Source organism: Procambarus clarkii, chromosome 57, assembly GCF_040958095.1.
Source record: "Procambarus clarkii isolate CNS0578487 chromosome 57, FALCON_Pclarkii_2.0, whole genome shotgun sequence".
NCBI classification, from domain to species: Eukaryota; Metazoa; Arthropoda; class Malacostraca; order Decapoda; family Cambaridae; genus Procambarus; species Procambarus clarkii.
Genome location: NC_091206.1, coordinates 14016870 through 14087797, shown reverse-complemented (window position 1 = coordinate 14087797; position 70928 = coordinate 14016870). Strand labels below are relative to the sequence as shown.

Here is a 70928-nt window from a genome sequence, read left to right as displayed (position 1 = left end):
CAGGAAAGACACAGTTGGGTTGAGTGTATTTATCTGGACCTAAAAAAATAAAAAAAACTTTTGACATAGTCCCACATAAGAGATTGTTCAAGAAGCTGGCACACACAGGAGAGGTGACAGGTAAACTGTTGACATGGATGAAAATTTTTCTAACTGTAAGAAAGATGAGGGTGATATTCAGAGACAATGTGTCAGACTGGAGAAATGTTACAAGTGGTGTACCACAGAGGTTCAGTTCTTGCACCAGTAATTTTCATTGTATGAATGATCAACCAGAAGATATAGAAAATTATATGAACATGTTTGCTGATGATGCTAAGCTACTAGGTAAGATAAGAAGCTTAGACGATTGTTATGCCCTTCAAGAAGGCCTGAACAAAATACAGTAAGTGCATGGAGCAACACTTGGTTGATGGAATTTAATGAGTAAATGCCAGATTATGGAATTTGAAATAAGAGAAAGTAGGCCACTCACAATCTACAAACTATGTGAAAAGGCTTTAAAGAATGCTGAGAGAGAGATCTAGAAGTCCTCTTGGATAGAAACCTGAGGACCACATAAAAAGCATTGTGAAAGGAGCAAATGCTTTAAAATTGCTTTTAAATTCAATCGATGGGAAAATATTAAGAAATTGTTCATGACCTCTGAGAGACCAAAATTGGAATATGAAGCAGTTGTATGGAGTCTATATTTCAAGAAGCACATCAATAAACTGATAAAGGTAGAACAACTAGATGACTTCCAGAACTGACAAACCAGAGGTTTGAAGAGATTTTAAGGTGTTAAATAAATATACCAAAACTAGAAGATAGAAGAATATGAGGCGATATGATCACTACATACAAAATAGTATCAGGAAGCGACAAAATTGATGAATTTTTTAAACCTGCCTCTACAAGAACATGAGGCCATAGACTCTAGCTAAACCATCAAATATGCCAATAAGACACTAGAAAGTTCTCTTGTGGAAGCAAAGTGGTAGACAATTGGAACAAGTGAGGTGGTGGTGGTGGATGCCAAAACCATCGGTAGTTTTAAAGCATCGCATGACAGAGTATTGGTCAAGATGGGATGCCACAAGCATAGCTCTCATCCTGTAACTACACTAGGTCATTACATAATGCTAGTTACCCCCTTCAAATGTGTAAATAAATAGAGCTATAGTATTCCCTACATGTTTAACTAAAATGAAAACAACTCTTTTTTTTTTTTAAACAATTATCACAGCTCTGGCTTTGATTTGGCAAGTTGTTATGATGCCACAAGCCATGGATCAAATGACCCCAACTCTGCAATTTCTAGGTGTGCACAAAACTCCCAATAAACTGATATTTTTCAATTTTCCTTTCTTTTTTTTTACTTGCAAATACATCATTTTATATGAAAATATTTTTTATTTTTTTATATATTTTTTTTTGTGCATAGGCAAAGTGGTGCCTTTCACCATAGCTATGCACTTTGGAGGTTAACATCCACAAATAGCTAAAAATGATAACTTATCTGGTTCTTTATATAAAAAAAACACAATTAAGTGTTGATTTGTTTTTTTGAGACCATACACTGTTCATTGTATTAATCAGTAAACATTTTGGACTAGAAAGGATAGTCTCATGTAGTTGGTTTGTACATTTTTGTCCATACAGTATCCACTTTACTTGTCATGGTATAGTAATCATTGGTGAGCAAATGGAAACTAATCAAGCTTATACACAGGGTTTTCATGTAAGATCATCAAAGCCTTTTAGCCCTGAACATATTCTGTCCATGAATATGGCTCATCTTCCTTCAACTACTGTATTGTATTATTAAAATGCTACATTTTCTTCTTTTAAAATAACCAAGCTTTATTCCTTCTGTTTATGACTGTCTTTGTCAAGATATCCAAGAAATTTAGTTTGAAGCCTTAATTTAGACTTTCAAATACTGTACAAAATATCTAATATATATCAGGTGCTCATCCTGGAAGTCTTATCCTGACTATGATTATCTCCTCAATTTCATCAACCAAATATGAAGCCTACTGCATAAGACTTTCAATTGAGCAAACCACTTTAAGTACACTGTGTGTTTGTACTTCTCAGATCAATTTATATTTCTAATAACATATATTTATTTTATTTGAACCTCAGATGACCCCACAATACATAATAAAGAATACATCAACCCATGTCACAAGGCACTAGAAGAGTGGAATAACCAGGACACAAATGATACTATTGTTGTAAGAGGTAATGTTGCAATCATTATGCTGTATAATGCTTTATTTTCTTGAGGGGGCATCCTTAGGTGGCTTCTTGGTGCTTGCTGCCTGGCAAGCTCCGCTTTAATCTGCACCAAGTCCTATTGAGTCATACGTAAGCGTGCCAGGGACTGGAAGCCAAAACCTGGCTCCCACTATAGAGGTCCATGTACAAAGAGCTGGGGATTGTAAATCACCCTAACCAAACAGTCACCAGAAAGGGAAAACGAGTCAAAACAAGCTAGGTAAACAAACCATAGCAAACAGTAGAGCAAAGCCCTGAGATTCATGAACCCCTTTGTGAGGAAATTTTAATGTAATTCAACTTGCATGCCATCAGGGAATATACTCACCTAAATGTTCTTGCGGGGGTTGAGCTTTGGCGCTCTGGTCCCGCCTCTCAACTGTCAATCAACTTTGTACTTTCAATGTGTACTTTCCTCCTTGAATCACCAACCATATCCTTCCCCCCCCCCCCCCCTTCCAATCATGTGCCAGATGCACGTTTGTTGATGTTTGCCATCACACTCTTCCCACCCCAGTATACTACAGGTCCCAGTTTTCAAGCAAATGCTGGCCATCCTGGCCTGTGTCTTGCAGGAGCCATTTGCTTGTGTATTTGTTTAAAGTTTCAGTATTTGCTTCATGATGCATGTGTATACCTCACCAATTAACTTTTCATCTGGAATGGCATGTGTCCAGAGCTCACAGCTCTAGGGATTTGTTGATGTTGCCCTTGCCTGGTCAGTCACAATTTCATTCTCCGTGAGGTTTGGGGGGATGGTGACAAACCGGCTTTGTTTTAGGAGGGTGCTTTGCCCTTGACTGTACAATCATTTTTTTTACTCCCCTGAGAAGAGGTTGGTGGTGGTGGTGGTGGTGGTGGTGGTGGTGGTGGGGGGGGGGGAGGTTAGTTTTGATTATCTTTCAGGGTAACATGGGTTCCAGTGCTCATTACATGGCATGCCGCTCTCGCCTTTAACATCAGTCTCCCCCCCCCCCAAGCTGTTTTTGGCATTTGTTAAGCGAGTGGCTCCTGTGCCCAGTGTTCCTGCTTGATCTACCCTTCGAGACCTGGAATACCTTTGCAGTGTTCAGTGTTTATTGGACAGACAGTCTCCAACTCTGCTCTCACAGGGTGAGAATTTGAAGGATGTTCCTCTGTTTCGATGTACTCTTATGGCCATTCCTACTGCCTTCATCATGTCTGTGGTTTGTTGGATCTATTTGAGCCATGCCTTCCTCTAGGTACTCAGCATATTAGGTGGCTACCGATGCACAAGCCAAGTTGTCTGTATTTGTATGTTTGCTCTCCTATCTCCATTCTGGGATTCAGCTGTTGCCATTTAGCAGGCCCAAGGGCAGCAGCCCATTGCTTCCAGGTCTGAAATGTCTGAGGGTTTCTGCAGCTATGTTTGGGTCCTCTCTTGGGACTGCCCCTTACCATTTTAATGGCAGATGTAGGTGAGCTGCTCATTCCCACCGAGGATCCACTTCCTTCAGTTTCTCAGGAGGGTTTTGCTGTCATGGATTCTTCCCTGTGGGAAGACTTTTCGTGTCTACATTTGAAGTGGATCATGGCTCTGCTTCTGTGCCCCTTCTCCCCATTCCTTGGGTGTCCAGGGCTGGGGAACATCTTGAGGTTATCTTGAGATAACCTCAAGATGTTCCCCAGTTAACCTCAATTTGTTTAATTGCCTCTTAAAAACATCCACTTTCATTCTAACAATATATGTTGTACTTTCTGGAGAGGCAAGAGTGGTACATTTCAAATGGTATGAGATGGTGCAAAGTAATTTGAGAGCTCTACTGTCTCTGCATGCTGTATATATTTTCTATATTCTGTGATTATTTTGGAGTATTTAAGGTGGGAACGCATTAGTGACTTCAAAATATGAGTATTCTGCCGATATCCTTAGATCTGAAGACTCATAATCCACAAAATTTTCTTGACAGATGCTAATCTTTACTCACTGATACTCGCTAAACATTAGGTTGTCTAACATTATTCTTGGACCCTTTACATGTTGTTTGCATTCTGCGAAATTTGATGACGTCTAGCTTGACTTCTTAATTTTTCCCATATTGAAATAAATCTTATTTATCACCGTTAAATATCATGTTTTCCGTTGCCAAGTGGAAAATTTTACATCTATAGTTTTTTAATGTTTTACATTGGAGCAACATTCATGCTGATTTTGGTATCATCTGCTCATGTTGCAGATTGCATATTTATTTTTATTGGCAGTATTGAACACAGTAATATCAGACTCCATAGTACCAAGGAAAAATGCACTATATAAAAAAATGTCACAATCTTGTATAGTACATAATGCACACAAAATAAAAGTTATGAGATTTACAAAATTCTAATGGCTATTTAGTTATAGTTGTCTTCTTTGTATCACAGAGCATTAAATCCATTTCACACTTGTCCACTGATATGTAATATTATTTCAGAAACATTGCAACCAATTTGCACTCCTGATGGTTATTATGCAGCAGTACAGTATGGCGGTAAAGATGCATACTGTGCAGACTTACATGGAAACCAAATTGAAAACTTTAGGCAGCCCATCACCACAGCACAGAATATGAACTGTCGTAAGTATTAACTATTGTGTAAAATACCGACTCAATGCATCAAGGAGGATTGTGCTGATATTGGTATTTAATAAAGTGAGACCCACACTGAGGCCTCACCAAAGTGAGTTAGGAAAGCTAGGCGAGTGGCTACTTCCTTACAGTAGACCTCGATGACTCAGGTGCCAGTCTAGGTGAGAGTAAATTGAACATGAGAATTTATAGTCTGAAAGGTCGGTCGATATCTCGGTCTCGGTCTCTCTCTCTTCCCTATCAATTTTATCAATTCCTGTTACTATCTTGTACGCAGTGATCATATCACCTTTTATTCTTCTATCTTCTAGTTTTGGCATATTTAATGCCTCTAACCTCTCCTCGTAGCTCTTGCCCTTCAGTTCTGGGAGTCACTTAGTAGCATGTCTTTGCACCTTTTCCAGTTTGTTGATGTGCTTCTTGAGATATGGGCACCACACAACCGCTGCATATTCTAGCTTTGGCTTAACAAAAGTCGTGAACAATTTCTTTAGTATTTTGCCATTCATGTATTAAAAAGCAATTCTGAAGTTAGAAAGCATGACAACGTTCTTTATGTGGTCCTCAGGTGATAGCTTTCTATCTAGAACCACCCCTAGATCTCTTTCTTTATCAGAATTCTTTAAAGATTTCTCACATAATTTATCAGTTGTATGGGGTCTATGTTCTCCTATTCCACATTCCATAACATGGCATTTATTCACATTAAATTCCATTTGCCAAGTGGTGCTCCATATACTTATTTTGTCCTAATCTTCTTGAAGGGCATGACAATCATCTAAGTTTCTTATCCTTCCTATTATCTTAGCATCATCAACAAACATGCTCATATAATTCTGTATTACATCTGGCAGATCATTTATGTAGACAATAAACATCACTGGTGCAAGAACGGAACCCTGTGGTACTCCACTTGTGACAATTCTCCAGTTCGATACATTACCTCTGATTAATGCCCTCCTTTTTCTACCAGTTAGAAAATTTTTCATCCATATTAGAAGCTTACCTGTTACCCCTCCAATATGTTCCAGTTTCCAGAACAACCTCTTATGTGGAACTCTGTCAAAAGCCTTTTTAGGTCCTGATAGATGCAGTCAACCCAACCATCTCTTTCTTGTAAAATCTCTGTGGCTCGGTCATAGAAACTGAGTAAATTCGATACACAGGATCTTTCAGACTGAAAACCATACTGTCTGTTTGATATTATATCATTTCTCTCCAGCTGTTCTACCCAATTAGTTTATTATTTTTTCCAATATTTTGACTATTACACTTGTCAATGATACAGATCTATATTTGAGGGGGGTCTTCTCTGCTGCCACTTTTGTAGATTGGAACTATGTTAGCCTTTTTCCACACATCTCCTACGACTCCTGTACACAGGGATGTCTCAAAAATCAGCTGAAGTGGAATGCAGAGCTCAGGTGCACATTCTCTCAGAACCCATGGTGAAACTCCATCTGGGCCAACTGCTTTGTTCTTACTTAGCTCCAAGAGCATTTGTTTCACTTCATCTCTAGACACCTCAATGTGCTCTATTTTGTTCTCTGGCATTCTTAGTGTCTGGTTCTCTGAAGATCTCATTTTGTACAAACACACTTTTGGAACAGTCCTGGATCTGATTTACATTTGTCTGCTATACCGTTCTCAAAGTTCCTCTCTGCCCTCTCTTTACTGACATGTAGTTGTTTTTCGCATCTTTGTATTCCTGGTATGTTTGGGGGTTTGGCCTCTTCCTATAATGATTCCATGCTTGTGTCATTTGATCTCTGGCCCTCTTGCAATTTCTGTTGAACCCTATTTCCTAGGTCTAGGTCACATGTACATCTAGGTCACACGTGTGTGTATTTTTTTGTGTATGTGAGTGTGTGTGTGTGTGTGGTGTGTGTGTATGTATTTGTGTGTGAGTGTGTCTGTGTTTTTGGCTGGAATTTGATAAAGTAGTTCCATGAACATCCTTCTTTCTAAAGTGCTTGGGACCGAACTTTGCCCAAAAACACAATTTGTCTAGGTAACCAGATGTATTCTCTCACCCATAAAATTGTTTTTAATTTTATAAATAGATCACAATACAGTATAGGTTAAAAAATACTGCAATGACATAATAACATACAAGATGTATAAATAATAAGTACACATTAAAGGTGTTCACTAAGGGGTTCAGGTGTTCCTCCACACAAGATCTTGGTATAATCTCTACACAAGTACAGTTGTTTGAATTAACTGAAGGAGGTGGAAATTGAGACAAAGATGTATTCAGAGTTAAGGGCTACATTAAGGAGGAACACTTGAGTGAACAAGTCTTTAATTACAGTACATCAGAATGCCATTAATTTCAGACTGTGCACGCAGACGGCTCATCATGGAGGAGAATGATATGGGATCCAGTAAACCTAAGTGCTGCCCAAATGGAGACTTTTATCCATGGCAGACACGTGGACTATTTGCATACTGTGTTGATGGCAATGGAAACCAAATTGGAGTTGAAACTGCATTCACTGATATTCAAGGACTGTCCTGTTACAGTGATCAACCTTGTGATACAAGTGTTATGTACAGTTCTTAAAACAAAAACAAAAATTAGGTTATAATTCTAATTAATACATTAATTTACATAATTAGGGATAGGAAAGTTTCTTACAAGTCTTATATAGCCCAAGATTATATGTTAACAACACTTCTTTTCAAAGCTTTAAGATATTATATTAAAACTATGCACTGTACTCAATTTCCTAGCAACACAATAATAAATCTCAATAGTGTTTGTTTACTGGACACCCATTCACAATGCAGGAATCTGAAGTGTTCTACAAATCAATCTGTTCACAGGTCTGGATTCACTAACGCAGGCCGAGAGAGAGATTGTGCAGTATACTGTATACTGAATCTTTGTAACCAGGCTTGAGCAATGTGCAATTTGTTGTTTTAGAATTTACTATTCCCATACTCTCATTTTCTTGATCACATGTATATATGGTCATAATATCTAAGATTTACTAGTATTCATATCGATTAGCCCAGTAGTAGACATTTTGAGTCTTAGACATGGGCCCATTACCCATCTATTTATATAAGTAGGTCAGTGCTAAGGAAAAATTGCCCACTTATAGAGCACAGCCTTGTAAAAAGGAAAAAGTAACAATAATGCTCGACAGATGGCTCTTTAAAGATTAGAGTTCAAAGGCTTCGTGGAGAGCATATAATGGTAGCATCATATGATGATTGAGCATATTCCATTTCTACAAGGAAAAAGACAGCAAAACATTTCATTCCTGAACTGGTAAAGGACACAATAACTATAATAAGCTGCAGTGGGAGCAATGCACCATATAAATGGCAATAAAGCCAAATGATAGCAAAGACTTTATCCAATTCTTCAATAACTAAGCTTGTAAATCGGGATCTTGGATACTACAGTACTGTACTCCGAGTCTAGCTTCATTTTCACAAACAATCAAGCCAGTTAAATCTAAATAGTTGAGACTTTTTAAATAGTTTATGAATATCCTTGTGGTTCTCAGCTAATTAATCAAGTTCTCACAAACATTTTCTTTACTATGTCAGCATTTTTTCTTGGTCATGCAGAGTTCTTATTTTAATTCTACATTCGCTTAACTAGAAGCAGCTTCAGAATATCATGTCATATCTGAGAATGCTTTCGAGGAAAAATCTTCTGTGCAAGTAACGATATGGTATAATCTCTCTAAACATTACATAAACTTGAAAATCCTACGATCTGTTTCACACTCGCTGACTCGCAAAAACTTCGACCTCCATATCCAGACTTGCATTCAATCACAAAACCCACCTTTCCCATATTGGACGCACGCACACACACACACACACACACACACACACACACACACACACACACACACACACACACACATTTAATTCCCCCCTTTCAGTAATGACTTCCTTCCATAGTTTGATGAATCGCCAAATTTTTTTTTGCTTATGTAGACAGTGATAAACTCCAGTCATGACATTTAATAATAAAAAATGTGCATATGAAAAAGATTAGGAATGTTAAAAAAATTTCTTGTTCTTTAAGACAAATTTATCTTATACATATTCAACATACATTATGATAATTTAATAAAACAAAATGCATGATATGAAGCTCCAACATTTCTTTATCTATCAACTTATTTCATTTGAGTGTATTAGTGCAATGTTACAGTAAAAATCGAGAGGGAATGAGAATTGCAACAAAAAATGGGAATTTTGTATGAAAGTCATGACATTTAGCAACCATGCATTAAAGACCCCCTATTGCTGCCAGTGGATCAGCAACATCAAAGACACTTTAAAATAATCATCACAGCAGAATAATATCGTTCATACGTGACTATTAGAACTAAGCATTTAGCAGCCTTACTTGGATACCATTATAACTGCTGATGGAACCAGACCTGAAAATATTTAGTCAGGTTTTAAATATTTATACTAGCTGCTACTTTAGAGCTGATAATTTACTGATAAGGGCTGGAATGGAATGATATGGATGGTTGGTTGGAATGATATGGATGGTTGAATGATATGAATGGTTGGGCTGGAATGTCTTATGATATTCTGTATATTTCCTAAAATAGCAAAAAATGCTAATTACTTTCAATACATATGAAGACATATTCCTTCTTTATCTTAATGCTAAAATTGTAATTTGATCATCAAAACACTGAAAAATTAATTAAAACAAAATGGGTAGGACACCTAGAGAGAAAGATGTAACGGACAAGACAATATGGCTTTCAAACGAGAAGACCCTATGTAACAAATTGACTGTTTCTATGATAGAGCCATAGAAATTTTAGAGGAAAGAGACTCGTTACCCCACACTTTGGTAATGCGTGGAAGGATTGAAGATTGCAAAAATCTCAAGTGAGAGGCTTGTGGTTTTTATAACTGGCTGAAATTAATATATAACATTGGTTTAGTCAATTAAATGAATGTACAATGTAAATATAAGAGGAAGAGAGAGTTTAAATTGATTATGAGCAGCAGGTGCGGGGCAAAATTAGGATAATCAAATACTGTACATTGAAGATGGTTCATACCTTAGGCAAGCTCTGACTTATTTTCCCATAACATAGCCAAGAACTGGGTAGCGGCACGAGACTATTTCAGTGTTGTGTCAAGAATTTAGACTACTAATTTAGTGTTTGGAGTTTGTTTATTTAGTTGATTTAAATACTTTGTGACCTGCAAAAGAAGGGTTCTGTGATGATAATGTAATATATATTGAATTGAGGGTATAACAATATATAATAAAATCACAAATGTATCTTTCCATATCCTATGCATATATTGACTAGCCTGAGAATCACAGAACTACATGTTGGTCAGGAGTGTCAGTGTGTAATAAGGAAAGAAATTGCAAAGCTATGAAATAATGAATATAAGAGTTGAATGCCAAATTTGCGACATCATCATCTAAGAGAGAGAAAGAGAAGCACAGCACGCACACTGAATGCAGTATAAATTTTTACATTTACATGGGCATGCTAAGTAAAACTGCCTGTGTCTTCAACAAGCTATAATAACCACCAATACAATAACACTGTCCATTTAAAATAAGTAAACTAATGGACATTGGAAAAGTGAAAGGTGACAAAGATCAAGGGAAATGAGTGCTAAGAGGTAAATGAATGAAATGAAAGATTAATGAAATTAAATTAAAGAAATAATGAGAGAGAAAGGTTAGCAAAGGAGTTAAGGACTGTGAGATAGTATACTACTCCCAGCTCTGACATATGGAATTAAACACAACATCCTCCAAGAAGTTCCTTGGAGGAACTCCAAGGAACTTGTTCCTCCAAGGAGTGCCGGACCAACCGGGCTGTGGTGGGTATGTGGGCCTGCGGGCCGCTCCAAGCAACAGCCTAGTGGACCAAACTCTCAAGTCAAGCCTGGCCTCGGGCCGGGCTTGGGGAGTAGAAGAACTCCCAGAACCCCATCAACCAGGTATCAACCAGGTATCCCTTTCTATCCCTAATTTTCAAGAGTACAAGCAGTGGAAATGAGTTTTATGAGGAAAACAGCTGGTGTAAGCATGTGGGAATGAAATGGGAGTTGTGAATTGGGTTAAGTGCAAAACACAGATGGTGTGGACATGTCAGTAAAATTCCTGAGAGTTGTTTAGTGAAAAGGGTGAACATGGGTGAAATATACTTATATAGGAGATTATATATAGGAGAAATAAACTCATATAGGAGATACTGGCAGACAACCAGTATCTCGGAAGGGAAGAGTGGAACAATATATTGTATGTGAAGTCTTTGAATAAATTTTCCTTTCTCTACCACCTAATAAGAACATTGGGAGAGAGTACGGGCATTAAGGTTAGAGGGAGTTAAATCATCCAAAGTGAAAATAAATAAAATTCAAATATCTAGCCAATGTTAACACTTAGGCAGGCCTTGTGCACAGGCCAGAGAAGTAAGGAATTCTGGAGTGTGGGCATGCTAGCTGTGCCCAAAAAGTACTAGCACTGTACTGTTGACCAGACCACACACTAGAAGGTGAAGGGACGACGACGTTTTGGTCCGTCCTGGACCATTCTCAAGTCAATTGTGAGAATGACTTGAGAATCACAATCGACTTGAGAATGGTCCAGGACGGACCGAAACGTCGTCGTCCCTTCACCTTCTAGTGTGTGGTCTGGTCAACATACTTTAGCCACGTTATTGTGACTCATCGCCTGCACAGTACTGTACTGTTTGTACAATTAGTCTGCCAAAGGTTACTTAACTAATTATTACTTAACACACTACTGATGCTGAATGGAGTCAATATTACACAGAAGAGTGGTCCCTGAATGAACAGGTTTCAATGTTTGATATTTATTACGGTCTTGGGTGACCCATGATGTTGCAATGACCAACCTGTAAGTGGTTCAAATGCCTTCACTCATGTGGCACTGTTTAAGCATGCAAAAAGTAAATACAATGGGGTAACTTACCTAAAACATCTAATGGCTTGTCCATATCTTCATCAGAAAACACCTTACGTGGAAATGATGTGGACAGTTTAAATGGGGCATCTGCAGGAAGGCCATCCTGGCGATTGAGGCCAATCCAGAGACGAACTGCTGATAAAGCTTCTTTGGCCTTGAACTCCTGCACAAGTGGTGTTCCACTTGGAAGGCGAATCTAAAAAAAATAAAAGGAACAGAGAGAATGTGATAACCGTTTTACTTGTTTGTCACAGTTCAACAATGTTCAACATATATACTTTTGCCTAAATTACTAAAGTAACAAAATTAATAAACACTAGCTAAAACACTTTCATTTATATTTTATGAACCTTGAATGTCAACTGAATTTATGCTGCAGTTTTTCTTAATATAGTACACAATGTGACCCTGAAATGCACGGGTGATTGTGGTAACATGGCACGCATTTTAACGTGTTAATGTGCATATTATAAAGCACAATTAATAGCTATTAATTATTATTTTGTATTACAATTATAATTATTAATAGCTATTTAATTTTTTAATATATATATCCTTCTTGCACTGTATTGTTCCCCTTATTTTTGCCAGGCTGAAGAAGACCCACATCCAATGAAAGTGAGAGAACAGTGTAATAATAATATATTGATATATGTATAAGTGAATTTGTGCAAGCAGATTTTTTATTTTGTTTACCTGAAGTCTTGCTGTAGTGTATTCCTTCTTCTGGGTCAGCTGTGGAACAGGTGTTGGCTGAGGCTTGGGAGGTGCAACAGTAGCTTGTGATCCTCCTTCACCTTTGTTGGCAAACATTTCTTTCCTGGCCAGCCTGTCGCGCTCAATCTGGTCTTTTACTTTTTGCCTTGCAATCTTGTCTTCCAGTTTCTCCCTCCTGCGATCCTCAGCAATGCGTTTCATCTCCTGCTCCTGCATGCTAGGGACATTTTGTTGTAAATATATGAGAAAGAAACTGTATGATAGAAAAGATATCACTACAACAAAAGGTCTGATATGCGAGCATGTTTCTCATTACAACTTAACATCCACAGTATTATTTGATTTTTACATTTTCTTTAAAGCTAGAAATATGCTAAAACTTAATTCTAATGCATTTTATTTTGCAATGAAGCTGCAATGAAGAGAACTATGGCAAAATTGTATGCAATAAGCATTAGAGATGAGAAAGAAAATACACCAGAGCCCAACAGAAGATGGGACTAAGCAGCAAGAGTGACCAAAAATAGAGTTCAACTACATCAAAGCATAATAAGGAAAGCTGTGCACAGCAATGCCAGGCACAAAGGTGGGAACAGCCTGTGCATACATGTATTCCTGACAAAAAAACTTTTTCCAGGGGATGAGGGAGAACTAGCTGTCTCAACTATCTGCAGACAGATGGGCGAGACAATGGGTAAAGTAACTCGATTGATCATACGCCATCCCCCAACCTAAAACACTTGGCAGGGAAAGGCATATGTAGCCACAGACAAGCACAATGTAATGTACTCCAAATGTACTCACTAGAAAGAAGATGAGAGAGATATCAAATAATATACACCTGGAAGATACTGAAGGGCCAAGTACCAAATCTACACAGTAAAATAACAATGTACTGGAGTGAACGATATGGAAGAAAATGCAGAATAGAACCAGTGAAGAGCAGGGGTGCCATAGGCACAATCAGAGAACACTGTATAAACATCAGAGGTCCACGGTTGTTCAACACCCTCCCAGCGAGCATAAGAAATATTGCCGGAACAACCGTGGACATCTTCAAGAGGAAACTAGATTTATTCCTGCAAGGAGTGCTGGACCAACCGGGCTGTGGTGGGTATGTGGGCCGCTCCAAGCAACAGCCTGGTGGACCAAATTCTCACAAGTCAAGTCTGGCCTTGGGCCGGGCTTGGGGAGTAGAAGAACTCCCAGAACCCCATCAACCAGGTATCAACCAGGTATTTAGCCCAACTGTAGAACCCAACCACAACACGGGCAGATTCAGACAACAACCACCACACAAGCATATAGTTAAATACAATCACTCTCCTTAACAAATATATACAGTATATCCTTATACATATTATAAATCCTTACCAAATATATATATGGCTTAAATTTGCTTGAGGTGATGCGTAATATAAACTTACATTAAACTGAGAGTCTACGTAATATAAACTTGCGTTAAACTGGGATTCCAGTGTACAGCATTATCTACCCACAAATAGCAAAAATTAAAATCGGTACACTAGAAAACTTTGTCCAACAAATGGGGTAACTCACAACTGAAGCATTGGAGGGAGACAACTTAACTATTATAAAAACTACTGCATATAGAGAATGCTAAAACTCCTATACGGTGTCACACACTTACATGCGCTTTCTCTCTGTAATTTCTTGACCCATCTGAATACGTTTTCTTTCACGGTCCCTTGCTTCCTTTTCCTCCTCTTGCTCTCTTTCCTTCCTTCGTTGCTTAATTTTTTCTTCTAATAACCTTTTCTGTAATTGAGAAATAATGTACTGTACTTATGTCTTTTTAAAAAAAAAAAAAAAATTCCCCAGTTCTAACAATAGCCATCACAATTATTCAATCTAAACATTACAATGTACTGTAGTTCTACAATTCAATAACTAATTATTTTATAGAGGTCCATAGTAATAACCAGGTTTTCTTCAAATGCTAGAAATAAGGATACAGCAAAAATATTAGTAACAAGTATAAAAAAAAAAGAGGCAGGTGAGGGGATGTGAGGATCTTATCACATTGCCAATAATACATTTCACTATTCCCTAACTAGATATACGTTGAATTCAGTCAGCTGAAAGAGGAATCCACAGGTTATATTCCAGATCTCTCACAATACAAATACCAGTACTATTTAAGTACAGTGCTTAGCCCTCAATGGCTTCCCATAGCCAAGTGCAATGATTCTGGAAAGCCGTCCATAACAACACCACCACCACTGACAAATTTCACGGGTCTACCAGAGGCACAGGACCCGAACTGACTCCTTCAGAGAGACGAGGGGAAGCACAGAGCTCAGACTCTAATCTACAGTCGAAGAGAAATAACAACACACTTCAAGATGAAACCATGGACACGATAGTTGGCATCAAGTAAATGACCTTTACTCCAATTCGCCCCTCCCCCCCCCCCTGCTGTCACCAGGTGAGAAATTGCTTCGAAGCTGGGTCAATTTTTGGTCTTCCTTAGCAAAGACTGATATGAAACGGTCATTTAGTCATGGTAACATAACTAGGTAACAAATATCTGAAAGTTGAAAGTACACGATTGACTAGGTAAAAAAAATACAATATCTGGAAAGTACAAGATAGCTCATTTCCTCCTTCCCATCTATTATGTGACCAGAGATAGTTTTCTCAAGTCTTTTTACTTTCCACTACCTTCATTTTGTGAAGTTTGGAAAAACTTTTAGGATTCAACTTGATATCTCAGCTTTGTAAACTCCTTTGGTTTATCTTACTTCTTGCCAAACCTGTATTTTTAAATGTACAGTATCATATTGATCTATTAGGAGGGACTTCCCCTTTCTCTGTTTTTTAGAGTATTTTTTTGTATCCAATTTGTCTGTTGCTCTTTTTACAATATTTGTAAATTCTATATATGCTTCATTTACTAAAGAACTGGCCATCAATATCTGGGTTCCCCTCTCAGCTAGGATTCATGTTAACTTCCATGTCCAAAAATGTTTGAGCTGCTCCTGTCTTAACAGCTAGTAATCCCCCTTTTAAAAAATCTGGGACTCTGAAATTGGTTTTAAGTTTCTTGGGCACAGCACTTTCAGTTAAAAACAAATCCACTTTTTCTACAATTTCTATTGCCAAGTTTGTTGCCTATTTTTATGTTGTCAATCATTGTCTCTTTATTTACCAGGACCAAATCCAAATTGCCTTTACCTGGCTTAATGGTTTCTCAACATTTGCTGTCTAACTGCATTAGTTTCGGCCAAATAATACAGAGGTTATATTTATCTTTTTATGTACTGTGCTAAAACTACAGCAACGTACATTTATGTGTAAAATGATTGAATGTGAATTTTCACAAACAGTATTATATAATATTACATACAAAATGTAAATTTGTAATACACTGTAAAATATACATAAATATTTGTAAGGCTTATATCTTTGACACAAATCCACACAAGGGAGAATAACCATTTACACAAACACTTTTTTTTTTTTTTTTTTTTTTTTTTTTTTGAGATATATACAAGAGTTGTTACATTCTTGTACAGCCACTAGTACGCGTAGCGTTTCGGGCAAGTCCTTAATCCTACGGTCCCTGGAATACGATCCCCTGCCGCGAAGAATCGTTTTTTCATCCAAGTACACATTTTACTGTTGCGTTAAACAGAGGCTACAGTTAAGGAATTGCGCCCATTAAATCCTCCCCGGCCAGGATACGAACCCATGACATAGCGCTCGCGGAACGCCAGGCGAGTGTCTTACCACTACACCACGGAGACTGCATGTTTTCAATCACTTAACAGTGATTGTCTGATCATGAGCAACCACAATCAGATTGTGTATCTTTCAGTGCAGCTAAAATTTCACTGACCAGAACTCTGAGACATTACCGTTTCCTAATCTAATTATAATGGTTGGTGGGCACTGATCCAACTTACTAAGAAAATATCTTGATTGCAATTTTTCTACAAGTAAAAAAAAAAGTTTGAAAAACACCTACTTGGATGTTTATATTTAATACTGCCTCAATTTTGTGTCCATAAATACAGTACACTGCAGAGGTGAAAGGTTGTAAGAACATAATCCCAAACATTTCTAAACAAAAAATGAAGCATTTACAGAAGCCTGACTCACTGCAAATTATACATCACACCAATGGATCTCCTGATTATCAGTATTCAACCAGTATCTCTGAACATGGTATAAAAAGTGAATAAGCACATTATCCATGCAACATGATGATTACCCATAAAATTATATAATTCCACTATTGTCATAAAAATAAATTATCATCATATGGCACAAAATAAATACTGTATTGTGCTTAACTAACCTTTTCCTGTTTCTCTTCTGCTGTCAATGGTTTTTTTTCCTCGGTGGATTCTGAGAAATTGGAATGGCCAGACTTGATTGCATGGAACTCTACTTCTTCAGATGATTTGAAGAGCTTCCCACAACTGAAAATTTGGGAATTGTGCCTTAATACCAGACAGTATCTAGCAAGAGTCTACTTAATAAGGAAGCTAATACTTTTGATTTGGCCAAGAACCATTACAGTTTATGAAACACACACACACTACTAGGCGACAAATAAATACCTGGAAACCTTCATGACGGGCTAGGTAACAAATATCTGAAAGTACACGATTGACTAGGTAAAAAAAAATACAATATCTGGAAAGTACAAGATGGAACTAGGTAACAAATTAGCTGTGCATAATATATCTCAACAACATACACTAGTGCTAAACGTTACTCACCTAGCTCTACGTATTATAAAGACCACCCAAAATTTTTACTTAAAAATTTCTAAGTACAGTATGGTACAGTTTATATCTAATGTTAAAAAACTTTCACTCTTAATTTAAGCTTCTGTTTGCAATAATTTTCCATATTTGTTCATTACTATTCGGAGTAATCATCGATTAACTTTACAGTATACTTTCTCCAAATCCATAAAGGATAAGAGCAACTTACAATCATTCTCACATGTCTTCTCAACAAACACCTAAATTACACACACAACCCATTCTACCACAAAATTTTCCTTGTTCATTAATAACCAATTTCTCAGTTATTTCTTAAACTCTTTCAATTACAATTCTGCCATACACCTTGCCCACAACACACAGGAGATTAATGTTGCTTATCTTGAGGTTACCTTGAAGTTATCTTGAGACGATAACAATGTTATGTTATGATAACATGCTCAATACCTACAATCATAACATTCCTTTATATTCAAGTATCGGATATCACATCCCTTCTGGAATCATCTGGCCCAGTACCCCTATCATACATCATATGAATTATAATGAATTATTACATGAATAATTCATAACAAACATTATGAATTATACATCTGGCAAATTCTCCACACCCACTCCATTCATTTGACTCAACTGTTTTAAATAACTTCAGCATAAAAATCATCAACACTCACAGCTTCCCTACATTTTAGCTTCTTCACTTAAGTACTCATCTCTTTCAGAGACAATATCTGTTGATATTATGATTTGCATGCTTCTTACATTGATAAAAGCAGTATCATGTATAACTGCATTCATTTCATCATTTCTATCCATCTTTTGATTGTCCAGTGCTCCTATGAGTAGAAAAACACCATGTTACAAGTTTACTTAATTTAAGACGACATCTGGCATACAATGGCTTTTATTAATAGCCCTTAGAAGCAAAAATGTCATCTTCAATCAAGTTGACTCCAAACTCTGCATTTTCTACCCGTGTTAGAACTTCGTATTCTGTCAAACTGCTCCTACGATAACTGCAGACAACGTACCTCTAGGAGCAATAGCGAGTATATTATTGGGATAATCTACTCGCTACAAGCTAAAATGCATGCTTAAAAAAAAAAACTTACTCATCACATTTGATGGATTTTGCACCTTCATTTGTTTCATCTTCACCTTCCCCCGACTTTCCTTCACCCGACTCCTGCTGTACACCCGTCTCTTTCCCTTCACCTGATCCCTTCTCTTCAACCGACTCCTGCCCTTCTGGTACATCAGTTTCCATCTTCTCATCTGGTTTAGAACCTAAGAATTATAAACAGCATATAACAAAAACAGGTACAAGTGGGAGGCACAGCCCTGAAGACAAGGACAAAATGTTAGAAAAATAAACATTTTAGCATTATATAATCTACACAATATTATGATTAAATTATCAAAATATTGCTAGTTTATAAAAAGCCCTGAATATCAAGGGTGAGAAAAATATAGAAACTTCATGAATAGTACTTTATTACTAATAAACCTTTAAAACTAAGAATACAGTACAGTGCATGAAACATGTTGGTGTTTTAAGATATAAAATACCAATATACAAAATAATAAAAAACAATTTTCTTAAGATGCAATATTTTAAGAAATATATATTTTAAGTTGTTAAAATGGGATAAATATAGGGAGGGAGGGAGGGTATTATCAGGGGAAAGTGCCAAGCCATTACGACTATATTGCACTTGGAAGGGTTCAGGATAAGGATTTGGGATGGGACGAGGAAAAGGAATGGTGCCGAACGGTTGGGGATTGTACGCAGACCTGCATGAAGTGAGACCGGCGCTCTACTGTCCAGTCCAAGTGGTTGGAAGCGTATGGTGAAGGAAATGCATAGTGTCTGGGATGACATTTAGGCTGGAGGAATAACCCACATTAGAAATAGTTAATTGTTGTAGATGACTTGATAGAAGAAAGGAATACCATAGGGAAGTGACTGAGGAATAACTATTGTAAACACTTAGTGAGAATATAGCCATGGAGCTGGTAGGCATCACTAGATGAAAGAGTTCCATGTGCATGTTATCTTGAGGTTATCTTGAGATGATTTTGGGGCTTTAGTGTCCCCGCGGTCCAGTCCTCGACCAGGCCTCCACCTCCAGGAAGCAGCCCGTGACAGCTGACTAACACCCAGGTACCTATTTTACTGCTAGGTAACAGGGGCATAGGGTGAAAGAAACTCTGTCCACTGTTTCTCGCCGGCGCCTGGGATCGAACCCAGGACTACAGGATCACAAGTCCTGCATGCTGTCCGCTCGGCTGACCGGCTCCCACGACCGACCGTAGAATGATTAAACATCTTAAGTGCAAAAGAATCTACTTTTGCTCTAACAAACTGAGAATACCTATGAAGCAAGCAAGACTGTGTGTGGATAAAACACTGTACTCCTCTACTAAATATCATTCCCCTGATATAGTTCAGTCATTCCTCACCTACTGAATGACCAGCTTCTGCTTCAGCAGGTGGATCATTAATCCCAGGATCATCAGCATGCGCTAAAAGCCACTCCATTGCTTGTTCTATACCTCCTCCTCCAGTCACTGCTAACGCCTTCTTTCTGAAATAATAACAATAATACAGTAATAAATATTAATAATAATAATGTCAATTATAAGAAATATTAGTTACAAAAATTACAGTAGTTTTCTTATTTTTTATAAGGCCACAAATCACATATAATATACACTTTGTGTATAATATACACTGTGTATATTATACAGTATCAAATTAAGCAGCCAAACCTAAGCTAACCTTACCTAGCCAAACCTAACCTAACCTTACCTAGCCAAACCTAACCTAACCTTACCTAGCCAAACCTAACCTAACCTTACCTAGCCAAACCTAACCTAACCTTACCTAACCTAACCTTACCTAGCCAAACCTTACCTAGCCAAACCTAACCTAACCTTACCTAGCCAAACCTAACCTAGCCAAACTAACCTAACCTTACCTAGCTAAACCTAACCTAACCTTACCTAGCCAAACTAACCTAACCTTACCTAGCCAAACTAACCCAACCTTACCTAGCCAAACTAACCCAACCTTACCTAGCCAAACTAACCTAACCTTACCTAGCCAAACTAACTTAACCTTACCTAGCCAAACTAACTTAACCTTACCTAGCCAAACTAACTTAACCTTACCTAGCCGAACTAACCTAACCTTACCTAGCCAAACTAACCTAACCTTACCTAGCCAAATTAACCTAACCTTACCTAGCCAAACTAACCTAATCTTACCTAGCCAAACTAACCTAATCTTACCTAGCCAAACTAACCTAACCTTACCTAGCCAAACTAACCTAACCTTACCTAGCCAAACCTAACCTAACCTTACCTAGCCAAACTAACCTAACCTTACCTAGCCAAACTAACCTAACCTTACCTAGCCAAACTAACCTAACCTTACCTAGCCAAACTAACCTAACCTTACCTAGCCAAACTAACCTAACCTTACCTAGCCAAACTAACCTAACCTTACCTAGCCAAACTAACCTAACCTTACCTAGCCAAACTAACCTAACCTTACCTAGCCAAACTAACCTAACCTTACCTAGCCAAACTAACCTAACCTTACCTAGCCAAACTAACCTAACCTTACCTAGCCAAACTAACCTAACCTTACCTAGCCAAACTAACCTAACCTTACCTAGCCAAACTAACCCAACCTTACCTAGCCAAACTAACCTAATCTTACCTAGCCAAACTAACCTAACCTTACCTAGCCAAACCTAACCTAACCTTACCTAGCCAAACTAACCTAACCTTACCTAGCCAAACTAACCTAACCTTACCTAGCCAAACTAACCTAACCTTACCTAGCCAAACTAACCTAACCTTACCTAGCCAAACTAACCTAACCTTACCTAGCCAAACTAACCTAACCTTACCTAGCCAAACTAACCTAACCTTACCTAGCCAAACTAACCTAACCTTACCTAGCCAAACTAACCCAACCTTACCTAGCCAAACTAACCTAACCTTACCTAGCCAAACTAACCTAACCTTACCTAGCCAAACTAACCTAACCTTACCTAGCCAAACTAACCTAACCTTACCTAGCCAAACTAACCCAACCTTACCTAGCCAAACTAACCTAATCTTACCTAGCCAAACTAACCTAACCTTACCTAGCCAAACCTAACCTAACCTTACCTAGCCAAACTAACCAAACCTTACCTAGCCAAACTAACCTAACCTTACCTAGCCAAACTAACCTAACCTTACCTAGTCAATTAGCCTCAACCTTAACTAACCTTGACTAGTTAATATAGACAAACTAAAAGGTGGCATTAAAAAAGGTCTGGCAATCAATTCCTTATTTTTTATTTTATTTATTTATTTATATATATACAAGAGTTTTTACATTCTCGTACAGCCACCGCTTAGCGTTTCGGGCAAGTCCTTAATCCTAATATCCCCCGGAATACGACCCGCCAAATCGTTCAACAACCATATACCCATTTTACCGATGGGTTAAACAGAGGATACAATTAAGGATTGGCGCCCCAGTCAATCCTCCCCCGGCCAGGAGACGAACCCAGGACAAAGCGCTCGCGAAACGCCAGACGAGTGTCTTACCACTGCACCACGAAGACTGCTAGTATAGTTAAAGATGTGTTGATGATCTATGATGAAATGCTGTATAATAATGTATTAAGCTTTACAGGAGTCAGTAAGACAAGTGACAACTTGTAACAAAACAATCCTATACTCTCGGTAGATTTAATACAGGTAGGTTAGGTTAGTTTACAGGTAAACTTTAATACAAGTTATAGGTTTGCCTTAAAGAGCTATTCTCCGTGGAACGTTTTCAAAGAGGACAGAACTATACTGTACTCACGCACTGTTCTCGGAGAAACCCATCTCCATCAGTGTCTGCAGGGCTGTCATGGCTGTGGTGGCGTGGTTGACGGTGGTAGAGAGAGAGATAGAGTATAGGAGGCTACTAGTAGTGTAAGAAAGCGGCGTGACTGTCTTACTCTTAGTCAAGGGGAGCCTGTTTGTGTCCACCGTGTCGTGACGTCATAGTTACTCGTGACATCATCAATCCGCCTTCACATTTCAAGTTATTTTTTGTAATAATAAATAAATAAATAATTTTTTATTCAGGTAAGGTACATACATACAAGGTAAGATACAAAGTTGATGGATTTATAGATAGAGCTAGTACATACAATTGCCTAAAGTCACTATTACGCAAAGCGTTTCGGGCAGTGTTAATTATTATTTTAATTTCCATGTCAAGGCTTCTGTTGAGGCATTGGAATTTAAAGAGCTAGGATAATTGATGAAAAACATACATGATTTATTGGTCATAATGCGATGGGAAATCATTTTTTGTTGGTATTTTAATTTGTCAATGCAGTTGTTCCACAAACCGTATTGGAGGCTAACTATAGCAGAAAGTTGAGGCATTGTATGTTTAACGGATGTTTCATGTTCTCCGTACATATTCTTGTCAGTTCTAAACACTTGCCCGAAACGCTATGATTGATTGATGATTGATGAAGATTAAGCCACCCAAAAGGTGGCACGGGCATGAATAACCCGTAAGTGGTGGCCCTTTTAAGCCATTACCAGTATCAATAGATGATACTGGAGATCTGTGGAGGTGCGACTGCACCCTGCGTGACGGGAGATGTCTCCCGTGAAAAAAAACGCCATGCGTACTAGTGGCTTTAGATATTCTATGTACTATCTCTATCTTTAAATCCATCATTATGTATGTAACTCAATGGATGTACCTTTACCTGAATAAAGAATCTGAATTTGATATAATTCTTTTTACTAGTGCTTCCTATGCTGCGAGTGTCAGTGATTGCTCTATGCTGCCATTCCTACATAGTTTCTCGAAATACTGTACTGTAGTGGGGTGTTTCGACAACAGAGACTGGATTAGCCAGGTCTAGTTCAATTTCAGGTTTATAATTATTACATGCATCTTTGGCTACCTTGTCCTGTTGAAGTGGCCTGTGTCATCATGTCGGACAACACCTAGGTGAGATGGAATTCATACAAAGGTGATTCTGCAATTCTTGCTCTATGGTTCAGTTATGTTGTTTATATTTGATGCTACAGAATTCTTAGTGTCTGTTTTATATCTTGAGGTTTCCAAGTATTTGAAGAGCTAACTTAATTTGAATGACAAAAAATTAGTAATTTTTAAAATCTGTAATTTTCCAGTGTCTTATAGTGGATAGTTATCAATAGTAGCTAACTCTGAAGTATGTGTGAAACTAAGCTATTGCATGACAGAACAAAATTGTTATTACAATTGACATTGTATGTAATACAATGTCACACTATCCAGTGGATGTTAATTAAAAAAACATCTACTAGACAGTGTGACATTGTAATTGCCAGAATTAGGCTGGGATTTTGGAATCCTCATCACGGCCCTTGTGGATTTGTTCATTAGGCTGGGATATCGATATCTATGGCAGGTGGCTGCAGGTAATGAATCCCTCAATAGTGAACATTTTGATTGTAAACTATGTGAACAAGAGCTGGGACATACTCTCCAACACTATGTCCGTGATGACTCTGTTATCAGTGATTTCAGACCAAATGGAATAAGGTACTTTGAGCTCTATAGCTACTTCATACAATCACGAATACTGGAAGATATTCTTGTGCTCTGCCCAGATTTTGCTAGTGGAGGCAAATAGATCAGTCTTACGTTTAATATTCTCTCCTGATTCCATATATGACTAACCATCCTGTGAGATGGGGATATAAGATGAACTTATAGCTAGTTTTTGATCTACACTATGTAATCTTTCATATAGAATAGGGTAGCAGTACATTACTGTGTATAGCTAAGCTTGTTAATGTCAATACTATGCAATGAGCAGCAAGCAAAACGTTTATTAAAGTTTATCCCAAAATTATATTTAGATCACTTTTGCATTTATGTAAGAGAAAACATGTATTAGTGGAAGACTATAATAACCTGAATTTTCCTGAGAGGGGATGCCATCAACTATTTACCAGAATTTACCTGAGGGGGCCACTATCTTTCTAGTGGCCTTGACGAAGACAGGAAACCGGCGGCTTGTCAAAGGTCTCGCCCATTTTTCGGAGACAGGAAACCGGCGGCTTGTCAAAGGTCCTCCCATTTTTTTCATGAGGATTATTTCAAACTGGATTTTGAACTTCAACAATGTCTTGGCATTTACAGCTTCGGCAGGTATGCAGGTTTATAACCATATGGGTGAAAAAGCATCTCCTGTTTCCTGTCCTAGGAAAAAATCCACAAGGGCCGTGACGAGGATTCGAACCTGCGTCCGGGAGCATCCCAGACACTGCCTTAATCGACTGAGCTACGACAGGGTTAAAAGGGTTGAAACCGAAGTTCTACTGAACTTACTGGATCTCGTAGCTAGTTATTTAGTGTTACTGAAGGCATTGAGTCCATTTTTTTCTCTTATAAAACCTTATATGAAGCTTTGAGTCAGCATATTGCTCTGTTATAACAGCACTAATGAGTTCAGAGTTCAGAGCCTGGCAATAGAGCGTTGTACCTCAAGGTCTTTGCAAATTTTTGCAGAGGTTAGATAAGTCGACGTGTGTGAATGTGTGAGGCGCCACTACACCAGCTGCTGTCTTACCCACCACCACAACCACCACCACCACCAACCACCATCACCACCACCACAACCACCACCACCACTACCAACCTCGTCTCGGCGTACCAGACTATTTGTGCTTGCAAGACAAGTATCAGATGCTGGTCCCACTATTCCAGAAGTTCCTCAACTACTTGCTTATCTAACCTAAGCTGAGTATGGAGTTAACTACCTACATCTCTCTGCCTCCTTCCACTGGCTCACTTCACTTGCTCTGATCAAGTGCTTCCTTAAGTCTTTCTGGCTCAGTGAGACTTGCGGGGTTCTGTGAGCCCGTCTCAGAGGTTGTGTGAGTCCGTCTCAGGGGTTCTGTGAGCCCGTCTCAGGAGTTCTGTGAGCCCGTCTCAGGGGTTCTGTGAGCCCGTCTCAGGGGTTCTGTGAGCCCGTCTCAGGGGTTCTGTGAGCCCGTCTTAGGGGTTCTGTAATTCCCGTCACCGGCGTTCTGTAATCCCCGTCTCCAGGGTTCTGTAATCCCCGTGTCCGGGGTTCTGTAATCCCCGTGTCCGGGGTTCTGTAATCCCCGTGTCCGGGGTTCTGTAATCTCCGTCACCGGGGTTCTGTGAGCCCGTCTCAGGGCTTCTGTAATCCCCGTCACCAGGGTTCTGTGAGAACTTGCAGATGATTGCGAAAAAAATACACCTTTGCCACCTCTTTGTAACCGAGTAAAAATAAGGATTACTGTATTAACGTGAACTGTTAACAAAACAAAGATGCCACCACGAATTAAGTTGTTAAAAAGTTAGTTCAAATTTGACTTTCAATTAAGAGACAATAATTAAAATCAACATTATTATGTTGAAACGTATTATTTTCTTTTGTGAATGTATTATACAATAAAATTTAACATGTTTCTTCTTAACAACTTTATAAAACACAATAATATTTTTTTATTAAAAATAATTTGTAAGTAGAAATATGAAATAAATAGTCTTGTAATATTTTGTTCAATTGGATGAGTTTATTATTTATTTACCCTACTGCTTTACCTGCTTGATACCTGGTTGATGGGGTTCTGGGAGTTCTTCTACTCCCCAAGCCCGGCCCGAGGCCAGGCTTGACTTGTGAGAGCTTGGTCTAACAGGCTGTTGTTTGGAGCGACCCGCAGGCCCACATATCCACCACAACCCGGTTGGTCCGGCACTTCTTGAAGAAAACTATCTAGGTTTCTCTTGAAGATGTCCACGGTTGTTCCGGCAATATTTCTTATGCTCGCTGGGAGGACATTGAACAACCGCGGACCTCTGATGTTTATACAGTGTTCTCTGATTGTGCCTATGGCACCCCTGCTCTTCACTGGTTCTATTCTGCATTTTCTTCCATATCGTTCACTCCAGTATGTTGTTATTTTACTGTGTAGATTTGGGACCTGGCCCTCCAGTATTTTCCACGTATAGATTATTTGATATCTCTCTCGTCTCCTTTCTAGTGAGTACATTTGGAGAGCTTTGAGACGATCCCAATAATTAAGGTGCTGTATCGCGTCTATGTATGCCGTATATGTTCTCTGTATTCCATCTATTTCAGCAATCTCTCCTGCTCTGAAGGAGGAAGTGAGCACTGAGCTGAGTACTGACCTGTAGCAGGTGGCTACAGGTGACGGATTTCCCAGTCGGGTGCAAACTCTGTGAGCATGAACTGGGTCATGACCTTACACACACACACACTACGTTATTGAATGTCTACTTAGACCCTTCAGACCTGCCGGTATAAGGTACCTGGGGCTTTACAATCACTTTATTAACTTATTATTGTCAGAATATCTTCATAATATATCCAGAGTTTGTCAGTACAGGCTACTGATCACATGGCCCTGTATGACTAACCATCCTGCGAAATGAGGTTTGTTGAGAATCACTATGTAACCCTTCATATAGTTCAGAACAATTGATTAATATATATGCAGATATTTGTAATAATTAATTGTGTCGGGGGACAGGCAGCCAGCGTACATATACAAGCGAGGCTTATATTGAGTTTCCTCCCACAGTTTTTTTTATTTTAGTTCATTTATTATGCACCCCATACCCATCTTATGGGCGGTAGTGGAAAGGGTTCCAGAGGCACGTAATGGGCTCAGGGACTGAACCCCACAATTCATTTAGCTAAGCAAGTTACAATCTTGATGAGCTAGTTACAAAATTCAGTAGTTCAACTACTGACTCCACCCCCACAACAAGCTGATTAACTACTGGGGTACCTTTTAACTACTAGGTAAACAGGTGCATTAAGTGATAGGAAACGCGTCCATCCATTTCTGCCCCGGCCGGGATTCGAACCCGGAATTCCCGAAATGGAGTCGAGAACGAGCCCAACTGTACTACAAGGACGCTAGAAATGGTATTACCAAAAATATCCTCCAAACAAAAACGGTTGGGCATCATTGTCTAGGTTAATCAGACAACACACTAGAATGTGAAGGGACGACGACGTTTCGGTCCGTCCTGGACCATTCTCAAGTCGATTCTCACAATCGACTTGAGAATGGTCCAGGACGGACCGAAACGTCGTCGTCCCTTCACCTTCTAGTGTGTGGTCTGGTCACCATACTTTAGCCACGTTATTGTGACTCATCGCCTGCATTGTCTAGGTTAGTTGAGCTTCTAGTTTCCACTAGAAGCTCCACCATGTGCTCTCGTCCTCCCCCTGGCTCTTGTTAAGCATGTCGCATCTATCCCACTTGTCAGTGCTGCAAAGAACCTCACATATATTGTTATCATGTTGACTCTCGCCCTTTTCTTTTCCAGAACAACAAAATTTATTTTCCCTGAGTCTTTCACTCACAGCTCGGCTCTCACAACCTCAAGGTCCAGTCTTGTAGCGAGTCCCTTGAATTTTCTGTACTCACCAAATTCTAGTTGCGAAGAATGAGATTCTCGAGGAAACGGAGATATTTGTGTCATTACTTTCCACAGTAGGTGGCATTTGTAACGACCATAACGCATAATATACGACCTATTAGTTGAGTGGACAAGGGTAGAGAGGCAGTCACACGTCTGCGACAATCAAAGACGACAAATATTGAAGCATATTTTAATGCTTTAATGTTTTTCAACTGTTATCAAACAGTTAAAGAATGATTTCAACGTCAACTGTGAGATATATATATATATATATATATATATATATATATATATATATATATATATATATATATATATATATATATATATATATATATATATATATAAATTCTCTTTCCAGCTCCGGTATGGCATTTCCTCATTCGTGTGCGATAGGAATTTGCGAATTCCTCGTGTGAACGGACCTTAGAGACTATATTTTAGACGAATCCATTCGACAAAACAATACCCATAATCTGAAATGCACGTAAATTCATATCTAACTCGGTTAAATCGCCGGCTGGTGAAGGCAGCCAATAGGAGGGCTGGACGGTATCAACACAGGACTCCGTCTGGGATCTGCGACACCTGGACGAGATGTCTGCCTCCAGGCCACTGTCCACAGACTAGGGGTTCTGTGGTACTGTCCACAGACTAGGGGTTCTGTGGTACTGTCTACAGACTAGGGGTTCTGTGGTACTGTCTACAGACTAGGGGTTCTGTGGTACCCTCCACAGACTAGAGCTTCTGTGGTTCCGTCTACAGAACTGGCCACTGCTCGCCTCTGCAATGGCCGAGGCCCAGACACCATACATGTATCTTAACGTTTACCTATGTGTTCACAATCTGTCTTTTCCTCCAATGGATGCATTGCGATAGCACCAACAGCCTCACTGACACGGTGACAGGGAATTAATCACCTTACTACGATGTTTGAGTGGTGTATGCATAACATTGCTATAGCCACATGGCATATACGTTACAGTATGAGGTTGTTACAGAGTTGTCACACGTTACCAGCTGACTGTAACGACAATGTGACTAACAAGAGCAAGTAACAACAACAATAACAACAACAACAGGGTGTATACTGTCAGTGGGTAATTAATTTGTCACCACAAATGAAATTATTTGCCGTAGTAATTAATGTGCACTCACCGCTGAAATTTATATCCTTGCCTCAAACGTATTATCGTTTTCCATAAAAAAAAAACAAGTTTGGCTAAAAAAAAATGTTTCCCCACAAAATCAACAAATTTCCCCACAAAATCAACTAATTTCCCCACACAAAATCAACTAATTTCCAAACAAAATCAACTAATTTCCCCACAAAATAAAAAAATTTCCCCACAAAATACCAAGCGATATATTCACCGAGTGATGTACCCCGTTTCACGGTGTATATACACTGAGAGCTTTCTTTGTACCTTGCATTATGTTCAGGACAAAGGTACACTTGGTGTATCTTTGGTACCTTTGTTACCTTTGGTGTACCTTTGTTACCTTTGGTGTACCTTTGTTACCTTTGGTGTACCTTTGTTACCTTTGTTACCTTTGGTGTACCTTTGTTACCTTTGGTGTACCTTTGTTACCTTTGGTGTACCTTTGGTACCTTTGGTGTACCTTGGTGTACCTTTGGTCTTGTTGTCAATAAGCTCTTGTTGTGACTTTAATAACCCTCTCGCGGTTGATAGGCCTTTAAGAAAAGGATTTCTTAAAGTTATATAAAATTTCGGGAAAATCCGACTAAAATATAATAATATATAGTTATTTTATGCATGTGCGATAGTCCTCTTCGCAAATGGCGGCATTAAAGTCATCAGAAGTAATAAGGAAATCTTCGCAATTAAAGATTGTGAAAACAGATTAAAGAAATTAAAGAAAATTAAAGAAATTAAAGAAACAATCTGAAATTAAAGCTTGTGACTATAAACCTAATTTATAGTCACCTTTAACTCTAAATAATGTTAAAGGCAAATAAGTAGACTCTGCTCTTGACTGAATTACTTTCACGGCGGCTAAATGGCGAAATAGTAACAACGGTAATAAAATCATTAACTAAAGGAGGAAAAAATACTATTTTATTATGAAATTTGCAACAAGCAGGCACTCTAGACATCTTTTTTTTAGATACATTGGCACTAATGGCGTTGTTGTTATAGATTCAGCTACTCGGAACAAAGTTGCAAGTAGCGCGGGCTAGGTGAGCCCGTAGTGGACTTACCTGGCACAAGAGCGGGGCAAGTAGCACGGGCTATGGTGAGCCCGTAGTGGACTTACCTGGCACAGGAGCAGGGCAAGTAGCACGGGCTATAGTGAGCCTGTAGTGGACTTACCTGGCACAGGAGCGGGGCAAGTAGCGCGGGCTATGGTGGGCCCGTAACTTATCTGGCACAGCAGCGGGGCAAGTAGCACGGGCTATGGTGAGCCCGTAGTGGACTTACCTGGCACAAGAACGGTACGGCGTGTCTAGGCGAGTATTTAACCCACACTATACCTGAAACATTACTTTTAACACGCATTAACAAAACACTTCCAGTAAGTACTAACACACTTTAGTGAAAGGTCGCGAGATGTCACTCAATGTTGACATCTTAAAGCGCTGAGTACCAAGATTCAGCGTTGTCTGAGAACGCAGAACGCTATATTTAGCGTTCTCCGGAGGCTGTCCCGCTAGATAGGAGGAGTCTGACCAGGGGAGAGTCAGCCCACACAAAAGGGAAGGAGAGAATGAGCGGTGCGGACGACCGAGTCTCTCCTCCACCTTCCAGCTGCGTCTCTGTAACTCTGGTAAACTTGGCTGTGTCTTAGAGAAGCAATTTGAATATGACAACGTGGCCAGGTGACAGGAGGAGGTCTCACAGGGGAGGGGAGACGGGCCAGGTGACAGGAGTAGGTCCCACAGAGGAGGGGAGACGGGCCAGGTGACAGGAGGAGGTCCCACAGAGGAGGGGTGACGGGCCAGGTGACGGGAGTAGGTCCCACAGAGGAGGGGAGACGGGCCAGGTGACAGGAGGAGGTCCCACAGAGGAGGGGAGACGGGCCAGGTGACGGGAGTAGGTCCCACAGAGGAGGGGAGACGGGCCAGGTGACAGGAGGAGGTCCCACAGAGGAGGGGTGACGGGCCAGGTGACGGGAGTAGGTCCCACAGAGGAGGGGAGACGGGCCAGGTGACAGGAGGAGATCCCACAGAGGAGGAGAGACGGGCCAGGTGACGGGAGTAGGTCCCACAGAGGAGGGGAGACGGGCCAGCCCTGGAAACACAAACCGTAACTGTCTCTATTTTCCGCTTGTTACAACTTGTAATGAAGTTGTTACATCTTGGCTTAACGTGTTTATGACGTATTAGAACGTTGTTACAACTTGATATATTGGTTGTTATAACTGGTTAGGAGGTGTTCAAACTTGTTCAAACGTTGTACCAACGTCGTAGTTTCGGTGTGTGTTTGGCGGGAGGTGACAGGAGGAGATCCCACAGAGGAGGGGAGACGGGCCAGGTGACGGGAGTAGGTCCCACAGAGGAGGGGAGACGGGCCAGGTGACAGGAGTAGGTCCCACAGAGGAGGGGAGACGGGCCAGGTGACAGGAGTAGGTCCCACAGAGGAGGGGAGACGGGCCAGGTGACAGGAGTAGGTCCCACAGAGGAGGGGAGACGGGGCAGGTGACAGGAGTAGGTCCCACAGAGGAGGGGAGACGGGCCAGGTGACAGGAGTAGGTCCCACAGAGGAGGGGAGACGGGCCAGGTGACAGGAGTAGGTCCCACAGAGGAGGGGAGACGGGCCAGGTGACAGGAGTAGGTCCCACAGAGGAGGGGAGACGGGCCAGGTGACGGTACAAGGTCCCACTGGGGAAGGAGACGGGCCTGCAGGTGACGGTACTAGGTCCCACAGAGGAGGGGAGACGGGCCAGGTGACGGGAGGAGGTCCCACAGAGGAGAGAGACGGGCCAGGTGACGGGAGGAGGTCCCACAGAGGAGGGGAGACGGGCCAGGTGACGGTACTAGGTCCCACAGAGGAGGGGAGACGGGCCAGGTGACGGGAGGAGGTCCCACAGAGGAGAGAGACGGGCCAGGTGACGGGAGGAGGTCCCACAGAGGAGAGAGACGGGCCAGGTGACGGGAGGAGGTCCCACAGAGGAGAGAGACGGGCCAGGTGACAGCAGTAGGTCCCACAGAGGAGGGGAGACGGGCCAGGTGACAACAGTAGGTCCCACAGAGGAAATGTTATTTAATAAATATACAAAACTACAAATAACCTCACATTATCAAAATAAATATTGTATAGGCTCAGTTTTTTTTATAGAAAAGGCAAAAGACAAATGTGCGTATAACCTTTGGAAAGGTTAAATAATCCGTCTGTGTTGACGGGGACGCTCCAGAGACGGTATTTGAATGTCGGAGTACCGCAGAGGTCCTGGAAATGTACCAACTATGGACAACCTACAATGACTCAACTAGCTTCTGTTAATGTAGATAAATCATTTTGTCGGGGTTTCCGTCGTTCTACCGTCCAGTTCAAGTGGACGGTACAGCGACGGTCTCGCTTCTTGCAGGTCGGCGTTCAATCCCCAACTGTCCAAGTGCTTGGCCACTATTCCTTCCCTCCGTCCTATCCCAAATCCTTATCCTCATATCCCTTTGAAGTGCTATATAGTCGTAATAGTTTGGTGCTTTCTCCTGATAATTACCTTACCTTTGTCGGGGACAGAATGCCTGTGTATATATATACTTTTGGCTTGTATCGAGGTGTCTGTAGGTCGAACCACTCACTCTCCCATGGACACAATTAGGTACTCACAAGTACCTATTTACTGCTAGGTCAATAGAAGCACTAGGTGAAAGGAAACGAGCCAAACCATTTTTTTACCACACTGGGAAATGAAGTTGAGATCCCCGATTGTAAATCAGGGGCCAGATTCACGAAAGCACTTACGAACGTGTACATCTTTCCTCAATCTTTGACGGCTTTGGTTACATTTATTAAACAGTTTACAAGCATGAAAACTTCCCATTTAACTGTTGTTATTGTTATAAACAGCCTCCTGGTGCTTCGGAGCTCATTAACTGTTAAATAATTGTAAACAAAGCCGCCAAAGATTGAGAAAAGATGTATAGGTTCGTAAGTGCTGGCGTAAGTGCTTTCGTGAATCTGGCCCCAGGAACGAAGCCAGCTGTACTACAAGACCTCTCTAGTCTTATCTCCTCGAAGTCTCTTCATCCATCTTATCCCATGGAAAAGAAACTTCAACATTGGTTGTGTCTCGGGTTTAGCCTGTATAAAAGTCTAGATCTTCGTAACTAACCATGTTGATATTGACTTTGTTAATTACTGACAATATTAAAGTTCATACAAACGCACAGGAGAATAAAGAGCATTTATGTATCTTTAAAACATCTATTTTCTAAAGCAAATCACTACAATTTACTACCACATTGTGGGACATTTCCTGAAATTATTATTAATGTGTTGGAGCGGCGTCGACAGTCCCGTACTCTTCTCTCTGGGGCAGCCGGCGTCACCACGGGTTGTCTTCAGTGTGTGACGGGGAGGAAGAACTTGTGTTAGCCGGCCTGGTGATGGCGGGCCTGGTGATGGCGGGCCTGGTGATGGCGGGCCTGGTGTTAACCGGCCTGGTGTTAGCCGGCCTGGTGTTAGCCGGCCTGGTGTTAGCCGGCCTGGTGTTAGCCGGCCTGGTGTTAGCCGGCCTGGTGTTAGCCGGCCTGGTGTTAGCCGGTCTGGTGTTAGCTGGGCGGGATGAGGTAAAGGACTGATGCTAACAAGTTTACCAGAGGAGGGATGGCACATAGGAGTCGCGCAGACAGTTTTGCTGAAGAAAGGCGACATTGACGTCTTCGACGTACTCACCATTGTCGTAGCACCAGGCGCCCTTCGCCAGCGTGTTCATATAATCGTCATTCTCCACCAGCCACAGAATGTTACACTGGCAGGTCAGGAAGTTTTCTGGAGAGGAAAAACATTTGCAACCATTACTAAGCAATCTGTACACGAGAGTAATTTGTATCTGCACATCTCATGAGTATATCTGGTCAGTATATTTAGCGAGTGCAGCGGGTGAGTATACCCGGAGAGCTGTCTTTGATATATCTCACCATCGAACACGAAGAGGTTGAGATCGGGGTCGGCATTGACAGAGTCGAACACCGGTCTCCATGCTGATTCCGGAGTGTCATCAAGGCGGTTGCGATGTATCCACAGGAACGTTCCCGCCTTCAGTCCTGCCCGGGAAAATATGTCCTTACGAACGTAGTATTCAGTAGAGTATAGCATGAAGGAAACTATGAGGGATGACGAATAGTAAGAAGGAGACTAAGAAGATGGAATATAACATGATGGAGGCTAAGGAGAGTGAACAACGCGGCCTCAGGAGCCTATTACTAACGAAACTATTGTGAGGAAGGAATACAATGAATAACATGATATAAGAAGAACTGGAAAGTGAGATACGAGAGTGACATGAATGTCTATACAGTTCATAATATCATTAGAGGATCTAAAATAAAATTCCGCTAACTGATTGAAATCCAATACCTTTTCAATAAGATTCCAGCATCTTCAGTTTGATTCCAGTATCATGAATTAGGGTCCAGTAACTTTAGTAATATTCAAGAATCTTATAAAAAAAATCAAGTAACTTCAGTAAGATATTAGTAGTTTTAATAACATTTCAATAATTTTAACTACCGAACATTCCACAATCTTAAATAAGATTAAAGAATATGAAATATAATATCAGTGGCTTCAGTCAAATTCCAGCGGCTCAAGGAGGGTTTCAATTACTTTTATAAGACTCAAATGCCCCACTCTGTAAAACACATTGATTAAAGAGATCTACTTTTTTATTAACACATCGTAACTTTCTTAGGAAGGGGGGTGGGGGTGGAAAAGGTTAGTAACGTAATTTAATAAAGGAGTTAATAAGTAATAGTAATGTCTTCTCACAAACATAATAACATAGGATATGCTGGCGATGAGTCACAATAACGTGGCTGAAGAATGTTGACCAGACCACACACTAGAAGGTGAAGGGACGACGACGTTTCGGTCCGTCCTGGGCCATTCTCAAGTTCATTCTCACAATCGACTTGAGAATGGTCCAGGACGGACCGAAACGTCGTCGTCCCTTCACCTTCTAGTGTGTGGTCTGGTCAACAACATAGGATAAAAACCCACACACATGTATTTGTGAATTTTATGTAAAGATTTACACCAAGTCTTTCGCACTCTCCAGAGTTCTTTGTCAAAGTCTGAGTCAAGAAGGATAAGAGGATTTGACAGAGGGTAGCAGCCTTATAAGACGTTGAGACGTGTCTTGTCTTACCCAACACTCAGACCTTGACAAAACACCCAAGAGAGTGGGGGAAAACTTTGTACACATTTTTACTTAAAATTCGCACATACATAAGTGTGGCTATCTTAAAAGAGTTAATAATTACCGTCACGAGGTAGGAAACAAAGAAGTTAGGGACTTATGCAGGCGATGAGTCACAATAACGTGGCTGAAGTATGTTGACCAGACCACACACTAGAAGGTGAAGGGACGACGACGTTTCGGTCCGTCCTGGACCATTCTCAAGTCGATTGTGAATGGTCCAGGACGGACCGAAACGTCGTCGTTCCTTCAACTTCTAGTGTTAGGGACTTACCTGATATTGCGTTGTCTTGGACAGACCCTATTCGGTTGGATTCGAGTTTAAGTTGATCGAGGGTTTCGTAGAACGTAAATGCACCGGAATAGAGAGTGTGAATTAAGTTATGGCCGAGGTCAAGATATTTCAAAGCTTTCTGGTTGATGAATGTGTCTTCTGCCACGTGATCGAGACCAATGTCGTTCAGTATGAGATACTCCAAGGCCGGGGCGTCCTCGAAGGCCGCGTCTCCAAACTTCATGTTAGGGTTATACGAGGCCTGTAGGTACGTCAGGCTGTCCGAGTGGATGTCTGCCATGTGGGTGATCTTGTTCCTGAAGACTCGGAGGTCCGTCAGTTTTGGACAGTCTGCCAGCATGTCAAACGGGAACGTGGTCAGGTAGCCGTCTGTGACGATCACGGTCTCCAGACGGGCGTATGAGTTCAGAAAAGCGTCAGACGTAATATCATTTAGAGTTGTATGACTGATACGAATGTAGGAAAAAGTGACGTTTGCGAAGGTATCTACAGTGAGCCTAGTGATAGGAACTCGCGCCTCTGTAGTGTTCTTAACAATAGTTAGTCTTCGGTACGTTTCAAAAGGATCATTGCGGAAGGCTTCATAGAGCTGAGTATCACTCTGCACTGCAGAACAGTCCATATCAATATGAATATCTGTTTCAGTACAGATGCAGGGAGCAATGGCTGCTGGATCTGGACACGGCCAAGCGTTGGTTAGAGCAGCACAGGCCAGGAGGCTGGCGACCACCACCAGCACCGTCTTGAAGACCATCATGCAGGGACGAGGGAGGAGAGGCGATTACTGGACACTGAACTAGAAAATAGTTCCCACTTAGCGGTGCACTCGGTGATAAAGGGACGCACCATTGCCAGAAACCAGCTGCCAAGTTATTTACACTTTTTAGTGAACTGGATTTGTTCCTTATGTTTTGCCAGTTACTGTAATCACTATTAGTGTATTTGATAGTGTAAGAAACATATTTCATCTCACGGCGCTGATTCCTCACACGCGACTCCTAAATGTAATGGTACTTTAATTTCGTTGCGGAGTGAGGTTGTGAAGTAGGCAGCAGGTGAATGTGGGTGAGAGACTCCCACAAGACTGGCATGATGGATGCCTGCTACCTCTCTCCCTCTCTCCCTCACTATCCCCCGTACTCTATGTACGGATCTAGATCTGTACTCTACCCCCTCCCTCCCTATTTCGTCTCCTGCTCACTCCCTACAGTTGATGTCTCCATCGTTCTGCTTCTTCCTTCCTTATACCCTCTGCCTCTCTCAGTTTTTATTTGCGCAGTGCGTACGCCTTCTGACTTCTGGCAGCAGACAGCTGACTTATGGTAAGTCTTATTTCTGTTGGTTCTTCCTGGAACACGACCCGACAGTTTGTTTTATTTCCAGGTCTTTAATTACTGCTGGCGAACTGAGGCGAACAAGTATGGATTGGTTCCCAGTCAAAAATTACCCAGGTTTTATCACAATGTGTGTGTGTGTGTGTGTGTGTGTGTGTGTGTGTGTGTGTGTGTGTGTGTGTGTGTGTAATTACCTAAGTGTAATTACCTAAGTGTAGTTACAGGATGAGAGCTACGCTCGTGGTGTCCCGTCTTCCCAGACGTACGTGTGTGTGTGTGTGTGTGTGTGTGTGTGTGTGTGTGTGTGTGTGTGTGTGTGTGTGTGTGTGTGTGTGTGTGTGTGTGTGTGTGTGTGTGTGTGTGTGTGTGTGTGTGTGTGTGTGTGTGTGTGTGTGTGTGTGTGTGTGTGTGTGTGTGCGTGTGTCTAACTACTAAGGCCAACTACTGACCATTTCCAGGATGCAGTCCCCAGAAACTGAATCCAAGGTATATATTTACTACTAGGTGAACAGAGCATGAGGTGAAAGGAAACACTACCAAATTATTTGAGCTCCGTCTCGGATTCGAACCCGGGACTTACAGCATTAACCACAGAGCTCCCCCCCCCTGTCCCTCTGTCCCTCTCCACCCACTCCCCCTCCGTTTATAAACAGGACCAAGTATTTACGGGCTATTCATGCCCCTGCCACCTCTAGGGTGGCTTAATCTTTATCAATCAATCATCAACCATGTATAGACTTTTGCAAAAAAACAAAAAACAGACGACGCTCTATTCTGAACATTATTTTGTCTGTAGCCAAAACGCTTTCAATGCATTTTATTTTTTCCAGACTTATGTGTGCAAGAGCCATAGCCGTTTCTCTTGACCAATGTCGTCTGGCGTCGCCAACACATGGGGCACCTGATGGGGTATAATTGGGTCGTTTTCGGTCAACACAAATAGTTAGGGTGTTAGAAACTTGTCTTACTGAAGGTGACGATCGAGTTCCTTCTACAAACATGTCAACAGAAGACTTTTTTGTTGTTAATCAGGGCATTATTCTACCGTATTCTATAGAGCTCACAGGTTTTCTGTTAGGCACTATCATGTGTTCTCGCGCTTGATATACTGTACCTAGCTGTACTGTACCTAGCTGTACCCCATCTAGCTGGACTGTACCTTGTTGTACTGTACCTAGCTGTACTGTACCTAGCTGTACTGTACCTGGCTGTACTGTACCTGGCTGTACTGTACCTAGCTGTACCCCATCTAGCTGGACTGTACCTTGTTGTACTGTACCTAGCTGTACTGTTCCTAGCTGTACCCCATCTAGCTGGATCGTACCTTACCTAGCAAGCCTATCCAGCGAGCATACATACCCCCCACTGCTTGGTATGTCTACCAATGTATCAATATTAGAGTATAGATATTAGAGATACGACTGGCTTGAAGGGTACGAGAATGAAGGTCATACTCGAAACATATACTCCGAGGCCGTGTCCGTATCTGTTAAGAATGAAGCAGCATAGCGTGGGGTGCTGGAGCATGGTGTTGGGAACACACTCTATAATGGAAAGGGTTGATATTGTGCTACAAAGAGGTGGTAAAGCACTGAAGAGTGTATAGTGTTAGGGGAAGGCGTGGCTGTTCTATGGAGAGAGGTAGACGACGGGGTGGGAGAGGCGTGGTGGGAGAGGGAGAATGAACCATGGGATGGCGTGAAGGAGGGAAGACAGTGATGGTAGGAAGGGAAGGAGGAAGGGAAGGAGGAAAGGAAGGAGGAAGGGAGGGAGAGAGAACACGGCCCCAACACACGTCGTAAGAGACACTCGTCGTACAAATAACTTCCAATTTCATTGTTTTTTCTCTCTAAACTTTTGCTATGAATGCATTACACACTGACTCTTCCTAGCTGTTGTGTGGTGGGGTGTGGGTGTGTGGTGGTGTGGTAGTGTGGTAGTGTCGAGGTTATGGTGGGGTGAAGCGGTACTTATAATGTGGTAATATGGTTACTTTTGATTTGTGGGTTAATAGTACTCTCATTGTGATCTCTATTGTGGCAGAACAGTAATGATCTGAGGGGAGAGAGAGAGAGAGAGAGAGAGAGAGAGAGAGAGAGAGAGAGAGAGAGAGAGAGAGAGAGAGAGAGAGAGAGAGAGAGAGAGAGAGAGAGACAGACAGACAGAGAGAGAGAGAGAGACAGACACAGAGAGAGAGAGAGAGAGAGAGAGAGAGAGAGCAGTATTAAAGAATACACTCCCCCGTCTCTCTCTCTCTCCGGTGTTCCAGGCAGTCATTAATTATGTTAAAGTGTGGAGGTTGATAATGGTATGCAAATAGGGCAGCATGTGGCTGGTCGAGACGTGAAGCTAATCAGGCATTATGATAATTATCCCTCATCAGCTATTATTAATTCAGCTTTATCTCCTCTCTGGCTAGCAAGGAGGATATGCACCAGCACCCACAGGAGGATATTGTGGTTGGTGGTGGTGGTGGAGGTGGGTGGTTGTGGAAGACAGTGTTTGTGGTGGTGGTGGTGGTGGGTGGTTGTGGCTGATAGAGGTGGTAGAAGTGGATGGTACTGATTGTTGTAGAGGCTACGAGATTAACGACTATTGTGCTACCGTTGGTACTGAAACTGTCAACCTCTTGTCAGTTCTCACCTTATCAAGTCATTAGACTAAGGAAGGGTAACGAGGGAGGTCGTGTATAAAACAACAAAGAGTTTTATATATATTTTGGTATTAGTTATTATTATTATTATTATTATTATTATTATTATTATTATTATTATTATTATTATTAATTATGTGGTAAGGTAAGAATTGTGATTGTCGTAGAGAGCATCAGCGCATCTTGTCACGTAACTTTTATACTGTGTCAAGTGACTATAAAATAAGTCTTAAGTTCACAGGAGACTTAAGACTGTGCCAAGCCATTTGTGACAGATTTGTTCCGTCTATTCTGTCTGATTTTGCCAGTCCAGTAGGTCTTACGTTTTTGCTCGAGTCCTATAGTGACTAAGTTACCAAATTCTTTAAAGTTTTGCCCAGTCCTAAATACTTTAAGTTTGTCGAATCTAGCGAATTTGAAATTGTCAGTCCATAGTGACTTTGAAGTTTCTGGTCAAGTCCACAGTTTCTGACCAGTTTAACTAAGAAGTATTTTAAGAGTCTGGAGAGTAAAGCCGATGAGAGTTCTGAAAATGTATACTTTCGTACAGGTTCGTACCTGACGTGTTGGGTGACGGTGGGGAGGATTGGGGGAATACTGGGGATGCAGACGAGGAGTCACAATAACGTGCCTGAAATATGTTGACCAGACCACACACTAGAAAGTGAAGGGACGACAACGACGACGTTTCGGTCCGTCCTGGACCATTCTCAAGTCGATTGTAGTCGTCCCTTCACTTTCTAGTGTGTGGTTTGGTCAAAAATACTGGGGTTGTTGGGGCTGAGTATGGGGAGAGGGTGTGTGGGAGAGGGTGTGTGGGGGAGAGGGTGTGTGGGGAAGAGGGTGTGTGGGGGAGAGGCTGTGGGGGAGGCGGAGAAGCTATCACTACTCAAGTTGAGAGGTGAGGGCGCTGGGAGACCTCACCTGTGGCCCAGTATATCCCTCTCACTTCCCAGAACTCCCGCTAAACAGATAAGGAGACGCGCTCTCAAGGCTCTGCTATCGGCCTCCAGATGGCGTTGTGCAAGTGCTATTCCCACACGATTATTTTCGGTAAGAGTCATATATCATCATTATTATTAATCTTGATTTATCAGTATTTTGGACATGAATGTCCGCGAATTTATTGCCAATGCTTACGCTCCGAATTTAAAGAAGAAATAAATGAGCATCAGAGAGCCACCTGAACTAATTATCAGGAGCCTGGAGGTACAGCAGGCCCTCCTGGTGAGACAGGAGGTACAGCAGGCCCTCCTGGTGATACAGGAGGTACAGCAGGCCTTTCTGGTGATACAGGAGGTACAGCAGGCCCTCCTGGTGATACAGGAGGTACAGCAGGCCCTCCTGGTGATACAGGAGGTACAGCAGACCCTCCTGGTGAGACAGGAGGTACAGCAGGCCCTCCTGGTGATACAGGAGGTACAGCAGGCCTTTCTGGTGATACAGGAGGTACAGCAGGCCCTCCTGGTGATACAGGAGGTACAGCAGGCCTTTCTGGTGATACAGGAGGTACAGCAGGCCCTTCTGGTGATACAGGAGGTACAGCAGGCCCTTCTGGTGATACAGGAGGTACAGCAGGCCCTCCTGGTGATACAGGAGGTACAGCAGGCCCTTCTGGTGATACAGGAGGTACAGCAGGCCCTCCTGGTGATACAGGAGGTACAGCAGGCCCTCCTGGTGATACAGGAGGTACAGCAGGCCCTCCTGGTGATACAGGAGGTACAGCAGGCCCTCCTGGTGATACAGGAGGTACAGCAGGCCCTTCTGCTGATACAGGAGGTACAGCAGGCCCTTCTGGTGAGACAGGAGGTACAGCAGGCCCTCCTGGTGAGACAGGAGGTACAGCAGGCCCTCCTGGTGAGACAGGGAGGTACAGCAGACCCTCCTGGTGAGACAGGAAGGTACAACAGCCCCTCCTGGTGAGGCAGGAGGTACAGCAGGCCCTCCTGGTGAGACAGAAGGTACAGCAGGCCCTCCTGGTGAGACAGAAGGTACAGCAGGCCATCCTAGTGAGACAGGAAGGTACAGCAGGCCCTCCTAGCGAGACAGAAGCACCACTGATAACTCAGTACACGTTTAAAGAACAGCTGTTCGTGCATCAACATCTCCGTCACTGGCAGCTCTTTGTTTACATCAGAGGACGTGGTGAAGGCGCAGGCAGACAGAGAGAGAGAGAGGGGGGGAATTACTGCCTCTAAAGCGTGAACAGCACCCGGGGCCACATTCCCGCCGACTTAACGCCTGCAAAATAGAAACTGATACCACAATACCTGGGACAAGCGTAACAAATGTGGCTTGAACGACCGTTAGAGGCGCCGGCCAGGGTAATCAAATAGTTGTTTAGTCGTATGTTGAGCGCAAGCTATTGGATATTCACGAGGGAGGTAATGGCTGCTTCTCCAGCGTTAGTCTGAGCGTGGCTGATTGACCGGGAAATACAAACGCGGCTTTTTATGTTGAGCCGCTGCAAAGTGCAATTTGATGCGCTCCTCCTCCCAATATTCAAATAATTGAGCGGCAAAATGTTGTGCTGTGATCGCGGATTTCTTTTGGGGTCTTGGTCTATCACTCTCATCTTCTGTTCTGTCTACTATTATATATCTTTAATCGCTCCCTGATTGAAGTATAATATATATATATATATATATATATATATATATATATATATATATATATATATATATATATATTATATATATATATATATATATATATATATATATATATATATATATATTATATATATATATATTATAATATATATATATATATATATATATATATATATATATATATATATATATATATATATATATATATATATATATATTTCCCCAACACTCCCTTCTGCTTCGCATACTCTTCCCCGCCCCTCAAACACACACACACACACACACACACACACACACACACACACACACACACACATATCACTCACCTAACCACCATTCGCCTGTATCCCAGCATGAAGCCTGTACCTTGTTAAGCACAAGACGAAGCTGGAAAAAGTTCAGAGGTATGCCACTAGACTAGTCCCAGAATTAAGAGGCATGAGTTACGAGGAAAGGCTGCGGGAAATTCATCTCACGACACTGGAAGACAGAAGAGTAAGGGGAGACATGATCACTACCTACAAAAATCTCAGGGGAATTGACAGGGTAGATAAGGATAAACTGTTTAACACGGGTGGTACGCGAACAAGGGGACACAGGTGGAGACTGAGTACCCAAATGAGCCAGAGGGACGTTAGAAAGATTTTTTTTTCAGTGTCAGAGTAGCTAACAGGTGGAATGCATTAGGCAGTGATGTAGTGGAGGCTGACTCCATACACATTTTCAAATGTAGATATGATAGAGCCCAGTAGGCTCAGGAACCTGTACACCTGTTGATTGTCAGTTGAGAGGCGGAACCAAAGAGCCGAAGCTCAACCCTTGCTAGCACGATTAGGTGAGTACAATTAGGCGAGTACACACACTTCCCAACAAACCCTTTCTCCTACACACACACACACACACACACACACACATGCTCTCCTCTACACACACATGCTCTCCACTAGAAACATGCTCTCTTCTACACACTCTCCCCCTCCCCACATGCACATTCCCCCAACACACACACACCCCACATGCTCCCCCCCCCACACACACACCCCACATGCTCCCCCCCCCCCACACGCACCCCCCCCCACACGCACCCCCCCCCCCACATGCTCCTCACCACAGCGGCAGACCGAGACGTGAACAGAATAGAACCACTTAGAGCGTTTACCGGCCCACCGCCGAACCGTGAAATTGTTCCATAAATTGTACCATGAATTCCTACAATATATCGCCAAGCAAGTTATTACCCGCGGACCCTAAATTACCACACCACCGTAAAACATAGCCACACTTACACGGACACACTTACACATACACACTTACACGGACACATTTTACACGGACACACTTACATAAACACATTTACATCGACCCACTCATTTACACATGCATCCTTAAACATCTATGTTTGCAAGCAGCCACTTTTACAGCCACAGTTAGACACACAGCTACAGCTACAGGTTACCACAAGTACACCTTTACAGATCAACCCTTAAACCCAAAGCCACAATCATAATTCTTTCCATTCATACATTTTACATACACACACACACACACACTAATAATAATAATTATAATCACATAGAAATCACACTACTGTGATATATATAAATTAAAAAAATCCAATTGGGCTGTGAGGTGGGTGCGAACTTACGACCAAGGCTGCGCACAGCAGGTGGCACAGTGGTAGAGTATGCAGCCGGCAAAGCCTTGCTTGTAGGTTCGCGCCGCCTCATAGCCCTAGTGGGAGTTTCTCAATAATTATAACGATAGACAGAGAAATCACTAATGTGATGTATATCGATGAGAAAATCAACTGGAGCTCTGAGGCGACTCGAACCCATGGCCAAGAGAATTCCAGCCACTGGCGCTAACCCCTGGACAACCATGAACTGGTTAAAACGTCATTACCTAGTCATTTTCAAACTTTTGTGGGTTTGAGTCACCTCAGAGCTCCAGCTGATTTTCTCATTGATATACATCACATTAGTATGATTTCTTTGTTTATATAATAATAATAATAATAATAATAATAATAATAATAATGGTAGGACTTTAAGAACAGGGGGAACGTGAACTAGAAGAGCAGAGAGTAAATGACAGCTGCAGTGACAAATTCTGACTGAGCTGCAGATGTCAAGAGGCCCTCTCCCATTTTTTTTATTTTTTTTCAGGCTAGGCAGATATATGAAGGAAAAAAATCGGCTGATAAAAACTGTTCGTTTAGACGCAATACAAAGAATGAAAAGCAGATTACAAAATGTTCCAAGTCTCAGACGAATTTATACAGAAGGATCTAACAAAGGAAGAGCAAGGCACAACAGTGGAGGGAATAAAAAGGCACAGGAAGCAGGAAACAAATTTGGGGATTGGTTTCCAATCAAGAGATAGTTTTGGAGAGCAAGGAACCACATGAGACACATTCGCAGTGACCTAAAATAACGAAAGCATTAACAAGAAACTTTCTAAACCAACATACGAGGAGACCCCATAAGAATGAGGGGTAATTGATGAACCAGATACTCTTAGTTTGATACTCGCTCTAAACAAGTCTGGCATGACTCGCGAGGGGTCTTTGATTACAGATATTTGAGTGGCTGGTGGAACTAGGAAGGACCTTGTCAGGAAGCGACATTGAGGTAAAAAGTTAACTGACCACTTGGAAAACTTTGAAGAGATGAGAGAATTTCTATTCGGAATGCCATGAAAGCAAAACACGTTAGTATCAGAAGGCAGTCTTAGGGCCTTCACCTTAGGGCCATCTTAAGGCCGTTGAACAGACATTCCCGTATGGAGCACAAGAGATCATTCCCGAGTCTCTTGCAACTGTTGCAGTAACTGAAGGAGATCGATAACAAGAAGTAAAATAATAAGGAATCATGGAAAGAAGAAGGAATGTGTAGCAATAATAAGAGGGAAGAATAATCTAAACATATTTAGGTATATGATTCTCATCCAAACAAATTTAGACTTATAGTTCTTATCCCGAGAAATTAGCTTAGATGAGGTTGCCATATGGAGAAGGTGGGAATGAAAGTACAAGTTTAATGTGGATATAATATACTTCAAAAAGCTAAAATAAAATAACGATTCAAATGCTTGTCTGATATGGACATTATATATTATTTACAAACATCAAATAAAGAGCCATTGTTCAATTATCTACCGTATACACGATGCAGGAACATTGCGAACTACTGATCCACGTAACCAATATATGGGTAATACTGATGCGTTGTTACACGGTGACTTCTATATCATCAGTGTAGAACTGTTCGTTGATCCAGTATACCTGCCTTTCAGCCCCCTCCCAATCACCGCTGTTCATGTTCCCATGTACGGTAGTTTGTAGCCCAAGTGTAACAATTTTTGTAACTTTGGTGTATAGTTGTTCATTACTCTAATGTATCTCTGACCATGAGCCTAGACCATAGCTGTTCATAACCTATGGGAATCTTTGTTCGTGATGGCGGAGTGCTCCCCGCTCTTCCTCTGTTCGAATCGCCCATCTAAAGGCTTCACCCAAGTATTAAAATTTAAATAATTGCTAACAGAACCAAAATACCTAACTTATCCTAGACTTAACTATACAAAAAGTATATATTTCACGTGAAGGTGAATTATAGAGAAAATTGCCGTGGGACAGTCATAGTCTGAGGACGAGTTCGCTTTCTCAATGTGTACCCTTGTTGATAGTCCCATTGCACCTGGGGTCGTAGTCCCATCGTACCTGGGGTCGTAGTCCCAGCGTACCTGGGGTCGTAGTCCCAGCGTACCTGGGGTCGTAATCCCAGCGTACCTGGGGTCGTAGTCCCAGCGTACCTGGGGTCGTAGTCCCAGCGTACCTGGGGTCGTAGTCCCAGCGTACCTGGGGTCGTAGTCCCAGCGTACCTGGGGTCGTAGTCCCAGCGTACCTGGGGTCGTAGTCCCAGCGTACCTGGGGTCGTAGTCCCAGCGTACCTGGGGTCGTAGTCCCAGCGTACCTGGGGTCGTAGTCCCAGCGTACCTGGGGTCGTAGTCCCAGCGTACCTGGGGTCGCCGCCCCACTTCCCCGCTGGTCACAGTATTAACGACACACAGAGAGCACCAGCAACAACACCGCCCAGGCTAAAATGTTCCCGCGGGTGCCGGGGGCGCTCCAGCGTCTGGAGGAGGCACCGCTGGTGTGGCAGTCGCTGAAGCGGGTGTAGTTGGCCTCGGTGATGGCGCACCAGTGGATCAGGCGACAGTCGCTGGAGCAGGCGGAAGAGTCCTCCAGGCTGACAGTGTTGGCCCGGTAGTAGCGATCAAACAGCACCTGGTTCGTCTGAGGCAAACGTTGGCGTATCATCAGAGTTAGTATGCAAATGAACTAATACATTCACAACTAACTAACTACATTCACAACTGAACTAACTACATTCTCCCGCTCGTTATACCGAGCGGGAGAATGTAGCTAATAGTCACTAAATCGCACAGAGGAAATCACATTTGGCGCCTACTGAGTTTCTCATCAATTCATCACGTTAATGGGATTTTTTGCGTGCATTTGACAGAGCAATGGGAGGATTAGGGAAGGGGGGGGGGGGTAGATCTATACCACGTCAGAGTGTATGCGGGGAATAAATATGTATGTGAAACCCTGACTTGGTGTCGGCTAGATGCCTCAGGAACCCCTAGAGGATTCAGTTGAATCCTTGGTCACATTACTTTTAACATATCGCAGGCCAGTGATTTACGGTGTGTGCTTAGGAGCACCCAGGGTGCAGATTCGAATCCTCATCATGGCTCTTACTGATTTTCTCTCACTGACTATTTTTTGTCACTGAATCATTAATATATACACATAATATGAATACAAAATATGCACATACACTATAAAAATATTTATCTTTGGTATTACCAGCCAAATCGTACGTAATTCTTATCTAGGTTGGATATGAACATTACAGTCACCAAAATACCCAGAATTAAACAGAAAAAAACACACACTATCGCTCAACAAAAGAAGCATTTAGCCTCACCTAAGAAAAATGTAATAAAAAAGCACCACTCAGCTTCGTATATATTTCACAATATTAGATCACTACTCACTAAGGTTAATTAATATATTCCAAACAAGATAAATTACCTACATATATCCGGTTTCAAAGTCTATGAGGGATCCCTTCGTTAACATTTCACTGACAGCCGCCCACGGCAACAATAACCTTAAATGTGACGTTTATCACCTGATGAGAACAGACTGAACAGATCTAGGATGTTCTCTACGAGAACAACGATCTCCATGTCAGGAACAATACACCTCACGCAGAGAGTGTAGCTTGAGGAGATTTTACTGTGACTGATCAATCAAGAGCACATTCAAATTCAAATTCAAAATTCAAATGTTTATTCAGGTAAAGTACATACATACAAGGTGTGATACAAATATTGATGAATTTATAGATAGAGATAGTACATACAATGCCTTAATGCCACTATTACGCAAAGCGTTTCAGGCAGGTATCAACATAGGTTGATACCCCCATACCCCAGTGAAGGGGGCGCTTCAGTAGGACCTAAAAACCTGTAATGGTATGATCATTATGGGGTTGGGTTGAGTTTGGCTAGGTTAGGCTATTTTGGGTTGGGTTTGTTTTGTTTATAGAAGAGCTATGACGCAATGGGGAGGGGAGTACGTACTTTTCTTAGGTCTTAGACCGTACTCGGAGGCGTGGCTCACCTTGAGCTTGGTGGCCAGGTCGTAGAGGGAGGCCGGGGTGATGGAGGCGAGGTTGTAGGAGGAGGTGAAGTTATACTCCAGCTGCCACACCGCCTTGCCCTGGGCGTTGGCCTTACCCAGGTCCAGGTAGTACGTCGACACCTCCTTTATCTGCAGGCGAGAGAACCGCCTGAACAGGAGAGACCTTAGCAAGGGAGATGATGACTCTAATAAAGGGTTAGGAAATTTGGAAAATGAGGGGGTAAAGCGACCTAAATAATCAAGACAGATTTGGAAAAGGCGGCGAGAAACCTGGATAAATTAAGACACCTGGGGAAGAGGATAAATAATTGTAGAGGAAGAGGGAAATTTTTTGGGAAGGAAAAAACAGAAGGGGAAAGAGAGCTGTAGAAGACCGTTGTATCTACCAAAGAGAGACATGGAGTAGGGAACGACCAGTAGGTGAGGGTAAGACTGGACGACCTGGAGGGTAAAATACTCTCAAAGAGAAAGAGTAGGACCTAAATAAGTGGATGAGAGATATGAAGGAAAGCGAAGAGGCTTACAACGGAGGTCTTGATTGATGAAGATTAAGCCACCCAAAAGGTGGCATGGGCATGAATAGCCCGTAAGTGGTGGCCCTTTTGAGCCATTAACAGTATCAAGAGCTGATACTGGAGATCTGTGGAGGTGCGACTGCACCCTGCGTGACGGGAGATGTCTCCCGTGAACGGAGGTCGACCTGAGGAGAAGAGGAAGGGAAGGGAACTATGAGCAGAAAGCGCCAAGCTATTACGACTATATAGAACTGGGAAGAGATAGAAGGAAGGGAGGGAGACAGAGACTTGTAAAAAAGGAGAATCCCGCGAAAGAAATAAAAGCCGGGACAATGAGAAGTGACCTATAGAAAGATAGACATGGAGAAAATGGTGAATAACCTCGGAAGGTAAGAGAGAAACCTGGGAAAATGAGAGAAATCTAGATAAGAGGCAAAGGTCTTGGATAATCTGATGGAGACCTTGACAAAGAAAGGTAGAGTCGTGTAGACTGCTGGGAGACGAAGAGGTGAGAGACTGAGACAATTCCATCCCTCGCAAAAAAGTCACTTATAGTCGTCTAAAAGAAACAAAAAAACCAAAGAAGTAATAAAAGACTCGCTCTATGGCTTTACAATAGGACGATTACATCTAACAAATTTACTTTACCTGTATTAGCTTCAATTAAAAAAAAATAAACAAGTTACATCAAAGAGCAAACTCGCTGCCAATTGTCAAAAATAATTTGGAAAAAAATATGACTGGGATTGATTAGATGTGTATAGAAGCTGCCTTGCATGAGCCAATATATCTTTTTTCAGATTCTTGTGTTTTCATGTTCTTAGATCTTTGGATGGGGGCAAAAGATTTGGAGGATGAAAGATATCTGCAGGTGTGCAGGAGGAGGCTCGCCTGCTGGAGGAGTGGGGGGAGGGGAGGGTAATCACCTCTATGGGGGTCAGGGAGATATTTCCAAAGGGGGGGAGGGGGAGACGCCAGCAAGGAAAAAAATCCAACCAATTCTCCACTTTAGGAGTTACAGGCCACCGAAGACCTACTGACCACAAGAAATCTACTGACCATCGGAGAGACCTACTGACCACCGGAGAGACCTACTGACCACCGGAGAGACCCACCTTGCCGGTGTTGGTGTCGTAATAGACCAGTCTGAGACCCGGGTTGTTGGCGCCAGTCTCCTTGGAGAGGGAGGACCTCCAGGGCGTGACCCCGGGGGCCAGCAGCTGGTAAGCCACGGGCGTCCCTGGGTCATGGGGCTGCTGGTCCCTGAAGAACAACCTGTAGGTGTTGCCACAAGTCTTTAGACTGACCATTGGTGCAGCAATTTGCCATTTGTGTAAGACAATGTTAACTTTCTTGATCACATTTGCACTAATATGCATCCATTTTGACGAGTGGGAATATTTCTTCTACTGTTTAATCATTTTCTTTGTTAATTTTAATTTTAGCTACAATTAACTGCTTATAACTTCTCAGATATGAGGCAGTGTGTGTCAGATATAAGGCAGAGTGTGTCAGATATGAGGCAGAGAGAGAGTCTCAGAGGTGAGTCAGAGTGTCAGATATGATACATCAATGAAAAGATGACCATACCCACCTCCTCGTGCCCCAGAAGACAGCCCCTTACACTCACCTGAAGGAGTCTGTGTGGTGGTGGGCGAAGAACTGTGCCTCAATTACCCCCGAGTGTCTCTGGATCATCTGTGGAAAAGTTGGAAAGTACACGGACCCCCACTAATCAGTAACAGACATATATATGTGTGTGTATATATATATATATATTATATATATATATATATATATATATATATATATATATATATATATATATATATATATATATATATATATATATATATATATATATATCTCACGAGAAGTCGAGTAAAGTCAGTACACACTATCAGAGCGCCAGCGTTAGTTGAAGGAGTGCCTGTCGTGAATTTCCATTTTGGATCTAATGGTTTGTTGATGTTGTAATTCCTTTGTGACACTTTGTAATCGAGTTGGAACCTGTCCGGCTCGAGGGGGGGAAACGACCGATAATCACTACGCTTCCTCGTCTGGTCAGGTGAGCATAAACTACCATGTAGCGAAAGGTCAATACACAAAAAGGGTTAAAACTCACTTGCCTAAACCATCAAATGGTACACTGTAGTGAATGTTATCAACGAGAATTAGGTGCTTGGGTGATAGACAGGTACGCCTGGGTGATAGACAGGCACGCCTGGGTGATAGACAGGTACGCCTGGGTGATGAACAGGTACGCCTGGGTGATAGACAGGCACGCCTGGGTGATATACAGGCACGCCTGGGTGATGGACAGGCACGCCTGGGTGATAGACAGGTACGCCTGGGTGATGGACAGGCACGCCTGGGTGATAGACAGGCACGCCTGGGTGATAGACAGGTACGCCTGGGTGATGGACAGGCACGCCTGGGTGATAGACAGGTACGCCTGGGTGATATACAGGCACGCCTGGGTGATGGACAGGCACGCCTGGGTGATAGACAGGTACGCCTGGGTGATAGACAGGCACGCCTGGGTGATAGACAGGCACGCCTGGGTGATAGACAGGTACGCCTGGGTGATGGACAGGCACGCCTGGGTGATAGACAGGTACGCCTGGGTGATGGACAGGTACGCCTGGGTGATGGGCAGGTACGCCTGGGTGATAGACAGGTACGCCTGGGTGATAGACAGGCACGCCTGGGTGATGGACAGGTACGCCTGGGTGATAGACAGGCACGGTTGGGTGATAGACAGGTACGCCTGGGTGTTGGACAGGTACACCTAGATAGATAGGAAGGAAGGAACTATCAGGGGGAAAGCGCCAAGCCATTACGACTATATAGCACTTGGAAGGGGTCAGGATAAGAATTTGGGATGGGACGGGAGGCAGGAATGGTGTCCAACCACTTGGACGGTCGGGGATTGAACGCCGACCTGCACGAAGCGAGACCGTCGCTCTACCGTCCAGCCCAAGTGGTTGGACACCACCTAGATAGATAGATACACCTGAATGTGTATCAGGCACATGGATAAGAGGAAGGAACACGGTTGATAGGACGCGGTACCTGGATAAATTTATCGTTGTAGAGCGGATAATACCAGTGAAAACCTTCCTTGGTCGTCTGGTACCTCTCAAACGTACCCGGTGGAATATGGCCAATAAGGTACACCTGAAATGATCAAGCAATCTGTTGTTAGGAAATCTTGCATACCTTTTTCCACTTTCTAATGATCATAATATATTTTTATAAGTGTCGTCTTATACTGGATGTTGTGATATATAGAGCAATTGATCTAGTGGACAAGAAACAGGGGATTTTATAGTTTTTCAGCTGGTTTTAATACCGGCTGTTAGTTGTCAAACCAGGGGCCAGATTCACGAAGCAGTTACGCAAGTATTTACGAACCTGTACATCTTTTCTCCATCTCTGGCGGCTTTGTTTACAATTACTAAACAGTTAATGAGCTCCGAAGCACCAGGAGGCTGTTTATAACAATAACAACAGTTGATTGGCAAGTTTTCATGCTTGTAAACTAATTTAGTAAATGTAACCAAAGCCGTCAAAGATTGAGGAAAGATGTACATGTTCGTAAGTACTGGCGTAACTGCTTCGTGAATCTGGTCCCAGGTGGCTCTCAGGCAACCTAAGGAGTACAGTAAAGAAGACCATTATCTTCCGGGTTTCTTTCTATGTTAGGTTAATGCATGACACACAATCTCTTTTTCACAGTTTTTTTGCTACATAGGTCTCCCCCCCCCCGGCTTCTACTCTACTTCTACTAGTACTTCTACTCTACTGTACTTCTACTCAACTGTATTTCTACTCTACTGTACTTCTACTCTACTGTACCTCTACTCTACTGTACTTCTACTCTACTGTACTTCTACTCAACTGTACCTCTACTCTACTGTACTTCTACTCTACTGTACCTCTACTCTACTGTCTTCTACTCTACTGTACTTCTACTCAACTGTACCTCTACTCTACTGTACCTCTGCAGCTAGACATAAAATATTTAATGATATTTTGTTCTGAATCTGGAAAGATATATTAAAATTTATCCCAAATAGTTTGATGATATACACGTATATATATATATATTGTTGATTAGTACTTAGTTATTTTTCATCGACTTGTGCTCCAAACCTTCCATTTAAACAGCCACGACTCACCCTACGTCCCCTGGCTGTCAGGTTTTTGAGGAGTCTGTCAGCCCAGGCGAACTGCCCATCAGGATCGTTGTAGTTTCCGGTATTATTGTTGCTCTTGTACCAGATGAGGGTGTTGAGGGCCACTATGGTGACGTTGGTGCCGCCCACGTCCGCCCAGTACCGCCCACCTGCGTGGTAGGGAGGACGTCAGCACATCTGAGAGGCACGTTTTCCCTTGTGGTATCTCCCTCTCCAAGGTTGTCCCTTGGAGGAAATATATACTATACTATATGGAGGGGATATATACTATACTATATGGAGGGGATATATACTCCCTCACTGAAGGGAGTATATATCTACACATAGAAATCACAATAGCGTGATGTATCAAATGAACAAATGAATTGACCATGTGGTAGCTCAGTCGATTAAGGCAGCGTCTGGGATGCTCTCGGACGCAGGTTCGAATCCTCGTTACGTCCCTTGTGGATTTGTTCGAGTATATATCTCATTGGAGGAGCATCTGTGAGGGAGTATCTCGCTCCTTAATGGTACAGCTCGCCCGAGGGGGTGTCTCACCTAGACGAATCCTTCACTTACCGTTCTTGAAGGACTGGTACGAGTCGTTTTTCAGCCACGGCCTCCACATGTCGGCCACCCGTGTCTGTAGCTCACTCGTGCCCACCGGAAACTGCGGGGAGGGAGCCAAATTAGGTCAACTTTCCATTCACCTGGGCTCCAGGAGACTCGAACCCTGGACCCTAAGTGTGTGAGACCGAATTTGATATGTCACGTTTGCTCTTGTGGAATATTTGAAGTACTTTCATGAAGGATGCTCAGCATTCGTAACTGAGTTCGTGTCTCGAAAGAGGCTTTCGAGGCATTAGTGAAACAAAAGATTTCCATATATAGCTTGTGATGAGCTTAGCCCATTCGTGAAGGTTTTAGACCTCAATACTCTCTATAACAACAAACAATATTACAATTATACTGTGAAATATGTTTAAACTTTAGAGTATTTTTTTCAGAAACATCCAATTTAAAAGAACAAACTTTGCTTCTATAAAGTGCACATGAACCTGTATTTTAGAGTCGAAAACTTGGTGGAAATTAAATCTGTATTTGCCTAAAAGGAAGAAAATGATTTGTTAGCAGAAAACATCTTTGTTGCTAGTGAGGGCAGGAGTTGCTAGCCCCCCCTCCCAAGGGCTGGTGGCTAGTTGGGTGCTCTGGAGCGTACCTGGTTCTTGGGATAGTAGTCGTGGTTACCAAGGACGGGGTAAAAGGGCGTGTGAGGGAAGGACTGGTTGAGCATAGCTGTCAGGTCCTTGATGATCTTCACCACTTTATCTGTGCTGAAGTACTGGTCTGAGACGTGAGCAGTGTCGTCCCTGGCAGAGGAAGACATTGATTGTTCAATGATTGATTTATTGATTGTTCAATGATTGATTTATTGATTGTTCAATAATTGATTTATTGATTGTTCAATGATTGATTTATTGTTTGTTCAATAACTCACTGAACTATATGTTTAACTAATCTCTAACCCTGTCCATTGAGAACAGAAGAAAATGTATACATGTGGGTTAGCATTGCAAATGTGTGGCCACGTCTGTGGTAGAAAATAATAATAATAATAATATTAATAAAAAACTTCTTACTACATAAATCGATGTAATACCCTGTAGCACAGTAGTTAGCACACTCAGTTAACAACAAACTGACACCGAGCACAGTTACCGGACAGGAAGAAACGCTTTGGGACTCTTGCTGGCCTCCTATGTCTCTGCTCCCGTAACCAGTGAAAAAGACACTTGCATACACAAAAGAAAACACCCACCCACTTCGAGACTACTCTCACCAAGATCCCAAACATCCTTCGAGTTTCCACACGAAGTGGCGAGGTCATGTGTCTCAAGGAGCGCGAGAACTCACCCCGTCCAGAGCACGAAGTCCGGGCGGGGTTGGCGTTCCACCATGGCATTGATGGCGCTCTTGACCAGTTCGAGGGGCGCGTCGCACTCGTAGTCCCCGAACTTGCCCGGAAGGCTGCCGTCCGCCCCGAGGCCCAGGTCCACCCTAAGAGGAGAGTTATGGTAGTGTAGTAGTATATAGCTGCTGTAGTAGACATGGTTTGAGTAGCAACAGTAGTTATGTATATTATATACAGCCCAATAACAATACTACTACTACTACTAATAATGATAGCTATGGGTGACAAGAAGGGGAGCTCACTTAGCCTTGTCCCAGCACATGTTACTGCTGGAGCCAGTCGTCGTGTAGTTGACGTCATAGTGAAAGTCCGTCACCTGCCAAAACGTTCCTGATTGTGACGGGAAAAATAAAACCTCTTAAGTGTGTATCGCAGCGATCTGTTGGGTAGAGGCACCTGATGGGCCCGCCTCCCCTGCCAGTCCCCTAGGGGCCCACTGGACGACTGGTGGGCCCTCACTCCGGTTCTCTCTTATCCCAGCTCTACCGGTTCTCAAGGAATCGAAGGCTGGTGGGCTTAATCAGATCGCTTAGCGAGTGACTGTGTCTTCCTCGGAGAGCATTTTAAGACAAGGACTAACTCCCAGGTACATGGGTTATGTCAGGTGAACACAAGCAACGGGTGTAGCGAAGCCTGCCCACAGGTGTCGCATCGCCCAGGAGTCGAACCAAAGACCACTTGGTTGTGAGACAGCTGCGCTAGCCACTGTGTTTGTGAGAGTGTGTGTAATTACCTTAGTGTAGTTACAGGATGAGAACTAGGCTCGTGGTGTCCCGCCTTCCCAGTTCTCTTTGTCGTATAACGCTTTGAAACTACTGACGGTTTTGGCCTCCACCACCACCTCACTTAACTTGTTCCAAACGTCTACCACTTTGCAAAAGAAAACCTTCTAATGTTTTTTTTCAGCACCTTTGTTTCCTTAGCTTGAAACAATGACCTCTTGTTCTTGAAGATACGGGTTTCAAGAATTCTTGTTAATTTTGTCGATTTCTGTTAATATTTTGTACGTAGTGATCATATCTCTTTTTCTAGTTGTATCTAATAGCTTTGGCATATTTAACACCTCTAGATTCGCCTCATTGATCTTGTTTTTAAGTTCCGGAAGCCATTTAGTTGCATGCCCTTGTACCTTTTCCAACTTTCTGATGTGCTTCTTGAGATATATATGGTCACCGTACAATCTCTACATATTCCAATTTTGGTGTGTGCATGCATGTCCCTTTTAGTAGTGTGCTGTGAAGACCCTCACACGTTGTTAAATAATTATAAAATTGAGTAAACGTGTGATCAACATTGTTAAACCAAAATTATCTAGCAAAATTAAACAGAGTGGATAAATTAAATATCGTCCTCCGAGATAACCTCGAAGGTCATAATAGAAATATCGTACATGGACAACTGCGGCGCACCTGGGTTAAAATAACTGGTTGTGTCACTTTACAACCATATTAAATTACACTCTGTGGTTGTAAGGACAGTGTAAGCACCCTAAAACGTGCCATGGTCAGTTGTGATTATTAATCTGTCAGCATTAAGGGTTATTTAAATATTATTGTTAGTGTGTGGCAATGTTTCACACACTCTTGCCATATGAGGATTTTTGTTTTTTAAATGTGTTGTTCTCGTCAATGTGTGTTTTAGTTTAATGATTGTTGTACCAAGTTGTGGGGGTGGTAGTACTGGTTGTACCAAGTTGTGGGGGTGGTAGTACTGGTTGTACCAAGTTGTGGGGGTGGTAGTACTGGTTGTACCAAGATGTGGGGGTGGTAGTACTGGTTGTACCAAGTTGTGGGGGTGGTAGTACTGGTTGTACCAAGTTGTGGTACTGGTTGTACCAAGTGTCCGGTGTGGTTGTGGGGATGATAAGGGTGGTTGTAACACGTAACACAGAGTATAGCTGTGTTTGTTACCATCCATAACAAACATACAGATAAACACAAATATAAACACAATTAATACAATTGTATACCATTTTTTTTCATTAGCCTCGGGCCTATTATAAACACTTTGTATGTTTACTATTGATTATGCAATAAAAATACAGCCGTGAACATAGGTCTAAGTCAGGTTATGCCCAAGTTAGGTTATTTTGTCATTAAGTAAAAAAAAAATCCTACATGTATAATATCAGCCACAATTATATGTATACTGATAGGTTAATTGTATTTTAGATCACTATCACAATACATTTCACACTGTAAACAACTTGATACATCAATATTTACACACACAAGTCACTTACACTCATCAAAACAACACTTCGTATAGCCTAGGATAGTTGTATCCCAACTATGGCCATGAAAAAGATATACAAAAGTACTCACCAATCCTGGCCTGAACCTGATGCGGGAGAATCACCACCCCCAACACCACCACCACCAGCAGCACCATCACCATTTTCATCATCACCATCACTACCACCACCACCTGCCACCAGAGCCACCCCGCCAGCACTGAGCGAGCCTCTCCACATCTGTCACAGTTGATAATCGCGATGATAGCACTCACACAATAATAATAATATTACATGAAGATGCCCGTGTACAACATTAGGAGCAGAACACATGCAGCTGTTTATAGGCTGGATAATGTATATTAATATTTCGGGTGTGTGACCCTGGCAAGTTTGGCTGTATGTGGCATGTGGCTTGACGGAGGGGAAGGGGAGGGGGGGGACCAACATGGCCAAGGGTGGCCATGTTGACTATGTTGTGTGAGGTACTTCAGCCTCCTCTTGCCGCTGTTGCTGTAATGATAAGATCGTCATTACGTACTTATTACCTTATCCGAACGACGCTTATCAAGGCCACGGCGCTCTGATATACCACCACCATCTCCTCCTGCGCTGGTGGTGGTGGTGATGGTGGTGATAGTGGTGACGCTGCTGGTGGTGGTGGTGGTGGTGATGGTGGTGGTGATGGTGGTTGTAATAATGGTGGTAGAGGCATTACGATGGGGCTTACCTATCAACAGACCCAGTGGCGTAGCGGTAAAGCATTCGCCCGGCGCTTTGGCCTGAGTTCGTATCCTGGCCGGGGAGGATTGACCGGGCGCCAATCCTTAACTGAAGCCACTGTTTACCCAACAGTAAAATGGGTACCTGGGTGTTAAACGATTTGGCGGGTCGTATTCCGGGGAAAAATTAGGATTAAGAACCTGCCCGAAACACTACGCGTGCTGGTGGCTGTACAAGAATGATTGATTGATAAAGATTAAGACACCCCAAGAGGTGGCACGGGCATGAATAGCCCGTAATACAAGAATGTAAGAAGTCTTGTAAATATAAGACCCAGGGTGTGATACACACCCCACCTAAGACCCAGGGTGTAACGCACTCCACACCTAAAACCCAGGGTGTGACACACTACACTCCACACCTAAGACCCAGGGTGTGACACACTCCACACCTAAGACCCAGGGTGTGACACACTCCACTCCACACCTAAGACCCAGGGTGTAACGCACTCCACACCTAAGACCCAGGGTGTGACACACTCCACTCCACACCTAAGACCCAGGGTGTAACGCACTCCACACCTAACACCCAGAGTGTGACCCACTACACTCCACACCTAAGACCCAGGGTGTAACGTTATGCAGGCTGTTGCTTGGAGCGGCCCACAGGCCCACATACCCACCACGGCCCGGTTGGTCCGGTACTTCTTGGAGGAATAAATCTAGTTTCCTCTTGAAGATGTCCACGGTTGTTCCGGCAATATTTCTTATGCTCGCTGGGGTATCAGTGCTCGATATCACACAGTGCTCGATATCACACTAAACACTGAAAGTAGGGAAGGCGGAGGAAAGATCCTATATACCAGCAATGGTAATCTCGGTGTTTCAGTCCTACACCGGCGGTGGAGTAAGTGTGGGACTCGGTGTGTAGTCCTGCATTCGCGCGGGGACAAAAATGTCGCGAGGAAAACAATATACAAACTTTCTAAGTTTGGGGTTACTTAGCAGGACGGCTGTGGCCATGGCTGTTGTTGTTATAGATTCAGCTACTCGGAACAAGTTCCAAGTAGCACGGGGTATGGTGAGCCCGTAACTTACCTGGCACAGGAGCAAGGCAAGAAGCACGGGCTATAGTTAGCCCGTAGTGAACTTACCTGGCACAGGAGCGGTGCAAATAGCACGGGCTATGGTGAGCCCGTAGTGGACTTACCTGGCACAGGAACGGGTCAAGTAGCACGGGCTATGGTGAGCCCGTAGTGGACTTACCTGGCACAGGAGCGGGGCAAGTAGCACGGGCTATGGTGAGCCCGTAGTGGACTTACCTGGCACAGGAGCGGTGTTGGTGGTGGCCATGGCGGCGAGGAAGCCCAATAAAGCGTGGAGGTGCGGTCAGGAAGTTCAAGAGTTAAGGTCATGAACTATTTGGCCGCTTTAAATATATTGTGAGTTTGTGAAACATTATTAATAAAAGAGGAAAGGGAGTATCAGGAGAAAGCGCCGAGCCCTTGCGACTATATAGCACTGGAAAAGGACCAGGATAAGGACTTGGGATGGGACGGGGGAGGGAAGGAATGATACCCAACCACTTGGACGGTCGGGGATTGAACGCCGACCTGCACGAAGCAGGTCGGCTCTACCAGTCTGAGCAATGTGTGTGTGTGTGTGTGTGTGTGTGTGTGTGTGTGTGTGTGTGTGTGTGTGTGTGTGTGTGTGTGTGTGTGTGTGTGTGTGTGTACTCACCTATTTGTGCTTGCGGGGGTTGAGCTTTGGCTCTTTGGTCCCGCCTCTCAACTGTCAATCAACTGGTGTACAGATTCCTGAGCCTACTGGGCTCTATCTGTGTGTGTGTGTGTGTGTGTGTGTGTGTGTGTGTGTGTGTGTGTGTGTGTGTGTGTGTGTGTGTGTGTGTGTGTGTGTCAGGAGATTTTCGCTGATATTTACAGTTAGTAACATTGCTTCAGCTTACCCGTATTGTGTTTGTGTGATATATTAGGTCTGGGTGTACGGTAAATCACCAGCATGTAATGTAATGGCCTGGCATAACTCAGTTACGGTCTTAGGTGTGGAGTGCGTCACACCCTGGGTCTTAGGTGTGGAGTGGAGTACGTACATGTTGGACCAAACTTTCACAAGTCAAGCCTGGCCGCAGGCCGGGCTTGGGGAGTAGAAGAACTCCTAGAACCCCATCAACCAGGTATATATGGGCCTGCGGGCCGCTCCAAGCATCAGCCTAGTGGACCAAACTCTCACAAGTCAAGCCTGGCCTCGGGCCGGGCTTGGGGAGTAGAAGAACTCCCAGAACCCCATCAAGCAGCTATATGTGGGCCTGCGGGCCACTCCAAGCATCAGCCTAGTGGACCAAACTCTCACAAGTCAAGCCTGGCCTCGGGCCGGGCTTGGGGAGTAGAAGAACTCCCAGAACCCCATCAACCAGGTATCAACCAGGTATATAGGCCTAGGGTCCCCAGACCTAATTGCCACTTAGACTCTACTAGCGTGCCGTTCGTACCTCCCGTACCTAAACATGTTCAACGCACGGTCTCACCTTTATACTGAGAGTTCCTTCTGATCTAAAAGGATTCCGAACTTGTATTATTCATCTTTTCTTCCCTTGTCTTTAGTCTGAGAGTCCCAGAGATGGTCTTCTTCAGACCAAGCCAACCTCTTGGGCACTCTCTTATCTTCTGGCGTGGTGCCAGTCTCTCTGGCACGGATGGTGCCAGTCTTCCTGGCATAGTTCTCACTTAACAAGCGTCATGTTAGAAACGTATGGGTGTTAGTGGCTTTAAAAGAAAGTAAAATCAACTTAAATTCTATGTTCTCTGTTAACCCCCAATGTATCTTCTTGTATATAAATAAATAAATAAATAAATAAATAAATAAATAAATAAATAAATAAATAAATTTATTTATTTATTTATACTACCAACGCAACACCACCAACAACAGCGGAGGCACCAACGCAACACCACCAACAACAGCGGAGGCACCAACGCAGCACCACCAACAACAGCGGAGGCACCAACGCAACACCACCAACAACAGCGGAGGCACCAACGCAACACCACCAACAACAGCGGAGGCACCAACGCAACACCACCAACAACAGCGGAGGCACCAACGCAACACCACCAACAACAGCGGAGGCACCAACGCAACACCACCAACAACAGCGGAGGCACCAACGCAGCACCACCAACAACAGCGGAGGCACCAACGCAGCACCACCAACAACAGCGGAGGCACCAACGCAGCACCACCAACAACAGCGGAGGCACCAACGCAGCACCACCAACAACAGCGGAGGCACCAACGCAGCACCACCAACAACAGCGGAGGCCCCGACGCAGCACCACCAACAACAGCGGAGGCACCAACGCAACACCACCAACAACAGCGGAGGCACCGACGCAGCACCACCAACAACAGCGGAGGCACCAACGCAGCACCACCAACAACGCGTGAGAGGTTAGTGAGTCAATAACAGCCATGATTATAACGTTGATCACATTACCTTCCTCTCAGGCGAGTGTCCCGTGAGAGCTGCCCCCTGGTGCTCCCTTGGTGCTCCCCTGGTGCTCCCTGGTGCTCCCTGGTGCCCCGTAGTGCCCCCTGGTGCTCCCTTGGTGCTCCCTTGGTGCTCCCCTGGTGCCCCCTGGTACCTCCTGGTGCCCCCTGGTGCCCCCCTGGTGCCCCTTGGTGTTCCCCTGGTGCCACCCTGGTGCCCCCTGGTGTCACGTAGTGCCCCCTGGTGCCTCCTGATGCCCCCTGGTGCCCCTGGTGCCCCCTGGTGCCCTCTAGTGACCCCTGGAGTTCCCCTGGTGCTCCCCTGGTGCCCCCTGGTGCACCCCTGGTGCTCCCTGGTGCCCCCAGGTGCCCCCTGGTGCGCCCCTGGTGCCCCTGGTGCCCCCTGGTGCTCCCCTGGTGCCCCCCTAGTGCCCCCTGGTGCCCCTGGTGACCCCCTGGTGCCTCCTGGTGACCTCCTGGTGCCCCTGTCGTCAAGAGTGACAGTCCTGCCGTCAAGAGTTACAGTCCTGCCGTCAAGAGTTACAGTCCTGCCGTCAAGAGTTACAGTCCTGTTGTCAAGAGTGACACTCCTGCCGTCAAGAGTGACGGTCCTGCCGTCACTCTTGACGGTAGGACCAGACGGTCAACAATGACACCCTGCATTGAATTCCTATTAAATTAATAAGATATCACATACTTGAATTGTCATCTCAATCGAAATTCCTTCATGCCTGGAGGCTGGATCACTTCCAGATGAACTGCATGACAAGGATAATATTGACCTTATCGAGCGTTCTCCACTGACAACCTGCCGGAGGACAAGAGCTAAGTCCTGCCAACCTGTGCTCATGAAGCTCGAAACAAGCCCTCCGATCTTCCCTCTCTCTGCAAGCAGGAGAACTCAACAATGTGCACCATTGAAAAATATATACTGGACGTCTCTTGGCCGAGGACCTCATCAGAGTCCTCAATACACTTCAACTGTATTAAACCTTGTCACTAAGTTTAACCGAGGTGATCCGCGGGCTAAACAAGGCTTTGGAATTTTGATCCAGTTCCTCCATTTGGTTGACGAGACAATTGTAGTTTGTCTCAATAACTCACTCTGGGGTTGGGAGTGGACATGACCACTGCTGGAAGGGGCTGAGTGGAGTCATGACCACTGCTGGAAGGGGCTGAGTGGAGTCATGACCACTGCTGGAAGAGACTGAGTGGAGACATGACCACTGCTGGAAGAGACTGAGTGGAGAAATGACCACTGCTGGAAGGGGGCTGAGTGGAGTCATGACCACTGCTGGAAGGGGGCTGAGTGGAGACATGACCACTGCTGGAAGGGGGCTGAGTGAAGACATGACCACTGCTGCAGGGGGCTAAGGGGAGACACGAGACGGAAGAGGCTGCGAGCCGCTGTTCTCTAGTATCCTGCAGCATTCATTACCGACCAGCATAGAACACATATAGGGTGTCAGCTCCTTATGGTTAGAGGTGTATGGTGATTAGGTAATCCGAGAGCGGCACGGATCTTTAGAGGATAATGATTGGCCAATCACAAAAGGTCGGGGCTCCCAAGAGTGCACTGATTGGTCTAACTGACATGGCTTTTGTGCTAACAACCACAAGAAATGATGTCAGCCAATTGAAGGCGGTTAGCGGGCGTCTGCTGCTTCACTTACCATAATATATCAAGTGTGGATTGTATATCTGCGAAGATATCTACGCTAGATGGATCCTGACATCTTGATGGCTCAACTAAGTCTACCAAGATTTATTATTACTGCAAATATAAGTTTTATATTACAAAATTATATTCACTGTATCTACTGCTCCAAGATAGTCGACACTTTCTCATGTTCACCAAATCCTAAATCTGCCCAATTCTCACCAGCCTCTCTGACCTAATTTCGGTACATCTCGCTAGTTAATGGTTCATGTCCTCTACCCGCGAGAACACTTTTAGGCCATCACAACACGAGTATGGTGATTCTCTTCATCATGCTCATCCTATCTGATGCTGTTTCTCCTCATCATTCTTCTGGTGCTGCTGCAGCAGTAGCAGCAGTCAACACCTGGCCCCAGCAGCGGTCAGCAGTAGCAGCAGAGTCAACACCTGGCCCCAGCAGCGGCCAGCAGTAGCAGCAGAGTCAACACCTGGCCCCAGCAGCGGTCAGCAGTAGCAGCAGAGTCAACACCTGGCCCCAGCAGCGGTCAGCAGTAGCAGCAGAGTCAACACCTGGCCCCAGCAGCGGCCAGCAGTAGCAGCAGTCAACACCTGGCCCCAGCAGCGGCCAGCAGTAGCAGCAGTCAACACCTGGCCCCAGCAGCGGCCAGCAGTAGCAGCAGTCAACACCTGGCTTCAGCAGCGGCCAGCAGTAGCAGCAGTCAACACCTGGCCCCAGCAGCGGCCAGCAGTAGCAGCAGAGTCAACACCTGGCCCCAGCACCGGCCAGCAGTAGCAGCAGTCAACACCTGGCCCCAGCAGCGGCCAGCAGTAGCAGCAGTCAACACCTGGCCCCAGCAGCGGCCAGCAGTAGCAGCAGAGTCAACACCTGGCCCCAGCAGCGGCCAGCAGTAGCAGCAGTCAACACCTGGCCCCAGCAGCGGCCAGCAGTAGCAGCAGTCAACACCTGGCCCCAGCAGCGGCCAGCAGTAGCAGCAGTCAACACCTGGCTTCAGCAGCGGCCAGCAGTAGCAGCAGTCAACACCTGGCCCCAGCAGCGGCCAGCAGTAGCAGCAGAGTCAACACCTGGTCCCAGCACCGGCCAGCAGTAGCAGCAGTCAACACCTGGCCCCAGCAGCGGCCAGCAGTAGCAGCAGTCAACACCTGGCCCCAGCAGCGGCCAGCAGTAGCAGCAGTCAACACCTGGCTTCAGCAGCGGCCAGCAGTAGCAGCAGTCAACACCTGGCCCCAGCAGCGGTCAGCAGTAGCAGCAGAGTCAACACCTGGCCCCAGCAGCGGCCAGCAGAGTCAACACCTGGCCCCAGCAGCGGCCAGCAGTAGCAGCAGAGTCAACACCTGGCCCCAGCAGCGGCCAGCAGTAGCAGCAGTCAACACCTGGCCCCAGCAGCGGCCAGCAGAGTCAACACCTGGCCCCAGCAGCGGCCAGCAGAGTCAACACCTGGCCCCAGCAGCGGCCAGCAGTAGCAGCAGTCAACACCTGGCCCCAGCAGCGGCCAGCAGTAGCAGCAGTCAACACCTGGCCCCAGCAGCGGCCAGCAGAGTCAACACCTGGCCCCAGCAGCGGCCAGCAGTAGCAGCAGGGTCAACACCTGGCCCCAGCAGCGGCCAGCAGAGTCAACACCTGGCCCCAGCAGCGGCCAGCACCACCATGCACCACCACGCACGAGGATTACTCTCTCAGTAGTATAGAGCGAACTAAGTGACCAGGATTACGGCACTGGTCGAGGGGAGTTGAGCCCTGAATAACTGAGTGGGATTAGAGGTTTAATCTGGCGGGGGTTTGGATAGGCCCGGAACCCGCCTCCGGGGGCCCTCTGGGGGCTCTCTTCTAGTCTACTGAGGAAGGTGGGGTATGTGGGGGTTGTGGGAGAGAGAGGGGTAGAGTGAGAGGCGGTCGGTGTGTTGAATGGAAGGACAGAGGATGGAATGACACATGGGTGATAGGGACGGTGGAAACATTGAAGGGAAGTGAGGGTTGGTATGTTGGAAGAATGGGTGGATCGAATGGTGCATGGGGAGACACGGAAGGCTAACGGGTGCATTTACCAGTCTGCGTGGTGTAGTGGTAAGACACTCGCCTGGCGTTCCGCGAGCGCTTTGTCATGGGTTCGTATCCTGGCCGGGGAGGATTTACTGGGGATAAATCCTTAATTGTAGCCTCTGTTTAACTCAACAGTAAAATGGGTACTTGGTTGTAACAACGATTCTTCGCGGCAGGAGATCGTATTCCAGGGACCTGCCCGAAACGCTACGCGTACTAGTGGCTCTACAAGAATGTAACAACTCTTGTATATATCTCAAAAAAAAAGGGAGGGAGAGAGCGAGAGATAATGTGAGTAGGCGGATGGGAACACAACTCCCATGGTAATACCCATCTTTTCCCAACCAATCTTCAACTAGTACCTCCACTATCAAGCCCGAATGGTTCAATTCTCGGCCGCCACTCACCTCGGACCAAATCGCATCAGAACGGGACAATCCGTTGCCGAGGTAATCTGATTTGCAAGCACATTACGACATATGTCCACAGACACACACACACCGTCCCAGACGGATGCAAGACAATGCCAACAGAGGAGAGAGCGAGACAACATGGTACACTTTGAGGTGTGTGGGGGGGGGGGTGGAGGAGGGACCTATCAGGAGAAAACTCCAAGCCAGTACAACTATATAGCACTTGGAAAGAGTCAGGATAAGGATTTGGGATGGGACGAAGGGAAGGAATGGTGCCCAGTCACTTGGACGGTCGGAGATTGAACGCCGACCTGCATGAAACCCGACCGTCACATAACCGTCCAGCCCAAGTGGTTAGGCAAGTGTTGGCCTTACATTTCAGGGAGACTTTATCAACACACACTTCCCGCCAAGTGTGGGGGGGGGGACAGTCTGCCTCAAATATAAGGCCAAAGACCTGGAGGTCACAAGCCACAGTCCAACACCCGAGCAACTCGTCAGTAAGGTAACACTAGTCATGTTCGCAAACATAGCGGACATATGCACAGCTTTCGTAAACACAGCGACTAAGCAGTCGCTGTGTTTACTAAGGGCAGCAGCAGCAGCAGCAGGAGGCCCGGCTGGAGGGCCCGCAGCAGCAGCAGGGGGCCCGGCTGGAGGGGCAGCAGCAGCAGCAGCAGCAGCAGCAGCAGCAGCAGGAGCAGGGGGCCCGGCTGGGACGCAGTGTTCAAGTAGATGCAGGAATGTGTCGTGACCTCTTCCTCTTTTACACTTAATTATAATGCAAATACCTTATTTTTAATTACTTTTCCCCTTGCACATCCTTAATGACCAAAGTTTGCCTGTGTGCTGGAGAGGCCGAGAGGGAGAGAGAGAGAGAGAGAGAGAGAGAGAGAGAGAGAGAGAGAGAGAGAGAGAGAGAGAGAGAGAGAGAGAGAGAGAGAGAGAGAGAGAGAGAGGGAGAGAGATTGACTTTGCATACACCCGTATCACTACAAGATCCTCATAGCAATTTACAAGGTTGGCAAAGAGATTACATTCATTACAAACCCCGTAGACTAAACAACCATGGATGTAACCCTGAGGAGAAGAGTCACAGGGACGTAAGAAAGAAAGTTTTACCGTGCAAGGGACGTGACAAAAAAATAGAAAGGAATGGAGGGAGATTAAAGCAGTTAACACAATAAACTGATTGACAAGAAACAATGTGGGAGATTAGGAGCTAGAGCTCGACACACATATGGGAGAGTGCAAATGAAAGAAACTCCTCGACATCCCTTTTCCGCCCTCCCCTTCTTCCCCTTCCGGCCGAAGGATTCACCCCAAAGCTTAATCCCAAAATTCCCCACTCTGGGAGTCGGCGTGGAGCAGCCTACCCGCCCTTCACGCGGTCCCAGTCAGCAATCAGGTGAGCAATTTCCGATATTGGTCTACTCAATATCCCGAGAACAGCAGGTAATATCCGGCGCCGAGCCAGTCCCCCAGCCACGCACAAGATAAAAGATAGTAATGATCATAATGATCCAATTTGGAGCCAACTTCACCAGTTTTCCAGTTGAAGGTCTCTGGCAACTTGAGTCTCGAACAACATGGACCAGGTCTCTGCCAGCACGGACCAGGTCTTTGCCAACACGGACCAGGTCTTTGCCAACACGGACCAGATCTCTGCCAGCACGGACAAGGTCTCGGCCAACACGGATCAGATCTCTGCCAACACGGACCAGGTCTCTGCCAGCACGGACCAGGTCTCTGCCAGCACGGACCAGATCTCTGCCAACACGGACCAGGTCTCTGCCAGCAAGGACCAGATCTCTGCCAACACGGACCAGATCTCTGCCAACACGGACCAGATCTCAACCAACACGGACCAGATCTCGACCAACACGGACCAGATCTCAACCAACACGGACCAGATCTCGACCAACACGGACCAGATCTCAACCAACACGGACCAGATCTCAACCAACACGGACCAGATCTCCACCAACACGGACCAGGTCTCGACCAACACGGACCAGATCTCTGCCAACACGGACCAGATTTTCGTGGTATCTCTGACGTGCCTTTGTTTATTGCTCAAAGCGAGGAAATTGTTGAAGGAAATTAATTATGTAAATTATATAGTGTACATTCCTGTATTTATATATCTTCATGCATCTACTTGACTTACCAATTTTCATATATTTATAGCTAGTAATATATACAGAATACCTGCCCCCAACAGCACCAAACATTATCACATCGATAATTTATATCAATGCTTTTAACCCGCGCCCTGAAGCAGGCCGCGGGGGACAGGTTCCATAGATATAACCTCGTTACTCCGTTACTCCGTTACTCGTTACTCCGAGTAATGCAGATAACGGAAGCACATCACGTATAAACACGTACAATCAAACATATGAGCCACATGAGCAAATCCACAAGGGGCCGTGACGAGGATTCGAACCTACGTCTGAGAGGAATCCCAGACGCTGCCTTAATCGACTGAGCTACGACATTTGTTCATCTGATGCATCAAGCTATTGTGATTTCTGAACCACACAACAACAACAAAATAAATAACCACGCCTTGGACATTATGCAGATAACAATAGAAATGATTGACAGGGCGAAGCCCAAACTCCTTATCTTGGGAGACTTCAATTATCTTGAGGTTATAGTGAGATGATTTCGGGGCTTTTTAGTGTCCCCGCGGCCCGGTCCTCGACCAGGCCTCCACCCCCAGGAAGCAGCCTGTAACAGCTGACTAACACCCAGGTACCTATTTTACTGCTAGGTAACAGGGGCATAGGGTGAAAGAAACTCTGCCCATTGTTTCTCGCCGGCGCCTGGGATCGAACCCAGGACCACAGGATCACAAGCCCAGCGTGCTGTCCGCTCGGCCGACCGGCTCCCAACATCGCTAACAACAACAACTCACTAACATCGAGTTTATACAAAAAAAACTAAAGTAAGGAAGATGAACTAAGGCCCGGGAAAACGTACCCAGGAATTTCCACCGGTTATTTCAGGAACATTTTATTAATATCATCAAGTTGGCCTCCTATCGGTCATATTTGTTTATGTTTCACAACGTTGGATTAGTTTTCACGTCGAAGACGCTGGGTGCAGAAGCTGAGAACAAGCTGGTGATAAATTGTTGTTGGAGGCGACGAGATAATGACGGGTCTGGTAGCGGCGCCACAGTCCAGGCTGGCTCCTTACCATCCCACACTCTCCATCTTAAAGCAATTACGGCACCCTCCTCTTTCCCCCCATCCTCTTCCTTTGGCTTCCTTCCACCTCAGAGTAGACAGTTGTTTTCACATATCCATACATTAAAACATTGATTGTAACCATGATATATATGTGCTTCAGCCTACAGTTTAGACCTATTGTCTTATGTATGACCCTCTGTCCTGCGTGACAGTGAATACCAGCATTATCCTCACTTTAATAAGACTATCAAAATCCTCAGATTAGGCAAAATTGTAATTAATTTTGTCAATAAAGATGTTAATAATAAATAAAGACGCTCGGTGGAGAACTTCCTGCCAGGAGCCATCACGATTACCTTCCTGCCAGGAGCCATCACGATTACCTTCCTGCCAGGAGCCATCACGATTACCTTCCTGCCAAGCGACCTACCTTCCCAGCATCCATCACTGCTACCCTTCTTTCTAAGATAAGCCTAATCACTTAAGCTGGACGGTAGATCGACGGCCTCACTTCTTGCTGGGCGGAGTTCAATCCCCGACTGCCTAAGTGGTTGGCCACCATTCCTTCCCTCTGTTCTATCCCAAATTCTAATTTCATTATCCCTTTCAAGTGCTTTATAGTCGTAATGGCTTGGTGATTTCACCTGATAATTAGCTTATCCTGCTCGCTGTCACACAACGGGTTGAGAATATAAGCTCTGGGTCACGTGACACTACAGGTCACGTTAACGAAGCCCATGTGTACAGTGAGTGCTGCATAATGGCGCTTACCACCTACCTACAAGGAACCCTGTTATCGATAGGGCTAAAAATTGTATATCCTTTCCTAGCCTAATCTTTAAGATCCACCGGTGCTTAAGGAAACACTTCAGGTCGTGTGAAATAACACATAACACATGGGCCCGACATGTATCTTGGGTTGTTCCTAAACACGTTTCAAAAAATTACTGAAAAAGGAACCATAGTTTCCTCTCTCAAATATTGTATAAGCAATATATTCAATAACTTACAAGACAGCCAAGTCTTCTCAGCCAATTAGCTCCACGAGGCAAGAAAGTAGTTAATTGTTTATTCCCAGTCACCAGCGAGCCAAGAGAAGCAATCGGATATCCCCGACTAATCAACAGCCGGAAAAAGTGAAGACAAGACAGCAAGCCCAGCGGTGCTTCAGGAATCAGCTGCGCGCCTCTTCCCTGTAAACAAGCTCTCTGTACACACATAAAATATGATATTCTTGGGGCGTCTCGGAGCCATGATACATCCTCAGGTTTAAGGAGCTTGGGTTTTTTTTACCCCTGACGCACAGAAAGGAAATATCTTGCGATTTCATCAAATCCCATAAAACAAATCTCAAATTACACAGACTCAAGTTGTCGAAAGCTTCCAAAGGGTTTCATTAACATTGTCCAATAATGCCTAAAGCAAAAATAGGGTATACCATTGTCGGTGACACGAAGCCTGTTTGGCTTATCGAGGTTCCCGTAGACGAGGGAGGGAGGGATGGAGGGAGGGAGGGAGGGATGGAGAAAGAGACTAATTAGTATTTAAGAAAGGAAAGTCGTACACGACACACATAATTGAGTGCCATGACAAGGTTACTAAAATAAGACAGTGAAAAGAAGGCTGGCTAGACTTTATTTTTCTAGACCTAGACTGTCGAAAAGCATTTGACACTGTTCTCCATGAAAGACTGAAGGGGAAACACTGTCCTCACACCTGGCCTGCTACCCCTCTCACACCTGACCTGCCACCCTCTCACACCTGGCCTGCCACCCTCTCTCACACACGTGGCTCGCCCTGCACCATCCCCAGGAGGTTTTAACAGGTTAATTGGGTGGCTGCTGTACCTGACTCACCAGACGAGCCACAACGAGGCCAGCAGAGGCCGAGGCTGCAGGTGAAGCCTCAGCGCCTCGCTCTCTGGGGGTCCCAGGAGCGCGCTGCCGTCTAGATGTCGCCTCCAGGAGTCCGCCAATAAGGTGTACCGAAGTCTGAGTCGTATTTCAACCCCCCCCCCCGGCTTGCATATTTGGGTTGTGTGGTGGTGCTGGCCACCATCCAAGAGTTCTTATCGTGTTCCAGATGGAAATCATTGGTCTAGTTAAGGCTGGGCAAGATCCACATGTGCTTTCCTTTCAGACGATGTCGAGGGGTTCTCAAAAACATCTTTCATGGTGCTCCTGTAGGACTTTCCGGTCACAGCTTGGAGCGGATATCCCATCCGGCAAGCTAAATGTGATGAACACACTTGTGTTAGTGATTAAATACGTTCCAAAAACCCTAAAATCATTTAAGTTCCTTACAAGGAAGAAAAGTGAATTGCGGGTATCGTTTCACATCATCGTGTAAAGGCGAGAAAATTGCAATGTTCTCAAAGATCAAATGTCTCTCAGAAGCAGGAGAAAGAATGGGTAACAGGAGGAGCTGTTGGAAGAATCTCTCAAAACATGCATTTGATTGAGATCGTTCTTTTCCAGAGTCTTGTAACCTGAGTGGGAGTTCGGGAGAAGGAGAAGTGATCGCGACACATTATTAAACATTCCTCCAGCACGGGAGTAGGGGCTCACTCCGGGCCCCCAGGACACGGAGCCCCTGCGGCCTCATGTCCCCGGACACGGAGCCCCTGCGTCCTCATGTCCCCGGACACGGAGCCCCAACGGCCTCATGTCCCC

At 43.9% G+C, this 70928-nt stretch overlaps 6 protein-coding genes across 9 annotated transcripts in view; 3 read left to right on the top strand and 3 right to left on the bottom strand.

The window, feature by feature from the left end:
• The window catches only part of LOC123745045 (uncharacterized), a 19882-nt gene extending 9743 nt beyond the window's left edge, over window positions 1-10139 (top strand). The window contains exons 8-10 of the mRNA XM_045725321.2: window positions 2131-2229; window positions 4701-4844; window positions 7196-10139. Of these exons, the coding sequence (XP_045581277.2) occupies window positions 2131-2229; window positions 4701-4844; window positions 7196-7422 (470 nt within the window). The 3' untranslated portion in view covers window positions 7423-10139. The remainder of the gene's footprint in view (window positions 1-2130; window positions 2230-4700; window positions 4845-7195) is intronic.
• On the bottom strand, window positions 8895-22358 carry LOC123745046 (UBX domain-containing protein 1). Of its 3 annotated transcripts, none has more exons than XM_045725323.2 (8): window positions 22165-22358; window positions 19755-19879; window positions 18404-18578; window positions 16856-16979; window positions 14183-14310; window positions 12511-12748; window positions 11821-12010; window positions 8895-10061 (listed from the first exon to the last, which is right to left on the bottom strand). In XM_045725323.2, the coding sequence occupies exons 1-8, from the start codon at window positions 22212-22214 to the stop codon at window positions 10033-10035; spliced, it is 1059 nt and encodes a 352-aa protein (XP_045581279.2). In that variant the 5' UTR covers window positions 22215-22358; the 3' UTR covers window positions 8895-10032. The 3 variants fall into 3 exon arrangements, with proteins under 3 accessions (XP_045581279.2, XP_045581280.2, XP_045581278.2); XM_045725324.2 differs by having other exon boundaries at window positions 8895-9271; window positions 18404-18566; XM_045725322.2 differs by having other exon boundaries at window positions 8895-9271; window positions 22165-22357.
• A 10807-nt stretch (window positions 22359-33165) lies between these two features.
• Window positions 33166-36299, bottom strand: LOC123745047 (oplophorus-luciferin 2-monooxygenase non-catalytic subunit). Its single transcript, XM_045725326.2, has 3 exons — window positions 35456-36299; window positions 33902-34027; window positions 33166-33752 (listed from the first exon to the last, which is right to left on the bottom strand). Exons 1-3 carry the CDS (start codon window positions 36231-36233, stop codon window positions 33574-33576), a joined length of 1083 nt encoding a protein of 360 aa, XP_045581282.2. The 5' UTR covers window positions 36234-36299; the 3' UTR covers window positions 33166-33573.
• Window positions 36300-40627: 4328 nt separating this feature from the next.
• Window positions 40628-41386, top strand: LOC138353337 (PAX-interacting protein 1-like). The gene has a single exon (XM_069306217.1). The coding sequence runs from the start codon at window positions 40628-40630 to the stop codon at window positions 41384-41386; it is 759 nt and encodes a 252-aa protein (XP_069162318.1).
• Window positions 41387-45109: 3723 nt separating this feature from the next.
• LOC123745048 (acid sphingomyelinase-like phosphodiesterase 3b) lies at window positions 45110-57120 on the bottom strand. 2 transcript variants are annotated; one of them, XM_045725327.2, is made up of 11 exons: window positions 56787-56922; window positions 54705-54792; window positions 54405-54548; window positions 53710-53860; window positions 53070-53160; window positions 52491-52657; window positions 51382-51486; window positions 49937-50004; window positions 49422-49581; window positions 47771-47920; window positions 45110-46372 (listed from the first exon to the last, which is right to left on the bottom strand). In XM_045725327.2, the coding sequence occupies exons 1-11, from the start codon at window positions 56872-56874 to the stop codon at window positions 46133-46135; spliced, it is 1452 nt and encodes a 483-aa protein (XP_045581283.2). In that variant the 5' UTR covers window positions 56875-56922; the 3' UTR covers window positions 45110-46132. The 2 variants fall into 2 exon arrangements, with proteins under 2 accessions (XP_045581283.2, XP_069162406.1); XM_069306305.1 differs by lacking the exon at window positions 54705-54792 and having other exon boundaries at window positions 56787-57120.
• Window positions 57121-62898: 5778 nt separating this feature from the next.
• Window positions 62899-65832, top strand: LOC123744950 (uncharacterized). The gene is made up of 3 exons (XM_069306216.1): window positions 62899-63046; window positions 63484-64215; window positions 65648-65832. The coding sequence occupies exons 1-3, from the start codon at window positions 62899-62901 to the stop codon at window positions 65830-65832; spliced, it is 1065 nt and encodes a 354-aa protein (XP_069162317.1).
• The last annotated feature ends 5096 nt before the right edge of the window (window positions 65833-70928 follow it).

Excerpts from the sequence above, each read along its gene's own strand:
- LOC123745046 (XM_045725322.2), bottom strand. The coding sequence starts at position 22,214 with ATGACAGCCCTGCAGACACTGATGGAGATGGGTTTCTCCGAGAACAGT. Across the intron at positions 18,579-19,754 it reads AGAAGCTGGTCATTCAGTAG|GTTCTAAACCAGATGAGAAG; the intron begins GTGAGGAATGAC and ends TATAATTCTTAG. Across the intron at positions 12,749-14,182 it reads ATTACAGAGAGAAAGCGCAT|CATGCAGGAGCAGGAGATGA; the intron begins GTAAGTGTGTGA and ends AAATGTCCCTAG.
- LOC123745047 (XM_045725326.2), bottom strand. The coding sequence starts at position 36,233 with ATGATGGTCTTCAAGACGGTGCTGGTGGTGGTCGCCAGCCTCCTGGCC. Across the intron at positions 34,028-35,455 it reads CCAAGACAACGCAATATCAG|GACTGAAGGCGGGAACGTTC; the intron begins GTAAGTCCCTAA and ends TTTCCCGGGCAG. Across the intron at positions 33,753-33,901 it reads CAACCTCTTCGTGTTCGATG|AAAACTTCCTGACCTGCCAG; the intron begins GTGAGATATATC and ends TTTCCTCTCCAG.
- LOC138353337 (XM_069306217.1), top strand. The coding sequence starts at position 40,628 with ATGAGCATCAGAGAGCCACCTGAACTAATTATCAGGAGCCTGGAGGTA.
- LOC123745048 (XM_045725327.2), bottom strand. The coding sequence starts at position 56,874 with ATGGTGATGATGAAAATGGTGATGGTGCTGCTGGTGGTGGTGGTGTTG. Across the intron at positions 54,793-56,786 it reads TCAGGTTCAGGCCAGGATTG|GAACGTTTTGGCAGGTGACG; the intron begins GTGAGTACTTTT and ends CGTCACAATCAG. Across the intron at positions 46,373-47,770 it reads ACCTGGCCACCAAGCTCAAG|ACGAACCAGGTGCTGTTTGA; the intron begins GTGAGCCACGCC and ends CGTTTGCCTCAG.
- LOC123744950 (XM_069306216.1), top strand. The coding sequence starts at position 62,899 with ATGGTGATTCTCTTCATCATGCTCATCCTATCTGATGCTGTTTCTCCT. Across the intron at positions 63,047-63,483 it reads AACACCTGGCCCCAGCAGCG|CGGCCAGCAGTAGCAGCAGT; the intron begins GCCAGCAGTAGC and ends TGGCCCCAGCAG. Across the intron at positions 64,216-65,647 it reads CCCCAGCAGCGGCCAGCAGA|GGCAGCAGCAGCAGCAGCAG; the intron begins GTCAACACCTGG and ends GTGTTTACTAAG.